The 70,037-nt window shown below is 47.6% G+C and overlaps 6 long non-coding RNA genes and 6 gene segments (V, D, J or C); 4 read left to right on the plus strand and 8 right to left on the minus strand.

Annotated features, from left to right (window-relative positions):
* LOC141997031 (T cell receptor alpha variable 9-1-like) overlaps window positions 1–1,357 on the minus strand; it is a 7,185-nt gene extending 5,828 nt beyond the window's left edge. The window contains 2 exon segments of the V gene segment in view: window positions 187–529; window positions 893–1,357. Of these exon segments, the coding sequence occupies window positions 187–529; window positions 893–938 (389 nt within the window).
* Window positions 1,358–10,103: 8,746 nt separating this feature from the next.
* LOC141997033 (uncharacterized) lies at window positions 10,104–13,598 on the plus strand. The gene is made up of 2 exons (XR_012641669.1): window positions 10,104–12,309; window positions 12,912–13,598. It is a non-coding gene; the product is annotated as an uncharacterized LOC141997033 (long non-coding RNA).
* On the minus strand, window positions 12,978–20,922 carry LOC141997034 (uncharacterized). The gene is made up of 3 exons (XR_012641670.1): window positions 20,740–20,922; window positions 18,875–18,998; window positions 12,978–13,567 (listed from the first exon to the last, which is right to left on the minus strand). It is a non-coding gene; the product is annotated as an uncharacterized LOC141997034 (long non-coding RNA).
* A 10-nt stretch (window positions 20,923–20,932) lies between these two features.
* Window positions 20,933–21,753, minus strand: LOC141997196 (T cell receptor alpha variable 41-like). The segment is given in 2 exon segments: window positions 20,933–21,225; window positions 21,639–21,753. Coding segments are annotated over 2 exon segments (408 nt in total).
* Window positions 21,754–25,246: 3,493 nt separating this feature from the next.
* LOC141997038 (uncharacterized) lies at window positions 25,247–28,750 on the plus strand. The gene is made up of 2 exons (XR_012641673.1): window positions 25,247–27,452; window positions 28,055–28,750. It is a non-coding gene; the product is annotated as an uncharacterized LOC141997038 (long non-coding RNA).
* On the minus strand, window positions 27,522–36,073 carry LOC141997039 (uncharacterized). Its single transcript, XR_012641674.1, has 3 exons — window positions 35,891–36,073; window positions 34,013–34,136; window positions 27,522–28,710 (listed from the first exon to the last, which is right to left on the minus strand). It is a non-coding gene; the product is annotated as an uncharacterized LOC141997039 (long non-coding RNA).
* A 10-nt stretch (window positions 36,074–36,083) lies between these two features.
* On the minus strand, window positions 36,084–36,904 carry LOC141997197 (T cell receptor alpha variable 41-like). The segment is given in 2 exon segments: window positions 36,084–36,376; window positions 36,790–36,904. Coding segments are annotated over 2 exon segments (408 nt in total).
* Window positions 36,905–37,682: 778 nt separating this feature from the next.
* LOC141997035 (T cell receptor alpha variable 26-1-like) lies at window positions 37,683–42,249 on the minus strand. The segment is given in 2 exon segments: window positions 37,683–41,098; window positions 41,274–42,249. Coding segments are annotated over 2 exon segments (438 nt in total).
* On the plus strand, window positions 40,378–43,875 carry LOC141997037 (uncharacterized). Its single transcript, XR_012641672.1, has 2 exons — window positions 40,378–42,583; window positions 43,186–43,875. It is a non-coding gene; the product is annotated as an uncharacterized LOC141997037 (long non-coding RNA).
* Window positions 43,876–51,217: 7,342 nt separating this feature from the next.
* On the minus strand, window positions 51,218–52,038 carry LOC141997198 (T cell receptor alpha variable 41-like). The segment is given in 2 exon segments: window positions 51,218–51,510; window positions 51,924–52,038. Coding segments are annotated over 2 exon segments (408 nt in total).
* A 5,700-nt stretch (window positions 52,039–57,738) lies between these two features.
* LOC141997036 (uncharacterized) lies at window positions 57,739–61,445 on the plus strand. Its single transcript, XR_012641671.1, has 2 exons — window positions 57,739–58,818; window positions 60,959–61,445. It is a non-coding gene; the product is annotated as an uncharacterized LOC141997036 (long non-coding RNA).
* A 4,914-nt stretch (window positions 61,446–66,359) lies between these two features.
* Window positions 66,360–67,180, minus strand: LOC141997200 (T cell receptor alpha variable 41-like). The segment is given in 2 exon segments: window positions 66,360–66,652; window positions 67,066–67,180. Coding segments are annotated over 2 exon segments (408 nt in total).
* Window positions 67,181–70,037: the final 2,857 nt, after the last annotated feature.

Raw genomic sequence — 70,037 nt, forward strand, 5'->3', positions numbered from 1 at the left:
ATGGTAATTTTGTTTCATGCTATTCCGTATAATGTCTAAAAAAGGTGAAGCCCTCGATTGGATCAAGCCGGTGAAGCCCAGAGCTAGCCGGTGACCAGAGAGATCTGATCCAAGTTCTGTGGTTGCGCCATTCCTCCCTTTCCCTCCCAGACCCCGGTGCCCGCCTTCCCGCTGCTCCGCACAGACCCTGCCTGGTTTTTGCTCAGCTCCCTGCCGGTCCGTGTCACTGTGTCGCTCGCGGCGCAGTAATAGGTCCCGGAATCGCTCACTTCGCTGGCCGGTTTCCACAGGTGGAAGGATTTATGCTTTTTCTCGTGGGTGGCATCGAACCCTTTTCTGATCCCTTCATCCGAGTCCTCCCTTCCCAGGTCCCTCAGGAAGAGCCGGGGGGGCTGGCTGGGGAACTGCACGTACCAGAAGACGGCATACACTGCGGCATCATCATAGCTACAATTGAGCCTCAAACCTTCTCCCTCGGACACGGTCATGGGGCCTTGCGTCTGCATCACCGACACTCCAGTGGCCCCTTCTGGAGGGGAAAAAATAAATCCTCGTTGGCGTGAAGGATGTGACAGCTGAGATTTTTTCAAAACCACCCAAGGGATTCTGGCGCATCGTGCGTAGATTCAAGTCAGGCGAATTTTAAAAATTTCAGACGCTCACTGAATGTAGGGGATTTAGGGCCGTAAAAGGAGAGAGAGAGGGAAGGAGAGATTGAGCGAGAGAGATGCTGCCATGGGAAGGAAGCCTGGATGGATGGATGGATAGTGGAAATAGAGAGGTGTGGATAGACAGAGAAAAAAGAGTGAGATTATTTTAACTGGCAATTTTGTATATTTAGAGGACAAGAGATCAGGGGGAGAAACATTCAGAAATAGGAAATCCGACTCACTGAATACTAAAGTCATCGCAACCAGCGAGAACTGGATTGTTAACATCCTCTCGGGGTCTCTGCTCCTCCTCTGCCGGGAGCTTCCTCGCTCCTCTCTGACCAGCCCCACGAGTTGTCCGCTTTCTCCTTTTCTTGCAGCTGCAAACCAACGCTGGCTCTCCTGAGGGCCGGAGATTTAAAAGCAGGGAAGCCGTGCTTCCGCGGGAGCTGGGGTGGTGAGCGCCTCCCTCTGCCAATTTACCCCCTCCCCCCTTTCTGTTTGATCGTAGCTGCCTTCAGGATTTCCTCGCCGCCTCTGCGAGGAGGCAGGTGGCCTCACGAATGAAGAGCCAGCGGGGTGAAATAGCTCCGTGTGTCATCATGTCTATACAGGGGACATTCCTGCTGGTTCCGCAGTGCCCTCTGCCGGGCAACTCGGTGAACTGCTGAGAGGGATACAGGGGAGCTGAAAAATTGCATTCCTGTAATTACAAGTTTCAGAGGAGTGGCCGTGTTAGTCTGTATCCGCAAAAAGAACAGGAGGACTTGTGGCACCTTAGAGACTAACCAATTTATTTGAGCATAAGCTTTCGTGAGCTACAGCTCACTTCATCGGATGCATGTAGCTCACGAAAGCTTATGCTTAAATAAATCTGTTAGTCTCTAAGGTGCCACAAGTCCTCCTTTTCTTATTACTGTAATTATTTCAGAAGATCTTTTCCAAGAGTTTCTTTGTGGTTGCTATAAAATGGGCTAATATAATTCATTGGGAATTATGTTTTTTTTTAATTTAATTTCTTAAGCAATAGGCATTTATCCTCCTATAACATGTCTTTTAAAAAGAATTCTATCTCTGTATTTTAGGGGTTTATCTTGTTTCTGCTCACCAGCGTAGTATGGGAATGTCTTCCACACGTTATTGATAGCAGCAGCAAAGTCCTTAGCGGGCTTCAGGGAGTCTCTGGCTTTTGCCATGTTAAGTGTGAACGTTCTGCTTGGAGGGTTAGAGTTTTTGAATGTATTAATTTACTTTCTGTTTGTTTCGTATTCATTTGTTGTAGGGAAGTTGATAATGATTAATAATAATATAATAGCAGAAGAATAATTTTGGTTGGGTGGGTGGTGGGGCTGGATAGAAGAGGGTCACTCTTGTGTTATTCTTAAAGGCCCTTTTTGAGAGCCATAAACAGAATAAAGGGGTGAAACTGGTCCCTCACTCACATCAGTGTACTAGCTCCAGAGTCACTCATGCAGTACCGGAGCTACTCTGGAATTACATCACTGAAGGTGGAACTACACTCTTGGAGATTTGGGGTTCAAGTTGCAAAAGTGCCTTCATGACTTAAAGGATTAAAGTACCATTTTCCAAAGAGACTTTGGACCAAATTTTTAAAGATGTCATTGTTAACTGTGTGAAACCTTGTTAGGCCCTGAGTAAAAACCTTGCTCAAATTGATGTGTGAAACTGTCCTTCACTTAAGGTAGTTGTAAGAAATGTTTACAGGGGATCACACCTAAAACAAAGTCTAATAGAATCTGCCCAAGTTGGGAGTGGGGTTCCAATGAGTATTGGACTTTTCAGCTTGGAAAAGAGATGACTAAGGGGGATATGATAGAGGTCTATAAAATCATGACTGGTGTAGAGAAAGTAGATGAGGAAGTGCTATTTACTCCTTCTCATAACACAAGAACTGAAATTAATAGGCAGTAGGTTTAAAACAAACAAAAGGAAGTCTTTCTTCACACAATGCACAGCCAACCCATGGAACTCTTTGCCAGAGGATGTTGTGAAGGCCAAGACTATAACAGGGTTCAAAAAAGAAATAGATAAATTCATGGAGGATAGGTCCATCAATGGCTATTAGCCAGGATGGGCAGGGATGGTGTCCCTAGCCTCTGTTTGCCAGAAGCTGGGAATGGGCGACAGGGAATCGATCACTTGATGATCACCTGTTCTGTTCATTCCCTCTGGGGCACCTGGCATTGGCCACTGTCAGAAGACAGGATACTGAGCTAGATGGACCTTTGGTCTGACCTAGTCTGGCCATTCTTATGTTCTTGCCAAGCCTGCAAATCCTGCACCTTGGCGGGGGGTTAGACTAGAAGGCCCCTGCTAACCCTGTGAGACTAATTTCTCCTCCCAACAGATACATCCACAGGGCCCCAGACTTTGACCAGATGCTCCGGTCAAAACAGTATTTGGGAACCTCAAGACTCAGACGTGGATGCCTCATGGGATTTCCAAATGCAGCTAGCCCCTAACTTCCAGGGAAGCCAATGGGAGCTGGGGGCTTTTGAAAATCCTTCTAGGCACCTGTTCGTTCTCTGGGCACCTAAGTACCTCCGCAAATCTAGCTCCAGGTGCCTCTCTGTATCTTTAGGTCCCTAAATACCTTTGCAAATCTGACCCTTCATAGAATCATAACATTGTGGGACTGGAAGGGACCTCAAGAGGTCATCTAGTCCAGTGCCCTCCACTCATGGCAAGACTAAGCATTATCTAGACCATCCCTGACAGGTGTTTGTCTAACCTGCTCTGAAAAATCTCCAATGATGCAGATTCCACAACCTCCCTGGGAAATTTATTCCAGTGCTTAACCACCCTGACAGTTAGGAAGTTTTTCCTAATGTCCAACCTAAACCTCCCTTGCTGCAATTTAAGCCCATTGCTCCTTGTCCTAGCCTCAGAGGTTAAGGAGAACAATTTTTCTCCCTTCTCCTTGTAACAACCTTTTAGGTACTTGAAAACCATTATCATGTCCCCTCTCAGCCTTCTCTTTTTCAAACTAAACAGCACCCCCCCCCCCTTTTTTTTTTCAATCTTCTCTCATAGGTCATATTTTCTAGACCTTTAATCACTTTTTGTTGCTCTTCTCTAGACATTTCATTGGAAGACAATAGCAATTAGGGTTCTAAGTGTCTGAGACTTTGGATACAATCATGAACTTCTCCATGGTGTTTTTAAAAGCTGAGAATTTCAAAAGAGCCTAAGGGAGTTGGGCACTTATTTCTCCCTGGGGTTCCCTGGGTCAATTCTCCAGCCCCTTTGAGGATCCCAGGTTGTAAATGGATTCTCTGTGTGAGCTCCCTGCCCAGGACTCCCAGGGATTCTCTACACTACCAAGTTTTGTCGATGTCATCATGAAAAAATCGACAAAAGCAAAGGCACCAAAGCGTGTCTAGATTTCCTCCGTCTGTCGACAGATCATGTCCACATTCGGGGCACCATTGTCAACAGCATGAGCAACGCACTGTGCGTATGAATCCCACAGCGCCTGGTGACACCATCTGCCCATAGGTGTTGTGGGAAGGCAGAAATGGAGAACGGCACATCCTGGGACGTGCAAAATGTCCCATCATGCTCTGCTTTGTGTCCCAGCCCTCCAAGGGTTTCCGGCTTCCTTTCACACCATTTTTCCAACAGTCACAAGTCTTTCTAGTGCGCGCCAGCATCTGCAGTGAGAGAGGATGGATCCCGCGCTTCTCTCCTATGCACTGTCAGCTGCCATAAGGACACTGCGCATGGCAGCACAGTTACTCGTTAAGTTAATGACAGAGGACAGCTCGCAGGCACCCGAGTGTGATATGGATGGCAGCAACTTATCAGTGCTTTTGGCATTCACAGAGCAGCTGCATACGGTAGACCGTCGCTTTTGGGCTAGGGAAACAAGCACTGATGGGTGGGATCGCATTGTCATGCAGGTGTGGGATGAAGACCAGTGGGTACAGAACTTTAGGATGCATAAAGCACCTTCCTGGAGCTCTGTGCTGAGCTGTCCCCCGACCTGCGGCGCAAGGACACCAGGCTGAGAGCTGCCCTTTCCGTAGAGAAGCGTGTTGCAATAGCTGTGTGGAAGCTGGCGAATTCAAACTGCTACCGGTCAGTTGCAAAAGAATTTGGAGTAGGAAAGTCCACTGTTGGGGCTGTGTTACTTCAAGTCTACAGGGCAATAAATCATATCCTGCTATGGAGGACCGTGACTCTGGGAAATGTGCATGAAATAGTGGATGGCTTTCCAGAGATGGGTTTCCCTAACTGTGACGGGCCGATTGATGGCACATACATTCCAATTTTAGCCACAGACCATCTTGCCTCAGAGTACATCAATAGGAAGGGATACTTCTCCATGGTGTTGCAGGTGCTTGTGGATCACCTTGGGCGTTTCACGGACATCAGTGAAGGCTGGTCTGGAAAGGTGCCTGACGCACGCACCTTCAGGAACAGTAGTCTGTACAGAAAGCTGCAGGCGGGGACTTTCTTTCCAGACCACAAGATCACAGTGGGGGATGTGGAAATGCCCATCGTAATCCTGGGAGTCCAACCTTACCCCTTACAGCCCTGGCTCATGAAACCTTACACCGGGCACCTGTCCAGCAGCAAGGAGCATTTTAACAACAGGCTGAGCAGGTGCTGCATGGCAGTCGAATGTGCCTTTGGCTGTTGGAAAGCTCGCTCGAGGTGTCTCAATGGCAGGCTAGACCTTACCGAGGATATTCCCATGGTCATAGCTGCAGGCTGCACTTTGCATACTCTGTGTGAATCTAAGGGTGAAAGGTTTGCTCGGGTGTGGAGCACTGAGGCAGAGCGCTTGGCTGCACTGTTTGAGCAGCCAGCTGCTAGGGCTGTCAGAGGAGCCCAGAGGGCTGCTATCAGCATCAGAGAGGCTTTGAGGAACCACTTTGACAGTGAGGGGCACTAACACATGTCTGCTTTGGAGTTGCTTCCCTGGTGAATCCATGTACAGTTTTGGGGCCCAAGATGCATTCAACAAAATGCTTTAGAAGCCTGCTCCCGAGAGTGAATTGATTGCTATACGTTTTTGTAGAACACAGAATAAAAACGCTTTAAATATCTTAGCCTTTATTTATTGTTAAAAAGGGTAAAACCTCACAACTGTGTGTAGCTCCAGCGATCATTGTCCAAGCTGTGAGAGGGGGTGGAGCGATGGGGAACCCAGGAGGGCTGTGGAGTGAAGAGGAAGGTGTGGGCACGGGGTGGGGGGGGTTGGCAAAGACTTGTCCATGTGCACATGCTGCAGTGGAGGTCGACCAGGGATCTGCTCAGTCTGCAGCTGGATCAAAGACTTGAGCATCCCGGCCTGACCCTCCATCACTTGTATCATTCGCTGAGTTGCTTCCCTAGCAAACGCTCCATTCTCTTTTCTGTCCTCACTGTTGGCTTCCCAGCACTCTTTGCGTTCCCTAGTCTGTCTCTCATCATGCTGCAGCACCTCTATGAACTTGTCTTCTTTGCTGCATCTCAAATTCTTCTTGATCTTCCGAAGCCGGTCGGCAGGAGTGCGTGGTGTGTTCCTCAAGGACTCAGCTGCTGTGGACAATGCACAGATGAGGGACTGTTACATTCCAGCGAACGACTGAAACAATCCATTGCAACTGACATACTACACTGATTATGGTGAGAGATTGTGTCACACACTCTCAAAGAAACTGAGGAACCACCTGATCAACATCCTCTACAGCAAACAGGAGAAGATCAAGAATGAGCTCTCAAAACTGGAGACTCTCATACAAAACCAGCCTTCCACACAAACTTCCACGTGGCTGGACTTTACAAAATCTAGACAAACCATTTACAATGCAAATGTTACTTCTCTACACAGGAAAAAGGGCAGTAAACTATCTAAACTCCTACATGCCACAAGGGGCTACAACAGTGGTACCTTTAATTCACCCAACAATATTGGTAATCTATCCAACCACACACTTAGCCCAACAGAAGAGTCTGTCCTATCTCGGGGACTCCCTTTTTGCCCTACCACCCCCATGCACATGATACGGTTCTGATGTGATCTGAAAGCCTACTTTCTCCAACTCCAACTCAAGGAATATTTTCAACACACCACTGAACAGCGCACTGGCCCACAGGAACCCTCCTACCAACACTACAAGAAGAAAAATTCTGTGTGGATTCCTCCTGATGGTTGAAATGACAGACTGGACTTCTACAGAGGTTTTTAAGGTCAGGCTTGACAAAGCCCTGGCTGCGATGATTTAGTTGGGGATTAATCCTGCTTTGAGCAGGCGGTTGGACTAGATGACCTCCTGAGGTCCCTTCCAACCCTGATATTCTATGATTCTATGATACATAGAGTGGTTCTGCAGATGTGCACAGGCTGAAATTGTGAACAAACAGCATCACTTGTCCCATAACCTCAGCCGTAAAGAACGCAATGCTATCCACAGCCTCAGAAACAACTCTGACATTAAAATCAAAGGGACTGACAAAGGAGGTGCTGTAGTGATCATGAACAGGTCGGATTATGAACAAGAGGCTGCCAGGCAACTCTCCAACACCACATTCTACAGGCCACTATCCTCCGATCCTACTGAAGTGGGGTCTTTGGGAAAGGGGTGGAGTGGGGGCAGGGCTGGGGTGGAGCGGAGCAGGGGCTGAAGCAGCACGCAGCTGCATAGGGCACCAGGAAATTTCGTCCCCCAAATTTCCTGGTGCCCTACACAGCTGCGTACTTTGCATATGGGTAGGGACGGCGCAGCAAAGAAGACATGTTCAGAGAGGTGCAGCAGCATGATGAGAGACAGACCAGGGAATACAAAGAGTGCTGGGAAGCCAAAAGTCAGGTGTCAGGGTTCCCTCCCCACTCTGAACTCTGGGGTACAGATGTGGGGACCCGCATGAAGGACACCCTAAATTTATATTCCACCAGCTTAGGTTAAAAACTTCCCCAAGGCACAAATTCCTTTCCTTGGATGGTTTTGCTGCCACCACCAAGTGATTTAAACAAACATTCAGGGAGGGGCCACTTGGAGCCCTATCCCCCCCCAAAAAAAATATCCCCCAAACCGCTTCACCCGCTTTCCTGGGGAGACTTGAGAATAATATACCAACTGATAGGTTAACAAAGTGAGCACAGACCAAATTCCTGGGTTTTAGGACACTAAAAATCAATCAGGTTCTTAAAAGAAGAACTGTATTATAAAGAAAAAAGTAAAAGAATCACATCTGCAAAATCAGGATGGAAGGTAAGTTTACAGGGTAATAAAAGATTTAAAACACAGAGGACTCCCCTCTGGACTTAACTTTACAGTTACAAAAAACAGGAATAAAACTCCCTCTTAGCATAGGGAAAATTCACAAGCTAAAACAAAAGTCAATCTAATGCATTTCCTTGCTATTACTTACAATTTCTGTAACTTTATATGTATCATCTCAGTAGGAGCTGGACTACTTGCTTGGTCTCTCTCTTTGTCTCAAGGGGGAACACACAGAGAGCACAAACAAAAACCTTCCATGCCCCCCTCCCCCAGAATAGAAAGTATCTTCTTTTCTCATTGGTCCTTCTGGTCAGGTGCCAACTAGGTTATTTGAGCTTCTTAACCACTTACAGGTAAAGGAGGGATTTTATGCTACCCTTAGCTGTATGTTTATGACATCAGGACAGAAAAGAGAACGCAGCATTTGCTAGGGAAGTGACTCAGCGAATGATACAAGTGATGGAGGGTCAGGCCGGGATGCTCAAGTCTTTGATCCAGCTGCAGACTGAGCAGGTCCGGGGTCGACCTCCACTGCAGCACGTGCACGTGCACTAGTCTTTGCCAACCCCCCCTCATGTCCACATGTTCCTTTTCCCTCTACAGCCCTCCTGGGTTTCCCCATCGCCCCACCCCCTCTCACAGCTTGGACAATGATCGCTGGAGCGACACACACTTGGGAGGTTTTACCCTTTTTAACAATAAATAAAGGCTAAGATATATAATGGCACAGCGTTTTTATTCTGTGTTCTACAAAAGCTGACAGCAATCCATCCACTCCCGGGAACAGGCTTCTAAAGCATTTTGTTGCATGGATCTTGGGCCCCAAAACTGTACATGGATTCACCAGGGAAGCAACTCCAAAGCAGACATGTGATAGTGCCCCTCATTGTCAAAGTGGTTCCTCAAAGCCTCTCTGATGTTCATAGCAGCCCTCTGGGCTCCTCTGACAGCCCTAGCAGCTGGCTGCTCAAACAGTGCAGCCAAGCACTCTGCCTCAGTGCTCCACACCCGAGCAAACCTTTCACCCTTAGATTCACACAGATTATGCAAAGTGCAGCCTGCGGCTATGACCACTGGAATATTATCCTCGGTAAGGTCTAGCCTGCCATTGAGACACCTCGAGTGAGCTTTCCAACAGCCAAAGGCACATTCGACTGCCATGCAGCACCTGCTCAGCCTGTTGTTAAAATGCTCCTCGCTGTTGGCCAGATGCCTGGTGTAAGGTTTCATGAGCCAGGGCTGTAAGGGGTAAGGTGGGACTCCCAGGATTATGATGGGCATTTCCACATCCCCCACTGTGATCTTGTGGTCTGGAAAGAAAGTCCCCGCCTGCAGCTTTCTGTACAGACTACTGTTCCTGAAGGTGCGTGCGTCAGGCACCTTTCCAGACCAGCCTTCACTGATGTCCGTGAAACGCCCAAGGTGATCCACAAGCACCTGCAACACCATGGAGAAGTATCCCTTCCTATTGATGTACTCTGAGGCAAGGTGGTCTGTGGCTAAAATTGGAATGTATGTGCCATCAATCGGCCCGCCACAGTTAGGGAAACCCATCTCTGCAAAGTCATCCACTATTTCATGCACATTTCCCAGAGTCACGGTCCTCCATAGCAGGATATGATTTATTGCCCTGTAGACTTGAAGTAATACAGCCCCAACAGTGGACTTTCCCACTCCAAATTGATTTGCAACTGACCGGTAGCAGTTTGAATTCGCCAGCTTCCACACAGCAATTGCAACACGCTTCTCTACGGACAGGGCAGCTCTCAGCCTGGTGGCCTTGCGCCGCAGGTCGGGGGACAGCTCAGCACAGAGCTCCAGGAAGGTGCATCCTAAGGTTCTGTACCCGCTGGTCTTCATCCCACACCTGCATGACAATGCGATCCCACCCATCAGTGCTTGTTTCCCTAGCCCAAAAAGCAACGGTCTACCGTATGCAGCTGCTCTGTGAATGCCAAAAGCACTGATAAGTTGCTGCCGTCCATATCACACTCGGGTGCCTGCGGGTTGTCCTCTGTCATTAACTTAACGAGTAACTGTGCTGCCATGCGCAGTGTCCTTATGGCAGCTGACAGTGCATAGGAGAGAAGCGCGGGATCCATCCTCTCTCACTGCAGATGCTGGCGCGCACTAGAAAGACGGACCGCTGGAAAAATGGTGCGAAAGGAAGCCGGAAACCCTTGGAGGGCTGGGACAGAAAGCAGTGCATGATGGGACATTTTGCACGTCCCAGGATGTGCCGTTCTCCATTTCTGCCTTCCCACAACACCTATGGGCAGATGGTGTCACCAGGCGCTGTGGGATTCATACGCACAGTGCGTTGCTCAGACTGCTGACAATGGTGCCCCGAATGTGGACATGATCTGTCGACAGAGGGAGAAAATCTAGACACGCTTTGGTGCCTTTGCTTTTGTCGATTTTTTCATGATGACATCGACAAAACTTGGTAGTGTAGAGAAGCCCTCGCAGGGGTGGAAGTTTATTGTCTCCAAAATTGAGTGTTTTTTTCCGACAAAGTCCCGTTGCAGGGCAGTGTGTACGCTCTCGCTATTTTGCTGCCAAAAGGCAGTTTTGTTGACAAAACTTGGCAGTGTAGACAAGCCCGCAGACTCGGGGAGGTTTTTGTTCAGCTCGCCCTGCATTTCCTCTCGCTGTGCCTCTCACGGCGCAGTAATACACCCCCGAGTCCTCCACCGCCACCTTGGTGATGCGCAGCGCGGCGGACCGGCCGGAGGGGTCAATGGACAGTTCAAACCGCTCCGACGTCTCCGCGGAGTTGTAGCCAGAGATCACAGCTCGAGGGGTAGCTCCGGGGCGCTGATAGTACCAAAAAATTCTCTCGTAGCCAGCGACACTGTGGTTACAGGGGAGGTCAGCCCTGCCCCCCGCCAGGAAAAGCAGCGCAGCAGGCTGAGAAACCTTCCCGTCCACCGCTCCGCCTGGGAATAAAAGAAAACCACAGCATGAAAAATCCCCCAGACACAGACAGGGAAACTGGCAGCAGCAGAAGCAGCAGCGTGAAGTGTCGCCGAGAAGGACACCTGGACACAGGTGAAAATTGATAAATTAAGGGGGGAATAATGCCCAGAAATGCCACGTGGGAATCTGACTCACTGGAAACAAGGAGCAGCGCAGTCATGGAGACCAGGGTTTTAAGCATCCTCTCAATGAAGATTCGGTGTCTCTGCGCTTCTGCAAGAGGAGCAGCTCCGTTTTCTCTCCACTCAGGCACCCCCAGCCCCCAGCAATGTTAAAAGAAATTAATTAAGCTCTTCTCGCAGAGGGAAGCCGGCCTCTGTCTTCTGAGGGCTGAAGGAATCCGGGAACGCTGCTTCCGCTCCGAATTAAATTGTGACTTTTTGTGTCAAGCACCAAACCTCTCTGTGCTTGGTTGGTAGCTGCCTTTGCGCTGAGCTGCTAAAAAGTCTCGCAGGGTCCGGGACTGGAGGGGTTGGGGTGAGGCTTAACGGAGGAAGTGGAGAGAAAAAAACTGGATTTATAGACCAACCAGAAAGTGGTCTCAGTTCTGGAGAGCCCCCTCCCGGGTTCTTGTCTGAACGGCACAGGGATACGGGGGAGCAGAAAACTTTGTTCTGGCTTTCATGGGCGCGGGGGGGGAGGGGGGGTTAGTTTTGTTTGTTTCTTGTTGCTAATGAAACGTGGATGACCTTATAGCTTTGAAGCCAGAGATATTTTGCATTCGGCTCCCTTAAGGGAAGGTGGTTTCCCTCTGATTATGTTTAGAAATGAACTTTCCTTGAGAAAGTATCCCGTGGGAAAAAAAGAAAAGAAAATGAATTCGTGTCTCGGATTTCTTGTAATCTAGTCACCACAATGAACACATGTGGAGTGACTCCGGATTTACGCTGATCTTCACACAGCTGTCCCAGGATCTGAAGGCCTGGGTTCCAGTCCCCTGGTCCTCACGATATGGCCCCGTTGATTTCACTAGAGCTGTTTTCATTTATAACAGGTCAGGATCTGTCCCTATGGCTGCCATGGAATTACGCTGCTTTAAACCACCTGGGGAACTGCCCCTGCATTTCCTCCCCTAAGCTGCCTGTCAGAGACTGAGGGTTTTTGCCCTGAGCCCAGCTCTGCCTGTGTCACTGTGCATCCACCGCGCAGAGGTAGCTGCCTGAGTCCCCCAGCTGGGAGTCGGTGATGTGCAGAGAGCTGCGTTTCCCACTTTCCAGGCGCTCGCCTATGAACCGCCCCACAGTGACATTGTTATTAGAGCTTGTGGTCAACAGGTGAGTCGGCCCTTGCCCAGGCAACTGCTGGTACCAGTAGAAGATTTGGTAAGCGCTGGTGAAAGAGCAGGACAGTGTGGAGACCTCCCCTTCCCCTGCAATCAGCCACTCGGGGCTCTGAACCACTTGGGCTTCGCAGAGGGAGACTGCAGGGAAACAAAATAATAGCAGGTAAAAAAAAGAATATGAGAGTGTTACATTGTCTGTTTATCTATGGATCTAACTATCTAGCCTTCCCTCTGCAGCCTCCATCCATCATTCTATTGTTCCATGCCCAATATCTATTTCTACATGTCTATATATCAATACAGATAGATATAGATCTTTCCATCTACATCTCTATATTTCTCTCTGTTCTCGTCCCGAATCTTAAAAAGCAGGACAAGAAATGCTAACAAATAACTCCAACGCAATATTACTATTCAAATAGATCAGATGCTGAATTATGGCCCATTGGCAGACCCCTCTCTCCTGACTTGTGCAGTAGCTCTTTAGATAGATCGATAGATAGATGGATAGATAGATAGATAGAGGCGGTATATGGGGATGGATGGATAGATAGATCGATAGATAGATCCCTACTGACAGAGCCATGAAGAAAGGCTAACAGATCTTGTCCCTCACTGACTTCCAAGATTCTGCATCTTTGTGCCCTTTAGAACGAGAAAATATTTGTTTCACTCACACAGAAAAACAAAGGTGAGGAGAAGGCTCCACAGAGCAGCTCCACTCTCTGAGGCCATGGTGAACTCCGTTTCTTCTCTCCCTTGCAGATGCAGATACCGAAGCAGAATCAATCCAAGGAGGGTCTGAAGGAGACCAGTGGAAACGAGAATTTTCTGTCCTTTCAGGTTTCAGTCTTCTCAGGGGGAAGGATTCTCCGCCTATAGAGGCTGCTGTTTCATTGTGTGCCCCGGGGAGGAACAGCAGCTCTGTGAACTGGGCTGGGCTGGGTACATTGAGGACAGCCCGGACCTCAGGCTGTGGGAATTAACCAGGGTCTGCAGGGGAGGAGGGTGAGCCCTCTAGCGCCATCTGCTGTCCGGTTAGAGAAAAGCGGGGGAGAAATTCTTTGATACAGGGGAATTCCAGCTTTTATCATGGGAATGATACGGAACCAGGCACAGCTGCACCATCCATTTTCTCCTGTGGATCTTGGCCGATTTACATCAGCTGGGGGCATGGCTCCATTGACGCCAATAGACCACTGCCAAGTTAGGAAAGCTGAGATCTAACCCCTTGAAAACACAGACAATTGGTAAGTAAGAGCCCCTGGGAAGCAGGTCTATGGGGAGAAACAGAGCAGGAGAGTTTGCAGTTTTTTAGAGAGATATTAATAGGGGTACAAAAGCAAACTATCCCAACCAATAGGAAAGTTAGGAATTGTGGTAAGAGGCCACCTTGGCTTAATCAGGAGGTCTTCAATGACCTGAAAGTAAAAAAAAAAAAAAAAAAAAAAAGTCAGGCAAAAAGCAGAAACTAGATTAAATTACAAAGGACAAATACTTTTAAAAACGCACAAGCATGTAGGGACTAAATTAGAAAGGCCAAGGCACAAAATGAGATTAAACTAGTTAGGATCATAAAGGATATCAAGGCAGTATTTGACAAATAAATAAGAACAGAGAGGAAGACCAAGGACAGGATAGACTCATTACTCACTAAGGATGGAAAGAGTATAACAGAAAATGCTGCAATGGCTGAATTGTTCAATGCCCTTTTTGTTTCAGTTTCCACCCCCCTCCCCCCCCCAAAAAAAAGTTAAGTAATCAGGCAGCTAACATAGTGAACATCAGTGTAAATGGGGCAGGATCTGAGCTAAAACAGGAAAAGAACAAATTAAGAATTACTTAGACAAGTTAAGTGTCTTCAAGATAGCAGGGCCTAATGAAATACAGCCTAGAATACTTAAGGAACTGGCTGAATCCATTAGCAATTTATCTTTGATAACTTAGGGAGGACAGGACAGATACCAGAGAACTGGAGAAGGGCAAATATAGTACCTAGTTATAAAAAGGGCAATATGGAAAACGAGGGGAATTATAAACCAGTAGGCTTAATTTCAGTATCTGGAAAGATAATGGAGCAAATAATCAGTCAATCTATTTGTAACCTCTGAGATGAAAATAAGGTAATAAATAACAGTCAACATGGATTTTCCAAGAAAAAAATCATGTCAAACCAAGGTAGTAACCTTCTTTGACAGAATAACAAGTTTTGTGGGTGGGGGGAAGCTGTAGATGGGATATTTCTCAACATTAGTAAGACTTTTGATACAATCTCACATAACTTTGTCATAAACAAACTAAAGAAATATCACCTAGACCAGGGCTTCTCAAACTCGGTCCATGGCTTGTTCAGGGTAAGCCCCTGGCACGCTGCAAGATGCTTTGTTTACCTGAGCATCTGCAGGTACGGCAGCTCGCAGCTCCCAGTGGCTGCGGTGCAGCGTTCCTGGCCAATGGGAGCTGCGGGAAGCGGCGCGGTCCAGGCCACCACTTCCTGCACCTCCCATTGGCTGGAAACAGTGAACCGTGGTCACTGGGAGCTGCAAGCTGCCGTACCTGCAGATGCTCAGGTAAACAAAGCATCTTGCAGCGTGTCAGGGGCTTACCCTTAACAAGCCATGGACCAGGTTTGAGAAGCCCTGGTCTCGATAATTCTTACTCCTTCTTCAGTGCATGGGATTGGACTCTACGACTGATCAGTGTCCCTTCCAGTTCTACATTTCTATGATTCTGTGATCGACTTCCATGGACTACTGTTGCTTTGCAACATCTGGGAATATGTCCCTGCATCTCCTCCCCTAAGCTGTCTCTCAAATACTGAGGGTTTTTGCCCTGAGCCCAGCTCTGCCTGTGTCACTGTGCATCCACCGCGCAGAGGTAGCTGCTTGAGTCCCCCAGCTGGGAGTGGGTGATGTGCAGAGAGCTGCGTTTCCCATTTTCCAGGCGCTCGCCTATGAACCGCCCCACAGTGACATTGTCATTAGAGCTCGCAGTCAACAGGTGTCGGCCCTTGCCCAGGCAGCTGCTGGTACCAGTAGAAGCTTCGGTAAGTGCTGGTGAAAGAGCAGGACATGGTGGAAACCTCCCCTTCCCCAGTAACCAGCCACTCGGGGCTCTGAACCACTTGGGCTTCACAGCAGGAGACTGGAGGGAAACAAATGGGTGCAGTAGCTCTGAGAGAGAGAGAGAGAGAGAGAGAGAGAGAGAGAGATCTTCATTTCTCTATCTATCTAAGAGATTTTAACTCTCACTGACATCTAAGAATCTGCATCCTTTTGCCCTCTAGAACAAGGAAATATTTGTTTCACTCGCAGAGAAAAACAAAGGTGAGGAGAAGGCCCCACAGAGTAGCTCCACTCTCTGAGGCCATGGTGAGCTCTGTTCTTCTCTCCCTTGCAGATGCAGATACTGAAGCAGAGTCAATCCGAGAAAGGTCTGCAGGAGACCAGTGGAAATGAGAATTTTCTGTCCCTTCAGGTTACAGCCTCTCAAGGGGAAGGATGGCAATGATACAGAGCCATACACCTCTTCAACATGCATTTACTCCAATGGACCTACCCCGATTTAAAGCAGCTGGGGATATGGCTACATTGACTCCAATGGACCACTGCCAATTCAAAAGAGCTGAGGATCTGTCCCCTTGAAAGCTCAGAGAATTGGTAGGTAAGATCCCCTGGGAAGCAAATCTATGGGGGGGAAAGAGTTCAGGAGAGTTGGCGGTTTTTAGAGAGATATTATGAAGGGCACAAGAGCAAACTATCCCAAGGTATGGGAAGGTTAGGAAGTATGGTATGAGGCCACCTTGGCTCAACCAGGAGGTTTTCAATGACCTGAAGCTCAAAAAAACAAAAAGAAAAAAAAAAGAAAGAAAGAAACAGGCAAACAGTAGAAACGAGAGCAAATATTAAAAAACAGCAGCACAAGCATCTCGGGAACAAATTAGAAAAGCCAAGGCACAAAATGACATTAAACTAGCTAGGGTCATAAAGGATAACAAAGTATTTTACAAATATACAAGAAGAATGAGGAAGACCAAGAACAGGGTTGGCCCACTACTCAATAAGGATGGAAAGACAATAACAGAAAATGCAGCAATGGCTGAATTGTTAAATGCCTATTTTGTTTCCGTTTTCACCAAAAAAAGTTAAGTGATTGGGCAGCTAACATAGTGGACGTCAGTGTAAATGGGGGTAGGAACTGAGGCTAAAACAGGAAAAGAAAAAATTAAGAATTACTTAGACAAGTTAGATGTCTTCAAGTCGGCAGGACCTGATGAAATACATCCTAGTAACTGGATGAAGAGTTCTCTGAGCATCAGTGATTATCTTTGAGAACTTATGGAGGACGGGAGAGACAACAGAGGACTGGAGAAGGACAAATGTAGTGCCTGTCTTTAAAAAGGGAATATGGACAACCCTGGGAATTATAAACCAGTCAGCTTAATTTCAGGGTCTGCAAAGATAATGTAGCAAAACATGATCAAACAATCTATTTGTAATCTCCTAGAAGAAAATAAGATAATAAATAACAGCCAGCATGGATTTGTCAAGAACAAATCATGTCAAACCAAGGTAGTTCCCTCTTTAACAAGTCTCATGGATAGGGGAGAAGTGGTAGATGGGATATGTCTCAACTTTAGTAAGACTTTTGCTACTATCTCACCTGACTTTCTCAAAAACAAATTAGAGAAATATCACCCAGACAAATCTTATATAAGATGGGTGCACAACTGCCTGGAAAAGTGTACACAGAGAATAGTTATCAATGGTTCACAGTTGAGTTACAAGGGCATATCGAATGGGGTCCCATGGGGAATCTGTCCCAGGTCTTGTTCTATGAAATATCTTCATGAATGGTTTATGGACAATGGCACAGAGAGTACACTTGTAAAGTTTGCAAAGGATACTAAGCTGGGAGGGGTTGCAAGTACTTTGGAGGACAGAATTAGAATTCAGAATTATCTTGACAAACTGGAGAAGTGGTCTGAGTTAAATAGGATGAAATTCAATAAGGACAAATACAAAGTACTCCACTTAGGAATCAATTGCACAAACAGAAAATGTGAGATGAGTGCCTAGCAAGGAGTATTGCAGAATAGGACCTGGGAGTTACAGTGGATCACAAACTAAATATTAGTCAGCTACATAATATGGTTGCCAAAAAAATGAACATAATTCTGGAATGTGTTAGCTGGAGCGCTTTAAGCAAGAGAATGCATCCGACGAAGTGGGCATTCACCCATGAAAGTTTATACTCCAATAAGTCTGTTAGTCTATAAGGTGCCAGAGGACTCTTTTCCGCTTAAGCAAGAGAAGTAATTCTTCCACTCCACTCAGCACTGATAAGGCCTCCAATGGAGTATTGTGACCAGTTCTGAGCACCACACTTCAGGAAAAGTGTGGACAAAGCCTAGGGGGCAGCCACAAAAATTATGAAAGGTCTAGAAAACATGATCTGTGAGGGAAAAGAGAAAAAACTGTGTATGTTTCATCTGGAGAAGAGAAGGAGGGGAGACATGATAACAGTCTTCAAATAGGTAAAAGGTTATTTTAAAGAACAAGATGATAAATTGTTCTTCTTAACCACTGAGGACAGGACAAGAAGTAATGAGCTTAAATTGCAGCAAGGAAGATTTAGGTTAGACGTTAGGAAAAGCTTCCTGTCAGGGTGGATAAGCACTGGAACAAATTGCCTAGGGAGGTTGTGGGATCTCCATCATTGGAGGTTTTTAAGACAAACACCTGTCAGGGGTGGTCTAAATAATATTCACTCCTGCTTCACTGCAGGGGACTGGACTCTACGACTGATCAGTGTCCCTTCCAGTTCTACATTTCTATGATTCTGTGATCGACTTCCATGGACTACTGTTGCTTTGCAACATCTGGGAATATGTCCCTGCATCTCCTCCCCTAAGCTGTCTCTCAAAGACTGAGGGTTTTTGCCCTGAGCCCAGCTCTGCCTGTGTCACTGTGCATCCACCGTGCAGAGGTGGCTGCTTGAGTCCCCCAGCTGGGAGTGGGTGATGTGCAGAGAGCTGCGTTTCCCACTTTCCAGGCGCTCGCCTATGAACCGCCCCACAGTGACATTGTCATTAGAGCTCGCAGTCAACAGGTGGGTCGGCCCTTGCCCAGGCAGCTGCTGGTACCAGTAGAAGCTTCGGTAAGTGCTGGTGAAAGAGCAGGACATGGTGGAAACCTCCCCTTCCCCAGTAACCAGCCACTCGGGGCTCTGAACCACTTGGGCTTCACAGCAGGAGACTGGAGGGAAAAGAAATAATAGCAGGTAAAGTAAAGAATCTGAGAGTGTTACATTGACTCTTTATCTATGGATCTATCTATCCAGCCTTCCCTCTGCAGACTCCATCCATCACTCTATTGTTCTATCCCCAGTATCTATATCTACTTGTCTATACAGTTAGGTATAGATCTTGCCATCAGCATCTATTTATTCTTCTCTGTACACTCCCTGAATCTTAAAAAAGCAGGACAAGGAATGATAACAAAGAACTCCAAAGCAATATTACTGTTCAAATAGATCAGAGGCTGCGATATGTCCCATTGGCAGGCCCCTCTCCCCTGATGGGTGCAGTAGCTCATAGTTAGATAGTGTAATGGAGAGCTATCTATCTAACTATTTACCTATCCATCTATAAGATCTTGCCCCTCACTGACTTTTAAGAGTTTGCATCTTTTTACCCTTTAGAACGAGAAGATATTTGTTTCACTCACAGAGAAAAGCAAAGGTGGGGAGAAGGCTCCACAGAGCAGTTCCACTCCCTGAGGCCATGGTGAGCTCCGTTTCTTCTCTCCCTTGCAGAGGAATATACCGAGGCAGAGTCAATCCGTGGAAGGTCTGCAGGAGACCAGTGGAAATGAGAATTCTCCCTCCCCTCAGGTTTCAGCCTTCTCAGGGGGAAGGATTCTCCGCCTACAGAGGCTGCTGTTTCATTGTGTGCCCCGGGGGGGAACAGCAGCTCTGTGAACTGGGCTGGGCTGGGTACATTGAGGACAGCCCGGACCTCAGGCTGTGGGAATTAACCAGGGTCTGCAGGGGAGGAGGGTGAGCCCTCTAGCGCCATCTGCTGCCCTGGGACAGAGAGGGGATGGGAAGAAGTTCTTTGCTTCAGAGGAATCCCAGCTGAAGGATCACGAGAATGATACAGAAGCAAACACAGTTTCATTCCCCATTTTCTACACTGATTTACACCTGCTGGGGGTATGGCTACATTGGCTGCCAATTTACAAGAGCTGAGGATCTGTCCCTTAAAAACTCAGAGAATTGGTAAGTAAGATCCCCTGATAAGCAAGTCTATAGGGAAAAAGAGAGCAGGAGAGTTGGCAGTTTTTCTAGAGGGATATTATTATGGCCACAAGAGCAAACCATCCCAATGTATAGGAAAGTTAGGAAGTATGGCCAGGAATCATGGCCAATGGGAGCTGCGGGGGTGGAGGCTGCATGCCAGGGCAGCAGCATGGGCCACGCAGAGCCACTTGTTCCCCTCCACACACACAACAAAGGGGAGCTGCCCCAGGTAAGTGACCCTCAACCCAACCCCCTAACCCAACCCTGAGCCCTCTCCCACACCCTAATTCCCTCTCAGACCCCACACCCCAACCCTGAGCCCCTACCCTGAGCCCAAGCCCTGAGCCTGCTCCAGCACCCTAAATCCCTTCTAGATGGTAGACCCCCACAGCAAAACCCCGAGCCCCCTCCCAAACCCTAACTTTTGCCTAGGACCCAGACCCCAACCCTGAGCCCCCTCTCGCACCCTAACTCCCTCCCAGACCCCGCACTCCCACCCCATCCTCCTACCCTGAGCCCCCTCCCACACTCCAAACCCCTTGGTCCCAGCCTGGAGCCACCTCCTGCACCCCTAAGGCCTCATCCCCAGCCCCACCGTAGAGCCTGCACCCCCAGTTGGATCCCTCACCCCTCCCACACCCACCCTCCTGTCTCAGTCTTCTCCCACATACTGAACCCCGCATTTTTGGCCCTACCCTGGAGCCGAGGGGCCCCACAAAATCTAAGAGCCCCAGGACCCCAGAAGAGTTAATCCAGCCCTCGAAGGAGTACTGCAGAAAAGGATCTAGGGGTTGTAGTGGATCGCAAACTAAATATTAGTCAGCATTGTAATATTGTTGCAAAAAAAGTGAACATCATTCTGTGACTCAAGTATTGCGACCAGTTTAGGGCACCAGACTTCAGGAAAAATGTGAATAAAGCCCAGGGGGCAGAAACAAAAATTATTAAAGGTCTAGAACACATGATCTATGAGGGAAAAGAGGAAAAAACTACATGTTTCATCTGGAGAAGAGAAGGAAGGGAGACATGATAACAGCCTTCAAGTAGGTAAAAGGTTGTTTTAAAGAAGAAGGTGATAAATTGTTCTCCTTAACCGCTGAGGACAGGACAAGAAGTAATGAGCTTAAATTGCAGAAAGGGAGATTTAGTTTAGACGTTAGGAAAAGCCCCCTGTCAGGGTGGTTAAGCACTGGAATAAATTGCCTATGCAAGTTGTGGAATCTCCATCACTGGGGATTTTTAAGACCAGGTTAGACAAACACCTGTCAGGGACGGTCTAGATAATACTTACTCCTGCTTCAGTGCAGAAGCCTGACCTATATAACCTATCAGTGTCCCTTCCAGTTCTAATTTCTATGATTCTGTGATTGGCTTCCATGGAGTAATGTTGCTTTACACCGTCTGAGGATCTGTCCCTGCATTTCCTGCCCTAAGCTGTCTCTCAGAAGATGAGAGTTTTTGCCATGAGCCCAGCTCCGCCTGTGTCACTGTGCTCTCACTGCACAGAGGTAGCTGCCTGAGTCCCCCAGCTGGGAGTCGGTGATGTGTAGAGAGCTGCGTTTCCCATCTTCCAGGGGCTGCCCCACGAACCGCTGCTCGGTAGCGTTCCCCTGAGGGCTCACGGCCAGCAGGTAGGTCAGGCCTCGCCCAGGGAGCTGCTGGTACCAGTGGAAGGTTTGGTACTTGGTGGTGAACGCGCAGGACAGGGTGACAACCTCCCCTTCCCAAGTAACCAGCGACTGGGGGCTCTGATCCACTTGGGCTTCACAGCAGGAGACTGAAGGGAAACAAAATACCAGTTAAAATATAGGTGAGAGTGTTTTACTTTGTCTGTCTACCTATCTGACCATTCTTCCCTATGTGCTATCTCCCTATCCTTCCCTCTGAAGCACCTTTCCGTCCATCCATTGACCCATGCACCCTATCTCTCTCCACCTAGAATCTTCCCCAGTCTGAAAAGAGGCAAGAAATGCTAACAAAGAACCCCGGGACAAGATGACTCTGTAAATAGATCAGACACGGAGTGTGTCCCATTGGCAGCCCCCTCTTTCCCATATATAGGTGGTGTAACTCTGAATCAAACAGAGCAGGGAACTGAATCAAATACGTCTCCAGTCATTTCTGCCTCAATGTCCGACAAGCGAAGCAGCTGGCTTGGAGGAGCCCAGAGTGTTCTGAGCAGAAACTTACAGTGCAAAGGAAGAAAGACCCAGAGGATTTGCAGCCTCATGATTCCCAGAGGGGTGAGGTGAATTTCTGGCACCGGTAGCAGCCGGGCACTGAGGTGCAATGGTGCCTGGCTCATCTCGGCCTGATGTTTTGTTAGGCTCAGACACATCATGTGACACCCCCAGCCTAGGATCCTATAACTGCCGCCGCTTGCTCCTGCACAAGCTCAGCTGCCCTCTCACGGCTGTACACCCCCAGCGTAGACAAAGGCACCCAGCAAGAGGGGCTTCCTTGGGAATATCTCAACAGCACCCGCTGCGATGAGGCAGGAGGGTCCAGTGGCTAGAACGTTAGCCAAGGCCTGGGTTCGAGTCCTTCCTCCACCACAGACATTCTGGGTGGCTTTCAGCAAATCACTCAGGGCCACGTTTTTAAAGGGTGGCCCAGTGGGGTTTTCAAACACACCCAGGACCCCTAACACCCATTGATTTCAAAGGGTGTTTGGCACCGAGGCACTTGTGAAAAATCCCACCAGGTACTTAAAGCCCTTTAAAAATCTGCCCTTTTGTTCCTCAGATCCTCAGCCATAAAATGGGTGTAACTTTCCCACCTCACACGGGTATTGTGTGGGCCAATAAAGTGATGATTGTGAGGTGGGTAGACACTGTGATAATATGGCCAGAGAAATACCCAATGCAGGCAGTTTTAGGCTGGAATGGTCAAAGATTTCTGAGGGAGTTTGTAGCCCAATTTCCCTTGAATTCCACAGGGAGCTGAGCGCCTAATTCCCTTGGGCTCCTTTGAAAATATTTTAAAAGCGTTTTTGTCCCATCCCACCCCCCGACCCAACCCCTGCAGTATCTCAGCAGCAGACAGACATGACTGGATTTAGCCTGGGATTTTCAAAGGAACCAAAGGGATTTAGGAACCCATGTCCTGTTGAATTTCAGTGACATTTGGCCACCTAGCCTCACAATGGCACATTTCTTGAGTTTTTATGAAGTTAAGGAGTCTAGCAATAGTTATTCTCAGTCAGAGGAAATAAGGGGACAGATTTTCAAATATTTCTGATATCAAGAAGGCCAGAAATGACCAGGTTGCAGCAGATAAACGAATGTGTGTGTGTGTGTGTGTGTGTGTGTGTGTGTGTGTGTGTGTGTGTGTGAGAGAGAGAGAGAGAGAGAGAGAGAGAGAGAGAGTTGTGTGCAAGACTTTGAGAGAGTACATTTATGTTTGATCTGCATGCATGAGTGAGTTTGGGATGTGTGTGAGTGTGTGTGTCACTTTATGAATTTGAAGGTTGTGTATGAGTGATTGTGTGGCTGTTTGTTGTATGTAAGAGCAAATTTGGTATATGTGTTATTCTGGGAGTGCGTGACTTGTTTGTGCGTGTGAATTGTGAGTTCACTTATGTAGAAATTGTGTGTGTGTGTATGAGAGACAGAGAAGAAAGAGAGTAACTTTGTGAGTGTGTGTGACAGAGATTTTGTGTTTGTGTCTGTGACCGTGAAACACATAAGTAGTTATGTGTCTAAATGACATTTCAATGTCCAGGCTGAAATAAGGATGTGCCTTTATATTTGGTAGTAAAACAGTGGGGAAAACTCCTGCACAAATTTTCATTAATTCCTGCAGCTGTCAAAGTGCAACGCAATGGCCTCCAGATGGCAGCACGTGACCACAAGCCTGTTTGTTTGCTTTCAGAACAGGGTTTGCCACATTTTTATTACATTTTCTTTTCAGATCAACCCAGCAGGGCCTGAGGGATTTCTGTTACTTCGCTCTCGGTTTTAGGTGATGGGGAACCGTCCACTTTCAATGCAGTTTGTAGTTCCTGTGATTTGAACATGCAGGCTGAGAGTTTGAAACTAGCCTAAGAGAAAAAGATGCCCGATTCCCATTAAAATTCATGCAGCTTGAGTACCCACATTTCCAAAGCAGCCTAAGGGAACTAGATGCCCAAATACTTTTGAATTTCAATGGAAGTTGATCCTCTAAATCCCCTAGGCCTTTTTGAGAATGCCAGCCTCAGTATAAATCTGGGAGTTCTCTTTCCAGGAATAACTGAGCTCCTCTGAGCATACCATGATGTTTGCCCCTGTGCAGAGCCCTAAGTGCCAGTTAAGTCCAGAAGTGAGGGTTAAGTGTCCCTTGGGTTAAATGTCAACCCAGGATGGAATTTCAACTAGGCTTTTCAAAGGAGCCTAGGGGAATTAAATGCCCAGCAACCATTAGTTCTGAATAGATCCACAAGGAACCCAGCCCATACTTCCCCAGCCCACAGTGAGATATTAATAGATTGACTGATGGATAGATCCTAAAGTGAGAAGAGACCTTTGTGATCATCTAGTCTGACCTCCTGCTTTAACACAAGCCAGAGAAGGATACTCAGGGATACCCGCACCCAGCCCATATCTTGTGGCTGACCTAGAGGAAAGACACCCAGTCTTGATTTAAAGACTTCAAATGATGGAGAATCCACTGTGTCCCTGGGTCAGTTGTTTCAGTGTTTAATTACCCTCACTGTTAAAAATGTGCACTTTCTTTCTAGTCTTAATTTGTCTCACTCCAGCTTCCAGCCATGGGATCTTATTCTGCTTTTGTCTTGTTCCATCTCCTCTTTGCCCCGAATTTCTGAGTGCCATTCTGGTGCCGCCTTTTCCCAGAAATCAGGAAGAGGTTTTCTTCTCCAGAAACCCAACTGTGGCAGGTCTCACCCCACTTCATAGCCCTTCCCCCACCCCCAAACCCCTTTCCTGCCAGTGCTCGCCTCCTAACTTCACCTGCAGGAGTCAGTTTCTTACAGTAGAGAGAGGTGTCAGGTTTTTGTTCAGGGCTCCACAAGCACCTGCAACACTATGGAGAAGTATCCCTTCCTATTGATGTACTCTGAGGCAAGGTGGTCTGTGGCTAAAATTGGAATGTATGTGCCATCAATCGGCCCGCCACAGTTAGGGAAACCCATCTCTGCAAAGTCATCCACTATTTCATGCACATTTCCCAGAGTCACGGTCCTCCATAGCAGGATATGATTTATTGCCCTGTAGACTTGAAGTAATACAGCCCCAACAGTGGACTTTCCCACTCCAAATTGATTTGCAACTGACCGGTAGCAGTTTGAATTCGCCAGCTTCCACACAGCAATTGCAACACGCTTCTCTACGGACAGGGCAGCTCTCAGCCTGGTGGCCTTGCGCCGCAGGTCGGGGGACAGCTCAGCACAGAGCTCCAGGAAGGTGCATCCTAAGGTTCTGTACCCGCTGGTCTTCATCCCACACCTGCATGACAATGCGATCCCACCCATCAGTGCTTGTTTCCCTAGCCCAAAAAGCAACGGTCTACCGTATGCAGCTGCTCTGTGAATGCCAAAAGCACTGATAAGTTGCTGCCGTCCATATCACACTCGGGTGCCTGCGGGTTGTCCTCTGTCATTAACTTAACGAGTAACTGTGCTGCCATGCGCAGTGTCCTTATGGCAGCTGACAGTGCATAGGAGAGAAGCGCGGGATCCATCCTCTCTCACTGCAGATGCTGGCGCGCACTAGAAAGACGGACCGCTGGAAAAATGGTGCGAAAGGAAGCCGGAAACCCTTGGAGGGCTGGGACAGAAAGCAGTGCATGATGGGACATTTTGCACGTCCCAGGATGTGCCGTTCTCCATTTCTGCCTTCCCACAACACCTATGGGCAGATGGTGTCACCAGGCGCTGTGGGATTCATACGCACAGTGCGTTGCTCAGACTGCTGACAATGGTGCCCCGAATGTGGACATGATCTGTCGACAGAGGGAGAAAATCTAGACACGCTTTGGTGCCTTTGCTTTTGTCGATTTTTTCATGATGACATCGACAAAACTTGGTAGTGTAGAGAAGCCCTCGCAGGGGTGGAAGTTTATTGTCTCCAAAATTGAGTGTTTTTTTCCGACAAAGTCCCGTTGCAGGGCAGTGTGTACGCTCTCGCTATTTTGCTGCCAAAAGGCAGTTTTGTTGACAAAACTTGGCAGTGTAGACAAGCCCGCAGACTCGGGGAGGTTTTTGTTCAGCTCGCCCTGCATTTCCTCTCGCTGTGCCTCTCACGGCGCAGTAATACACCCCCGAGTCCTCCACCGCCACCTTGGTGATGCGCAGCGCGGCGGACCGGCCGGAGGGGTCAATGGACAGTTCAAACCGCTCCGACGTCTCCGCGGAGTTGTAGCCAGAGATCACAGCTCGAGGGGTAGCTCCGGGGCGCTGATAGTACCAAAAAATTCTCTCGTAGCCAGCGACACTGTGGTTACAGGGGAGGTCAGCCCTGCCCCCCGCCAGGAAAAGCAGCGCAGCAGGCTGAGAAACCTTCCCGTCCACCGCTCCGCCTGGGAATAAAAGAAAACCACAGCATGAAAAATCCCCCAGACACAGACAGGGAAACTGGCAGCAGCAGAAGCAGCAGCGTGAAGTGTCGCCGAGAAGGACACCTGGACACAGGTGAAAATTGATAAATTAAGGGGGGAATAATGCCCAGAAATGCCACGTGGGAATCTGACTCACTGGAAACAAGGAGCAGCGCAGTCATGGAGACCAGGGTTTTAAGCATCCTCTCAATGAAGATTCGGTGTCTCTGCGCTTCTGCAAGAGGAGCAGCTCCGTTTTCTCTCCACTCAGGCACCCCCAGCCCCCAGCAATGTTAAAAGAAATTAATTAAGCTCTTCTCGCAGAGGGAAGCCGGCCTCTGTCTTCTGAGGGCTGAAGGAATCCGGGAACGCTGCTTCCGCTCCGAATTAAATTGTGACTTTTTGTGTCAAGCACCAAACCTCTCTGTGCTTGGTTGGTAGCTGCCTTTGCGCTGAGCTGCTAAAAAGTCTCGCAGGGTCCGGGACTGGAGGGGTTGGGGTGAGGCTTAACGGAGGAAGTGGAGAGAAAAAAACTGGATTTATAGACCAACCAGAAAGTGGTCTCAGTTCTGGAGAGCCCCCTCCCGGGTTCTTGTCTGAACGGCACAGGGATACGGGGGAGCAGAAAACTTTGTTCTGGCTTTCATGGGCGCGGGGGGGGAGGGGGGGTTAGTTTTGTTTGTTTCTTGTTGCTAATGAAACGTGGATGACCTTATAGCTTTGAAGCCAGAGATATTTTGCATTCGGCTCCCTTAAGGGAAGGTGGTTTCCCTCTGATTATGTTTAGAAATGAACTTTCCTTGAGAAAGTATCCCGTGGGAAAAAAAGAAAAGAAAATGAATTCGTGTCTCGGATTTCTTGTAATCTAGTCACCACAATGAACACATGTGGAGTGACTCCGGATTTACGCTGATCTTCACACAGCTGTCCCAGGATCTGAAGGCCTGGGTTCCAGTCCCCTGGTCCTCACGATATGGCCCCGTTGATTTCACTAGAGCTGTTTTCATTTATAACAGGTCAGGATCTGTCCCTATGGCTGCCATGGAATTACGCTGCTTTAAACCACCTGGGGAACTGCCCCTGCATTTCCTCCCCTAAGCTGCCTGTCAGAGACTGAGGGTTTTTGCCCTGAGCCCAGCTCTGCCTGTGTCACTGTGCATCCACCGCGCAGAGGTAGCTGCCTGAGTCCCCCAGCTGGGAGTCGGTGATGTGCAGAGAGCTGCGTTTCCCACTTTCCAGGCGCTCGCCTATGAACCGCCCCACAGTGACATTGTTATTAGAGCTTGTGGTCAACAGGTGAGTCGGCCCTTGCCCAGGCAACTGCTGGTACCAGTAGAAGATTTGGTAAGCGCTGGTGAAAGAGCAGGACAGTGTGGAGACCTCCCCTTCCCCTGCAATCAGCCACTCGGGGCTCTGAACCACTTGGGCTTCGCAGAGGGAGACTGCAGGGAAACAAAATAATAGCAGGTAAAATAAAGAATATGAGAGTGTTACATTGTCTGTTTATCTATGGATCTAACTATCTAGCCTTCCCTCTGCAGCCTCCATCCATCATTCTATTGTTCCATGCCCAATATCTATTTCTACATGTCTATATATCAATACAGATAGATATAGATCTTTCCATCTACATCTCTATATTTCTCTCTGTTCTCGTCCCGAATCTTAAAAAGCAGGACAAGAAATGCTAACAAATAACTCCAACGCAATATTACTATTCAAATAGATCAGATGCTGAATTATGGCCCATTGGCAGACCCCTCTCTCCTGACTTGTGCAGTAGCTCTTTAGATAGATCGATAGATAGATGGATAGATAGATAGATAGAGGCGGTATATGGGGATGGATGGATAGATAGATCGATAGATAGATCCCTACTGACAGAGCCATGAAGAAAGGCTAACAGATCTTGTCCCTCACTGACTTCCAAGATTCTGCATCTTTGTGCCCTTTAGAACGAGAAAATATTTGTTTCACTCACACAGAAAAACAAAGGTGAGGAGAAGGCTCCACAGAGCAGCTCCACTCTCTGAGGCCATGGTGAGCTCCGTTTCTTCTCTCCCTTGCAGATGCAGATACCGAAGCAGAATCAATCCAAGGAGGGTCTGAAGGAGACCAGTGGAAACGAGAATTTTCTGTCCTTTCAGGTTTCAGTCTTCTCAGGGGGAAGGATTCTCCGCCTATAGAGGCTGCTGTTTCATTGTGTGCCCCGGGGAGGAACAGCAGCTCTGTGAACTGGGCTGGGCTGGGTACATTGAGGACAGCCCGGACCTCAGGCTGTGGGAATTAACCAGGGTCTGCAGGGGAGGAGGGTGAGCCCTCTAGCGCCATCTGCTGTCCGGTTAGAGAAAAGCGGGGGAGAAATTCTTTGATACAGGGGAATTCCAGCTTTTATCATGGGAATGATACGGAACCAGGCACAGCTGCACCATCCATTTTCTCCTGTGGATCTTGGCCGATTTACATCAGCTGGGGGCATGGCTCCATTGACGCCAATAGACCACTGCCAAGTTAGGAAAGCTGAGATCTAACCCCTTGAAAACACAGACAATTGGTAAGTAAGAGCCCCTGGGAAGCAGGTCTATGGGGAGAAACAGAGCAGGAGAGTTTGCAGTTTTTTAGAGAGATATTAATAGGGGTACAAAAGCAAACTATCCCAACCAATAGGAAAGTTAGGAATTGTGGTAAGAGGCCACCTTGGCTTAATCAGGAGGTCTTCAATGACCTGAAAGTCAAAAAAAAAAAAAAAAAAAAGTCAGGCAAAAAGCAGAAACTAGATTAAATTACAAAGGACAAATACTTTTAAAAACGCACAAGCATGTAGGGACTAAATTAGAAAGGCCAAGGCACAAAATGAGATTAAACTAGTTAGGATCATAAAGGATATCAAGGCAGTATTTGACAAATAAATAAGAACAGAGAGGAAGACCAAGGACAGGATAGACTCATTACTCACTAAGGATGGAAAGAGTATAACAGAAAATGCTGCAATGGCTGAATTGTTCAATGCCCTTTTTGTTTCAGTTTCCACCCCCCTCCCCCCCCCCCCAAAAAAAAGTTAAGTAATCAGGCAGCTAACATAGTGAACATCAGTGTAAATGGGGCAGGATCTGAGCTAAAACAGGAAAAGAACAAATTAAGAATTACTTAGACAAGTTAAGTGTCTTCAAGATAGCAGGGCCTAATGAAATACAGCCTAGAATACTTAAGGAACTGGCTGAATCCATTAGCAATTTATCTTTGATAACTTAGGGAGGACAGGACAGATACCAGAGAACTGGAGAAGGGCAAATATAGTACCTAGTTATAAAAAGGGCAATATGGAAAACGAGGGGAATTATAAACCAGTAGGCTTAATTTCAGTATCTGGAAAGATAATGGAGCAAATAATCAGTCAATCTATTTGTAACCTCTGAGATGAAAATAAGGTAATAAATAACAGTCAACATGGATTTTCCAAGAAAAAAATCATGTCAAACCAAGGTAGTAACCTTCTTTGACAGAATAACAAGTTTTGTGGGTGGGGGGAAGCTGTAGATGGGATATTTCTCAACATTAGTAAGACTTTTGATACAATCTCACATAACTTTGTCATAAACAAACTAAAGAAATATCACCTAGACCAGGGCTTCTCAAACTCGGTCCATGGCTTGTTCAGGGTAAGCCCCTGGCACGCTGCAAGATGCTTTGTTTACCTGAGCATCTGCAGGTACGGCAGCTCGCAGCTCCCAGTGGCTGCGGTGCAGCGTTCCTGGCCAATGGGAGCTGCGGGAAGCGGCGCGGTCCAGGCCACCACTTCCTGCACCTCCCATTGGCTGGAAACAGTGAACCGTGGTCACTGGGAGTTGCAAGCTGCCGTACCTGCAGATGCTCAGGTAAACAAAGCATCTTGCAGCGTGTCAGGGGCTTACCCTTAACAAGCCATGGACCAGGTTTGAGAAGCCCTGGTCTCGATAATTCTTACTCCTTCTTCAGTGCATGGGATTGGACTCTACGACTGATCAGTGTCCCTTCCAGTTCTACATTTCTATGATTCTGTGATCGACTTCCATGGACTACTGTTGCTTTGCAACATCTGGGAATATGTCCCTGCATCTCCTCCCCTAAGCTGTCTCTCAAATACTGAGGGTTTTTGCCCTGAGCCCAGCTCTGCCTGTGTCACTGTGCATCCACCGCGCAGAGGTAGCTGCTTGAGTCCCCCAGCTGGGAGTGGGTGATGTGCAGAGAGCTGCGTTTCCCATTTTCCAGGCGCTCGCCTACGAACCGCCCCACAGTGACATTGTCATTAGAGCTCGCAGTCAACAGGTGTCGGCCCTTGCCCAGGCAGCTGCTGGTACCAGTAGAAGCTTCGGTAAGTGCTGGTGAAAGAGCAGGACATGGTGGAAACCTCCCCTTCCCCAGTAACCAGCCACTCGGGGCTCTGAACCACTTGGGCTTCACAGCAGGAGACTGGAGGGAAACAAATGGGTGCAGTAGCTCTGAGAGAGAGAGAGAGAGAGAGAGAGAGAGATCTTCATTTCTCTATCTATCTAAGAGATTTTAACTCTCACTGACATCTAAGAATCTGCATCCTTTTGCCCTCTAGAACAAGGAAATATTTGTTTCACTCGCAGAGAAAAACAAAGGTGAGGAGAAGGCCCCACAGAGTAGCTCCACTCTCTGAGGCCATGGTGAGCTCTGTTCTTCTCTCCCTTGCAGATGCAGATACTGAAGCAGAGTCAATCCGAGAAAGGTCTGCAGGAGACCAGTGGAAATGAGAATTTTCTGTCCCTTCAGGTTACAGCCTCTCAAGGGGAAGGATGGCAATGATACAGAGCCATACACCTCTTCAACATGCATTTACTCCAATGGACCTACCCCGATTTAAAGCAGCTGGGGATATGGCTACATTGACTCCAATGGACCACTGCCAATTCAAAAGAGCTGAGGATCTGTCCCCTTGAAAGCTCAGAGAATTGGTAGGTAAGATCCCCTGGGAAGCAAATCTATGGGGGGGAAAGAGTTCAGGAGAGTTGGCGGTTTTTAGAGAGATATTATGAAGGGCACAAGAGCAAACTATCCCAAGGTATGGGAAGGTTAGGAAGTATGGTATGAGGCCACCTTGGCTCAACCAGGAGGTTTTCAATGACCTGAAGCTCAAAAAAACAAAAAGAAAAAAAAAAGAAAGAAAGAAACAGGCAAACAGTAGAAACGAGAGCAAATATTAAAAAACAGCAGCACAAGCATCTCGGGAACAAATTAGAAAAGCCAAGGCACAAAATGACATTAAACTAGCTAGGGTCATAAAGGATAACAAAGTATTTTACAAATATACAAGAAGAATGAGGAAGACCAAGAACAGGGTTGGCCCACTACTCAATAAGGATGGAAAGACAATAACAGAAAATGCAGCAATGGCTGAATTGTTAAATGCCTATTTTGTTTCCGTTTTCACCAAAAAAAGTTAAGTGATTGGGCAGCTAACATAGTGGACGTCAGTGTAAATGGGGGTAGGAACTGAGGCTAAAACAGGAAAAGAAAAAATTAAGAATTACTTAGACAAGTTAGATGTCTTCAAGTCGGCAGGACCTGATGAAATACATCCTAGTAACTGGATGAAGAGTTCTCTGAGCATCAGTGATTATCTTTGAGAACTTATGGAGGACGGGAGAGACAACAGAGGACTGGAGAAGGACAAATGTAGTGCCTGTCTTTAAAAAGGGAATATGGACAACCCTGGGAATTATAAACCAGTCAGCTTAATTTCAGGGTCTGCAAAGATAATGTAGCAAAACATGATCAAACAATCTATTTGTAATCTCCTAGAAGAAAATAAGATAATAAATAACAGCCAGCATGGATTTGTCAAGAACAAATCATGTCAAACCAAGGTAGTTCCCTCTTTAACAAGTCTCATGGATAGGGGAGAAGTGGTAGATGGGATATGTCTCAACTTTAGTAAGACTTTTGCTACTATCTCACCTGACTTTCTCAAAAACAAATTAGAGAAATATCACCCAGACAAATCTTATATAAGATGGGTGCACAACTGCCTGGAAAAGTGTACACAGAGAATAGTTATCAATGGTTCACAGTTGAGTTACAAGGGCATATCGAATGGGGTCCCATGGGGAATCTGTCCCAGGTCTTGTTCTATGAAATATCTTCATGAATGGTTTATGGACAATGGCACAGAGAGTACACTTGTAAAGTTTGCAAAGGATACTAAGCTGGGAGGGGTTGCAAGTACTTTGGAGGACAGAATTAGAATTCAGAATTATCTTGACAAACTGGAGAAGTGGTCTGAGTTAAATAGGATGAAATTCAATAAGGACAAATACAAAGTACTCCACTTAGGAATCAATTGCACAAACAGAAAATGTGAGATGAGTGCCTAGCAAGGAGTATTGCAGAATAGGACCTGGGAGTTACAGTGGATCACAAACTAAATATTAGTCAGCTACATAATATGGTTGCCAAAAAAATGAACATAATTCTGGAATGTGTTAGCTGGAGCGCTTTAAGCAAGAGAATGCATCCGACGAAGTGGGCATTCACCCATGAAAGTTTATACTCCAATAAGTCTGTTAGTCTATAAGGTGCCAGAGGACTCTTTTCCGCTTAAGCAAGAGAAGTAATTCTTCCACTCCACTCAGCACTGATAAGGCCTCCAATGGAGTATTGTGACCAGTTCTGAGCACCACACTTCAGGAAAAGTGTGGACAAAGCCTAGGGGGCAGCCACAAAAATTATGAAAGGTCTAGAAAACATGATCTGTGAGGGAAAAGAGAAAAAACTGTGTATGTTTCATCTGGAGAAGAGAAGGAGGGGAGACATGATAACAGTCTTCAAATAGGTAAAAGGTTATTTTAAAGAACAAGATGATAAATTGTTCTTCTTAACCACTGAGGACAGGACAAGAAGTAATGAGCTTAAATTGCAGCAAGGAAGATTTAGGTTAGACGTTAGGAAAAGCTTCCTGTCAGGGTGGATAAGCACTGGAACAAATTGCCTAGGGAGGTTGTGGGATCTCCATCATTGGAGGTTTTTAAGACAAACACCTGTCAGGGGTGGTCTAAATAATATTCACTCCTGCTTCACTGCAGGGGACTGGACTCTACGACTGATCAGTGTCCCTTCCAGTTCTACATTTCTATGATTCTGTGATCGACTTCCATGGACTACTGTTGCTTTGCAACATCTGGGAATATGTCCCTGCATCTCCTCCCCTAAGCTGTCTCTCAAAGACTGAGGGTTTTTGCCCTGAGCCCAGCTCTGCCTGTGTCACTGTGCATCCACCGTGCAGAGGTGGCTGCTTGAGTCCCCCAGCTGGGAGTGGGTGATGTGCAGAGAGCTGCGTTTCCCACTTTCCAGGCGCTCGCCTATGAACCGCCCCACAGTGACATTGTCATTAGAGCTCGCAGTCAACAGGTGGGTCGGCCCTTGCCCAGGCAGCTGCTGGTACCAGTAGAAGCTTCGGTAAGTGCTGGTGAAAGAGCAGGACATGGTGGAAACCTCCCCTTCCCCAGTAACCAGCCACTCGGGGCTCTGAACCACTTGGGCTTCACAGCAGGAGACTGGAGGGAAAAGAAATAATAGCAGGTAAAGTAAAGAATCTGAGAGTGTTACATTGACTCTTTATCTATGGATCTATCTATCCAGCCTTCCCTCTGCAGACTCCATCCATCACTCTATTGTTCTATCCCCAGTATCTATATCTACTTGTCTATACAGTTAGGTATAGATCTTGCCATCAGCATCTATTTATTCTTCTCTGTACACTCCCTGAATCTTAAAAAAGCAGGACAAGGAATGATAACAAAGAACTCCAAAGCAATATTACTGTTCAAATAGATCAGAGGCTGCGATATGTCCCATTGGCAGGCCCCTCTCCCCTGATGGGTGCAGTAGCTCATAGTTAGATAGTGTAATGGAGAGCTATCTATCTAACTATTTACCTATCCATCTATAAGATCTTGCCCCTCACTGACTTTTAAGAGTTTGCATCTTTTTACCCTTTAGAACGAGAAGATATTTGTTTCACTCACAGAGAAAAGCAAAGGTGGGGAGAAGGCTCCACAGAGCAGTTCCACTCCCTGAGGCCATGGTGAGCTCCGTTTCTTCTCTCCCTTGCAGAGGAATATACCGAGGCAGAGTCAATCCGTGGAAGGTCTGCAGGAGACCAGTGGAAATGAGAATTCTCCCTCCCCTCAGGTTTCAGCCTTCTCAGGGGGAAGGATTCTCCGCCTACAGAGGCTGCTGTTTCATTGTGTGCCCCGGGGGGGAACAGCAGCTCTGTGAACTGGGCTGGGCTGGGTACATTGAGGACAGCCCGGACCTCAGGCTGTGGGAATTAACCAGGGTCTGCAGGGGAGGAGGGTGAGCCCTCTAGCGCCATCTGCTGCCCTGGGACAGAGAGGGGATGGGAAGAAGTTCTTTGCTTCAGAGGAATCCCAGCTGAAGGATCACGAGAATGATACAGAAGCAAACACAGTTTCATTCCCCATTTTCTACACTGATTTACACCTGCTGGGGGTATGGCTACATTGGCTCCAATGGACCACTGCCAATTTACAAGAGCTGAGGATCTGTCCCTTAAAAACTCAGAGAATTGGTAAGTAAGATCCCCTGATAAGCAAGTCTATAGGGAAAAAGAGAGCAGGAGAGTTGGCAGTTTTTCTAGAGGGATATTATTATGGCCACAAGAGCAAACCATCCCAATGTATAGGAAAGTTAGGAAGTATGGCCAGGAATCATGGCCAATGGGAGCTGCGGGGGTGGAGGCTGCATGCCAGGGCAGCAGCATGGGCCACGCAGAGCCACTTGTTCCCCTCCACACACACAACAAAGGGGAGCTGCCCCAGGTAAGTGACCCTCAACCCAACCCCCTAACCCAACCCTGAGCCCTCTCCCACACCCTAATTCCCTCTCAGACCCCACACCCCAACCCTGAGCCCCTACCCTGAGCCCAAGCCCTGAGCCTGCTCCAGCACCCTAAATCCCTTCTAGATGGTAGACCCCCACAGCAAAACCCCGAGCCCCCTCCCAAACCCTAACTTTTGCCTAGGACCCAGACCCCAACCCTGAGCCCCCTCTCGCACCCTAACTCCCTCCCAGACCCCGCACTCCCACCCCATCCTCCTACCCTGAGCCCCCTCCCACACTCCAAACCCCTTGGTCCCAGCCTGGAGCCACCTCCTGCACCCCTAAGGCCTCATCCCCAGCCCCACCGTAGAGCCTGCACCCCCAGTTGGATCCCTCACCCCTCCCACACCCACCCTCCTGTCTCAGTCTTCTCCCACATACTGAACCCCGCATTTTTGGCCCTACCCTGGAGCCGAGGGGCCCCACAAAATCTAAGAGCCCCAGGACCCCAGAAGAGTTAATCCAGCCCTCGAAGGAGTACTGCAGAAAAGGATCTAGGGGTTGTAGTGGATCGCAAACTAAATATTAGTCAGCATTGTAATATTGTTGCAAAAAAAGTGAACATCATTCTGTGACTCAAGTATTGCGACCAGTTTAGGGCACCAGACTTCAGGAAAAATGTGAATAAAGCCCAGGGGGCAGAAACAAAAATTATTAAAGGTCTAGAACACATGATCTATGAGGGAAAAGAGGAAAAAACTACATGTTTCATCTGGAGAAGAGAAGGAAGGGAGACATGATAACAGCCTTCAAGTAGGTAAAAGGTTGTTTTAAAGAAGAAGGTGATAAATTGTTCTCCTTAACCGCTGAGGACAGGACAAGAAGTAATGAGCTTAAATTGCAGAAAGGGAGATTTAGTTTAGACGTTAGGAAAAGCCCCCTGTCAGGGTGGTTAAGCACTGGAATAAATTGCCTATGCAAGTTGTGGAATCTCCATCACTGGGGATTTTTAAGACCAGGTTAGACAAACACCTGTCAGGGACGGTCTAGATAATACTTACTCCTGCTTCAGTGCAGAAGCCTGACCTATATAACCTATCAGTGTCCCTTCCAGTTCTAATTTCTATGATTCTGTGATTGGCTTCCATGGAGTAATGTTGCTTTACACCGTCTGAGGATCTGTCCCTGCATTTCCTGCCCTAAGCTGTCTCTCAGAAGATGAGAGTTTTTGCCATGAGCCCAGCTCCGCCTGTGTCACTGTGCTCTCACTGCACAGAGGTAGCTGCCTGAGTCCCCCAGCTGGGAGTCGGTGATGTGTAGAGAGCTGCGTTTCCCATCTTCCAGGGGCTGCCCCACGAACCGCTGCTCGGTAGCGTTCCCCTGAGGGCTCACGGCCAGCAGGTAGGTCAGGCCTCGCCCAGGGAGCTGCTGGTACCAGTGGAAGGTTTGGTACTTGGTGGTGAACGCGCAGGACAGGGTGACAACCTCCCCTTCCCAAGTAACCAGCGACTGGGGGCTCTGATCCACTTGGGCTTCACAGCAGGAGACTGAAGGGAAACAAAATACCAGTTAAAATATAGGTGAGAGTGTTTTACTTTGTCTGTCTACCTATCTGACCATTCTTCCCTATGTGCTATCTCCCTATCCTTCCCTCTGAAGCACCTTTCCGTCCATCCATTGACCCATGCACCCTATCTCTCTCCACCTAGAATCTTCCCCAGTCTGAAAAGAGGCAAGAAATGCTAACAAAGAACCCCGGGACAAGATGACTCTGTAAATAGATCAGACACGGAGTGTGTCCCATTGGCAGCCCCCTCTTTCCCATATATAGGTGGTGTAACTCTGAATCAAACAGAGCAGGGAACTGAATCAAATACGTCTCCAGTCATTTCTGCCTCAATGTCCGACAAGCGAAGCAGCTGGCTTGGAGGAGCCCAGAGTGTTCTGAGCAGAAACTTACAGTGCAAAGGAAGAAAGACCCAGAGGATTTGCAGCCTCATGATTCCCAGAGGGGTGAGGTGAATTTCTGGCACCGGTAGCAGCCGGGCACTGAGGTGCAATGGTGCCTGGCTCATCTCGGCCTGATGTTTTGTTAGGCTCAGACACATCATGTGACACCCCCAGCCTAGGATCCTATAACTGCCGCCGCTTGCTCCTGCACAAGCTCAGCTGCCCTCTCACGGCTGTACACCCCCAGCGTAGACAAAGGCACCCAGCAAGAGGGGCTTCCTTGGGAATATCTCAACAGCACCCGCTGCGATGAGGCAGGAGGGTCCAGTGGCTAGAACGTTAGCCAAGGCCTGGGTTCGAGTCCTTCCTCCACCACAGACATTCTGGGTGGCTTTCAGCAAATCACTCAGGGCCACGTTTTTAAAGGGTGGCCCAGTGGGGTTTTCAAACACACCCAGGACCCCTAACACCCATTGATTTCAAAGGGTGTTTGGCACCGAGGCACTTGTGAAAAATCCCACCAGGTACTTAAAGCCCTTTAAAAATCTGCCCTTTTGTTCCTCAGATCCTCAGCCATAAAATGGGTGTAACTTTCCCACCTCACACGGGTATTGTGTGGGCCAATAAAGTGATGATTGTGAGGTGGGTAGACACTGTGATAATATGGCCAGAGAAATACCCAATGCAGGCAGTTTTAGGCTGGAATGGTCAAAGATTTCTGAGGGAGTTTGTAGCCCAATTTCCCTTGAATTCCACAGGGAGCTGAGCGCCTAATTCCCTTGGGCTCCTTTGAAAATATTTTAAAAGCGTTTTTGTCCCATCCCACCCCCCGACCCAACCCCTGCAGTATCTCAGCAGCAGACAGACATGACTGGATTTAGCCTGGGATTTTCAAAGGAACCAAAGGGATTTAGGAACCCATGTCCTGTTGAATTTCAGTGACATTTGGCCACCTAGCCTCACAATGGCACATTTCTTGAGTTTTTATGAAGTTAAGGAGTCTAGCAATAGTTATTCTCAGTCAGAGGAAATAAGGGGACAGATTTTCAAATATTTCTGATATCAAGAAGGCCAGAAATGACCAGGTTGCAGCAGATAAACGAATGTGTGTGTGTGTGTGTGTGTGTGTGTGTGTGTGTGAGAGAGAGAGAGAGAGAGAGAGAGAGAGTTGTGTGCAAGACTTTGAGAGAGTACATTTATGTTTGATCTGCATGCATGAGTGAGTTTGGGATGTGTGTGAGTGTGTGTGTCACTTTATGAATTTGAAGGTTGTGTATGAGTGATTGTGTGGCTGTTTGTTGTATGTAAGAGCAAATTTGGTATATGTGTTATTCTGGGAGTGCGTGACTTGTTTGTGCGTGTGAATTGTGAGTTCACTTATGTAGAAATTGTGTGTGTGTGTATGAGAGACAGAGAAGAAAGAGAGTAACTTTGTGAGTGTGTGTGACAGAGATTTTGTGTTTGTGTCTGTGACCGTGAAACACATAAGTAGTTATGTGTCTAAATGACATTTCAATGTCCAGGCTGAAATAAGGATGTGCCTTTATATTTGGTAGTAAAACAGTGGGGAAAACTCCTGCACAAATTTTCATTAATTCCTGCAGCTGTCAAAGTGCAACGCAATGGCCTCCAGATGGCAGCACGTGACCACAAGCCTGTTTGTTTGCTTTCAGAACAGGGTTTGCCACATTTTTATTACATTTTCTTTTCAGATCAACCCAGCAGGGCCTGAGGGATTTCTGTTACTTCGCTCTCGGTTTTAGGTGATGGGGAACCGTCCACTTTCAATGCAGTTTGTAGTTCCTGTGATTTGAACATGCAGGCTGAGAGTTTGAAACTAGCCTAAGAGAAAAAGATGCCCGATTCCCATTAAAATTCATGCAGCTTGAGTACCCACATTTCCAAAGCAGCCTAAGGGAACTAGATGCCCAAATACTTTTGAATTTCAATGGAAGTTGATCCTCTAAATCCCCTAGGCCTTTTTGAGAATGCCAGCCTCAGTATAAATCTGGGAGTTCTCTTTCCAGGAATAACTGAGCTCCTCTGAGCATACCATGATGTTTGCCCCTGTGCAGAGCCCTAAGTGCCAGTTAAGTCCAGAAGTGAGGGTTAAGTGTCCCTTGGGTTAAATGTCAACCCAGGATGGAATTTCAACTAGGCTTTTCAAAGGAGCCTAGGGGAATTAAATGCCCAGCAACCATTAGTTCTGAATAGATCCACAAGGAACCCAGCCCATACTTCCCCAGCCCACAGTGAGATATTAATAGATTGACTGATGGATAGATCCTAAAGTGAGAAGAGACCTTTGTGATCATCTAGTCTGACCTCCTGCTTTAACACAAGCCAGAGAAGGATACTCAGGGATACCCGCACCCAGCCCATATCTTGTGGCTGACCTAGAGGAAAGACACCCAGTCTTGATTTAAAGACTTCAAATGATGGAGAATCCACTGTGTCCCTGGGTCAGTTGTTTCAGTGTTTAATTACCCTCACTGTTAAAAATGTGCACTTTCTTTCTAGTCTTAATTTGTCTCACTCCAGCTTCCAGCCATGGGATCTTATTCTGCTTTTGTCTTGTTCCATCTCCTCTTTGCCCCGAATTTCTGAGTGCCATTCTGGTGCCGCCTTTTCCCAGAAATCAGGAAGAGGTTTTCTTCTCCAGAAACCCAACTGTGGCAGGTCTCACCCCACTTCATAGCCCTTCCCCCACCCCCACACCCCTTTCCTGCCAGTGCTCGCCTCCTAACTTCACCTGCAGGAGTCAGTTTCTTACAGTAGAGAGAGGTGTCAGGTTTTTGTTCAGGGCTCCACAAGCACCTGCAACACCATGGAGAAGTATCCCTTCCTATTGATGTACTCTGAGGCAAGGTGGTCTGTGGCTAAAATTGGAATGTATGTGCCATCAATCGGCCCGCCACAGTTAGGGAAACCCATCTCTGCAAAGTCATCCACTATTTCATGCACATTTCCCAGAGTCACGGTCCTCCATAGCAGGATATGATTTATTGCCCTGTAGACTTGAAGTAATACAGCCCCAACAGTGGACTTTCCCACTCCAAATTGATTTGCAACTGACCGGTAGCAGTTTGAATTCGCCAGCTTCCACACAGCAATTGCAACACGCTTCTCTACGGACAGGGCAGCTCTCAGCCTGGTGGCCTTGCGCCGCAGGTCGGGGGACAGCTCAGCACAGAGCTCCAGGAAGGTGCATCCTAAGGTTCTGTACCCGCTGGTCTTCATCCCACACCTGCATGACAATGCGATCCCACCCATCAGTGCTTGTTTCCCTAGCCCAAAAAGCAACGGTCTACCGTATGCAGCTGCTCTGTGAATGCCAAAAGCACTGATAAGTTGCTGCCGTCCATATCACACTCGGGTGCCTGCGGGTTGTCCTCTGTCATTAACTTAACGAGTAACTGTGCTGCCATGCGCAGTGTCCTTATGGCAGCTGACAGTGCATAGGAGAGAAGCGCGGGATCCATCCTCTCTCACTGCAGATGCTGGCGCGCACTAGAAAGACGGACCGCTGGAAAAATGGTGCGAAAGGAAGCCGGAAACCCTTGGAGGGCTGGGACAGAAAGCAGTGCATGATGGGACATTTTGCACGTCCCAGGATGTGCCGTTCTCCATTTCTGCCTTCCCACAACACCTATGGGCAGATGGTGTCACCAGGCGCTGTGGGATTCATACGCACAGTGCGTTGCTCAGACTGCTGACAATGGTGCCCCGAATGTGGACATGATCTGTCGACAGAGGGAGAAAATCTAGACACGCTTTGGTGCCTTTGCTTTTGTCGATTTTTTCATGATGACATCGACAAAACTTGGTAGTGTAGAGAAGCCCTCGCAGGGGTGGAAGTTTATTGTCTCCAAAATTGAGTGTTTTTTTCCGACAAAGTCCCGTTGCAGGGCAGTGTGTACGCTCTCGCTATTTTGCTGCCAAAAGGCAGTTTTGTTGACAAAACTTGGCAGTGTAGACAAGCCCGCAGACTCGGGGAGGTTTTTGTTCAGCTCGCCCTGCATTTCCTCTCGCTGTGCCTCTCACGGCGCAGTAATACACCCCCGAGTCCTCCACCGCCACCTTGGTGATGCGCAGCGCGGCGGACCGGCCGGAGGGGTCAATGGACAGTTCAAACCGCTCCGACGTCTCCGCGGCGTTGTAGCCAGAGATCACAGCTCGAGGGGTAGCTCCGGGGCGCTGATAGTACCAAAAAATTCTCTCGTAGCCAGCGACACTGTGGTTACAGGGGAGGTCAGCCCTGCCCCCCGCCAGGAAAAGCAGCGCAGCAGGCTGAGAAACCTTCCCGTCCACCGCTCCGCCTGGGAATAAAAGAAAACCACAGCATGAAAAATCCCCCAGACACAGACAGGGAAACTGGCAGCAGCAGAAGCAGCAGCGTGAAGTGTCGCCGAGAAGGACACCTGGACACAGGTGAAAATTGATAAATTAAGGGGGGAATAATGCCCAGAAATGCCACGTGGGAATCTGACTCACTGGAAACAAGGAGCAGCGCAGTCATGGAGACCAGGGTTTTAAGCATCCTCTCAATGAAGATTCGGTGTCTCTGCGCTTCTGCAAGAGGAGCAGCTCCGTTTTCTCTCCACTCAGGCACCCCCAGCCCCCAGCAATGTTAAAAGAAATTAATTAAGCTCTTCTCGCAGAGGGAAGCCGGCCTCTGTCTTCTGAGGGCTGAAGGAATCCGGGAACGCTGCTTCCGCTCCGAATTAAATTGTGACTTTTTGTGTCAAGCACCAAACCTCTCTGTGCTTGGTTGGTAGCTGCCTTTGCGCTGAGCTGCTAAAAAGTCTCGCAGGGTCCGGGACTGGAGGGGTTGGGGTGAGGCTTAACGGAGGAAGTGGAGAGAAAAAAACTGGATTTATAGACCAACCAGAAAGTGGTCTCAGTTCTGGAGAGCCCCCTCCCGGGTTCTTGTCTGAACGGCACAGGGATACGGGGGAGCAGAAAACTTTGTTCTGGCTTTCATGGGCGCGGGGGGGGAGGGGGGGTTAGTTTTGTTTGTTTCTTGTTGCTAATGAAACGTGGATGACCTTATAGCTTTGAAGCCAGAGATATTTTGCATTCGGCTCCCTTAAGGGAAGGTGGTTTCCCTCTGATTATGTTTAGAAATGAACTTTCCTTGAGAAAGTATCCCGTGGGAAAAAAAGAAAAGAAAATGAATTCGTGTCTCGGATTTCTTGTAATCTAGTCACCACAATGAACACATGTGGAGTGACTCCGGATTTACGCTGATCTTCACACAGCTGTCCCAGGATCTGAAGGCCTGGGTTCCAGTCCCCTGGTCCTCACGATATGGCCCCGTTGATTTCACTAGAGCTGTTTTCATTTATAACAGGTCAGGATCTGTCCCTATGGCTGCCATGGAATTACGCTGCTTTAAACCACCTGGGGAACTGCCCCTGCATTTCCTCCCCTAAGCTGCCTGTCAGAGACTGAGGGTTTTTGCCCTGAGCCCAGCTCTGCCTGTGTCACTGTGCATCCACCGCGCAGAGGTAGCTGCCTGAGTCCCCCAGCTGGGAGTCGGTGATGTGCAGAGAGCTGCGTTTCCCACTTTCCAGGCGCTCGCCTATGAACCGCCCCACAGTGACATTGTTATTAGAGCTTGTGGTCAACAGGTGAGTCGGCCCTTGCCCAGGCAACTGCTGGTACCAGTAGAAGATTTGGTAAGCGCTGGTGAAAGAGCAGGACAGTGTGGAGACCTCCCCTTCCCCTGCAATCAGCCACTCGGGGCTCTGAACCACTTGGGCTTCGCAGAGGGAGACTGCAGGGAAACAAAATAATAGCAGGTAAAATAAAGAATATGAGAGTGTTACATTGTCTGTTTATCTATGGATCTAACTATCTAGCCTTCCCTCTGCAGCCTCCATCCATCATTCTATTGTTCCATGCCCAATATCTATTTCTACATGTCTATATATCAATACAGATAGATATAGATCTTTCCATCTACATCTCTATATTTCTCTCTGTTCTCGTCCCGAATCTTAAAAAGCAGGACAAGAAATGCTAACAAATAACTCCAACGCAATATTACTATTCAAATAGATCAGATGCTGAATTATGGCCCATTGGCAGACCCCTCTCTCCTGACTTGTGCAGTAGCTCTTTAGATAGATCGATAGATAGATGGATAGATAGATAGATAGAGGCGGTATATGGGGATGGATGGATAGATAGATCGATAGATAGATCCCTACTGACAGAGCCATGAAGAAAGGCTAACAGATCTTGTCCCTCACTGACTTCCAAGATTCTGCATCTTTGTGCCCTTTAGAACGAGAAAATATTTGTTTCACTCACACAGAAAAACAAAGGTGAGGAGAAGGCTCCACAGAGCAGCTCCACTCTCTGAGGCCATGGTGAGCTCCGTTTCTTCTCTCCCTTGCAGATGCAGATACCGAAGCAGAATCAATCCAAGGAGGGTCTGAAGGAGACCAGTGGAAACGAGAATTTTCTGTCCTTTCAGGTTTCAGTCTTCTCAGGGGGAAGGATTCTCCGCCTATAGAGGCTGCTGTTTCATTGTGTGCCCCGGGGAGGAACAGCAGCTCTGTGAACTGGGCTGGGCTGGGTACATTGAGGACAGCCCGGACCTCAGGCTGTGGGAATTAACCAGGGTCTGCAGGGGAGGAGGGTGAGCCCTCTAGCGCCATCTGCTGTCCGGTTAGAGAAAAGCGGGGGAGAAATTCTTTGATACAGGGGAATTCCAGCTTTTATCATGGGAATGATACGGAACCAGGCACAGCTGCACCATCCATTTTCTCCTGTGGATCTTGGCCGATTTACATCAGCTGGGGGCATGGCTCCATTGACGCCAATAGACCACTGCCAAGTTAGGAAAGCTGAGATCTAACCCCTTGAAAACACAGACAATTGGTAAGTAAGAGCCCCTGGGAAGCAGGTCTATGGGGAGAAACAGAGCAGGAGAGTTTGCAGTTTTTTAGAGAGATATTAATAGGGGTACAAAAGCAAACTATCCCAACCAATAGGAAAGTTAGGAATTGTGGTAAGAGGCCACCTTGGCTTAATCAGGAGGTCTTCAATGACCTGAAAGTCAAAAAAAAAAAAAAAAAAAAAGTCAGGCAAAAAGCAGAAACTAGATTAAATTACAAAGGACAAATACTTTTAAAAACGCACAAGCATGTAGGGACTAAATTAGAAAGGCCAAGGCACAAAATGAGATTAAACTAGTTAGGATCATAAAGGATATCAAGGCAGTATTTGACAAATAAATAAGAACAGAGAGGAAGACCAAGGACAGGATAGACTCATTACTCACTAAGGATGGAAAGAGTATAACAGAAAATGCTGCAATGGCTGAATTGTTCAATGCCCTTTTTGTTTCAGTTTCCACCCCCCTCCCCCCCCCAAAAAAAAGTTAAGTAATCAGGCAGCTAACATAGTGAACATCAGTGTAAATGGGGCAGGATCTGAGCTAAAACAGGAAAAGAACAAATTAAGAATTACTTAGACAAGTTAAGTGTCTTCAAGATAGCAGGGCCTAATGAAATACAGCCTAGAATACTTAAGGAACTGGCTGAATCCATTAGCAATTTATCTTTGATAACTTAGGGAGGACAGGACAGATACCAGAGAACTGGAGAAGGGCAAATATAGTACCTAGTTATAAAAAGGGCAATATGGAAAACGAGGGGAATTATAAACCAGTAGGCTTAATTTCAGTATCTGGAAAGATAATGGAGCAAATAATCAGTCAATCTATTTGTAACCTCTGAGATGAAAATAAGGTAATAAATAACAGTCAACATGGATTTTCCAAGAAAAAAATCATGTCAAACCAAGGTAGTAACCTTCTTTGACAGAATAACAAGTTTTGTGGGTGGGGGGAAGCTGTAGATGGGATATTTCTCAACATTAGTAAGACTTTTGATACAATCTCACATAACTTTGTCATAAACAAACTAAAGAAATATCACCTAGACCAGGGCTTCTCAAACTCGGTCCATGGCTTGTTCAGGGTAAGCCCCTGGCACGCTGCAAGATGCTTTGTTTACCTGAGCATCTGCAGGTACGGCAGCTCGCAGCTCCCAGTGGCTGCGGTGCAGCGTTCCTGGCCAATGGGAGCTGCGGGAAGCGGCGCGGTCCAGGCCACCACTTCCTGCACCTCCCATTGGCTGGAAACAGTGAACCGTGGTCACTGGGAGCTGCAAGCTGCCGTACCTGCAGATGCTCAGGTAAACAAAGCATCTTGCAGCGTGTCAGGGGCTTACCCTTAACAAGCCATGGACCAGGTTTGAGAAGCCCTGGTCTCGATAATTCTTACTCCTTCTTCAGTGCATGGGATTGGACTCTACGACTGATCAGTGTCCCTTCCAGTTCTACATTTCTATGATTCTGTGATCGACTTCCATGGACTACTGTTGCTTTGCAACATCTGGGAATATGTCCCTGCATCTCCTCCCCTAAGCTGTCTCTCAAATACTGAGGGTTTTTGCCCTGAGCCCAGCTCTGCCTGTGTCACTGTGCATCCACCGCGCAGAGGTAGCTGCTTGAGTCCCCCAGCTGGGAGTGGGTGATGTGCAGAGAGCTGCGTTTCCCATTTTCCAGGCGCTCGCCTATGAACCGCCCCACAGTGACATTGTCATTAGAGCTCGCAGTCAACAGGTGTCGGCCCTTGCCCAGGCAGCTGCTGGTACCAGTAGAAGCTTCGGTAAGTGCTGGTGAAAGAGCAGGACATGGTGGAAACCTCCCCTTCCCCAGTAACCAGCCACTCGGGGCTCTGAACCACTTGGGCTTCACAGCAGGAGACTGGAGGGAAACAAATGGGTGCAGTAGCTCTGAGAGAGAGAGAGAGAGAGAGAGAGAGAGAGAGATCTTCATTTCTCTATCTATCTAAGAGATTTTAACTCTCACTGACATCTAAGAATCTGCATCCTTTTGCCCTCTAGAACAAGGAAATATTTGTTTCACTCGCAGAGAAAAACAAAGGTGAGGAGAAGGCCCCACAGAGTAGCTCCACTCTCTGAGGCCATGGTGAGCTCTGTTCTTCTCTCCCTTGCAGATGCAGATACTGAAGCAGAGTCAATCCGAGAAAGGTCTGCAGGAGACCAGTGGAAATGAGAATTTTCTGTCCCTTCAGGTTACAGCCTCTCAAGGGGAAGGATGGCAATGATACAGAGCCATACACCTCTTCAACATGCATTTACTCCAATGGACCTACCCCGATTTAAAGCAGCTGGGGATATGGCTACATTGACTCCAATGGACCACTGCCAATTCAAAAGAGCTGAGGATCTGTCCCCTTGAAAGCTCAGAGAATTGGTAGGTAAGATCCCCTGGGAAGCAAATCTATGGGGGGGAAAGAGTTCAGGAGAGTTGGCGGTTTTTAGAGAGATATTATGAAGGGCACAAGAGCAAACTATCCCAAGGTATGGGAAGGTTAGGAAGTATGGTATGAGGCCACCTTGGCTCAACCAGGAGGTTTTCAATGACCTGAAGCTCAAAAAAACAAAAAGAAAAAAAAAAGAAAGAAAGAAACAGGCAAACAGTAGAAACGAGAGCAAATATTAAAAAACAGCAGCACAAGCATCTCGGGAACAAATTAGAAAAGCCAAGGCACAAAATGACATTAAACTAGCTAGGGTCATAAAGGATAACAAAGTATTTTACAAATATACAAGAAGAATGAGGAAGACCAAGAACAGGGTTGGCCCACTACTCAATAAGGATGGAAAGACAATAACAGAAAATGCAGCAATGGCTGAATTGTTAAATGCCTATTTTGTTTCCGTTTTCACCAAAAAAGTTAAGTGATTGGGCAGCTAACATAGTGGACGTCAGAGTGTAAATGGGGGTAGGAACTGAGGCTAAAACAGGAAAAGAAAAAATTAAGAATTACTTAGACAAGTTAGATGTCTTCAAGTCGGCAGGACCTGATGAAATACATCCTAGTAACTGGATGAAGAGTTCTCTGAGCATCAGTGATTATCTTTGAGAACTTATGGAGGACGGGAGAGACAACAGAGGACTGGAGAAGGACAAATGTAGTGCCTGTCTTTAAAAAGGGAATATGGACAACCCTGGGAATTATAAACCAGTCAGCTTAATTTCAGGGTCTGCAAAGATAATGTAGCAAAACATGATCAAACAATCTATTTGTAATCTCCTAGAAGAAAATAAGATAATAAATAACAGCCAGCATGGATTTGTCAAGAACAAATCATGTCAAACCAAGGTAGTTCCCTCTTTAACAAGTCTCATGGATAGGGGAGAAGTGGTAGATGGGATATGTCTCAACTTTAGTAAGACTTTTGCTACTATCTCACCTGACTTTCTCAAAAACAAATTAGAGAAATATCACCCAGACAAATCTTATATAAGATGGGTGCACAACTGCCTGGAAAAGTGTACACAGAGAATAGTTATCAATGGTTCACAGTTGAGTTACAAGGGCATATCGAATGGGGTCCCATGGGGAATCTGTCCCAGGTCTTGTTCTATGAAATATCTTCATGAATGGTTTATGGACAATGGCACAGAGAGTACACTTGTAAAGTTTGCAAAGGATACTAAGCTGGGAGGGGTTGCAAGTACTTTGGAGGACAGAATTAGAATTCAGAATTATCTTGACAAACTGGAGAAGTGGTCTGAGTTAAATAGGATGAAATTCAATAAGGACAAATACAAAGTACTCCACTTAGGAATCAATTGCACAAACAGAAAATGTGAGATGAGTGCCTAGCAAGGAGTATTGCAGAATAGGACCTGGGAGTTACAGTGGATCACAAACTAAATATTAGTCAGCTACATAATATGGTTGCCAAAAAAATGAACATAATTCTGGAATGTGTTAGCTGGAGCGCTTTAAGCAAGAGAATGCATCCGACGAAGTGGGCATTCACCCATGAAAGTTTATACTCCAATAAGTCTGTTAGTCTATAAGGTGCCAGAGGACTCTTTTCCGCTTAAGCAAGAGAAGTAATTCTTCCACTCCACTCAGCACTGATAAGGCCTCCAATGGAGTATTGTGACCAGTTCTGAGCACCACACTTCAGGAAAAGTGTGGACAAAGCCTAGGGGGCAGCCACAAAAATTATGAAAGGTCTAGAAAACATGATCTGTGAGGGAAAAGAGAAAAAACTGTGTATGTTTCATCTGGAGAAGAGAAGGAGGGGAGACATGATAACAGTCTTCAAATAGGTAAAAGGTTATTTTAAAGAACAAGATGATAAATTGTTCTTCTTAACCACTGAGGACAGGACAAGAAGTAATGAGCTTAAATTGCAGCAAGGAAGATTTAGGTTAGACGTTAGGAAAAGCTTCCTGTCAGGGTGGATAAGCACTGGAACAAATTGCCTAGGGAGGTTGTGGGATCTCCATCATTGGAGGTTTTTAAGACAAACACCTGTCAGGGGTGGTCTAAATAATATTCACTCCTGCTTCACTGCAGGGGACTGGACTCTACGACTGATCAGTGTCCCTTCCAGTTCTACATTTCTATGATTCTGTGATCGACTTCCATGGACTACTGTTGCTTTGCAACATCTGGGAATATGTCCCTGCATCTCCTCCCCTAAGCTGTCTCTCAAAGACTGAGGGTTTTTGCCCTGAGCCCAGCTCTGCCTGTGTCACTGTGCATCCACCGTGCAGAGGTGGCTGCTTGAGTCCCCCAGCTGGGAGTGGGTGATGTGCAGAGAGCTGCGTTTCCCACTTTCCAGGCGCTCGCCTATGAACCGCCCCACAGTGACATTGTCATTAGAGCTCGCAGTCAACAGGTGGGTCGGCCCTTGCCCAGGCAGCTGCTGGTACCAGTAGAAGCTTCGGTAAGTGCTGGTGAAAGAGCAGGACATGGTGGAAACCTCCCCTTCCCCAGTAACCAGCCACTCGGGGCTCTGAACCACTTGGGCTTCACAGCAGGAGACTGGAGGGAAAAGAAATAATAGCAGGTAAAGTAAAGAATCTGAGAGTGTTACATTGACTCTTTATCTATGGATCTATCTATCCAGCCTTCCCTCTGCAGACTCCATCCATCACTCTATTGTTCTATCCCCAGTATCTATATCTACTTGTCTATACAGTTAGGTATAGATCTTGCCATCAGCATCTATTTATTCTTCTCTGTACACTCCCTGAATCTTAAAAAAGCAGGACAAGGAATGATAACAAAGAACTCCAAAGCAATATTACTGTTCAAATAGATCAGAGGCTGCGATATGTCCCATTGGCAGGCCCCTCTCCCCTGATGGGTGCAGTAGCTCATAGTTAGATAGTGTAATGGAGAGCTATCTATCTAACTATTTACCTATCCATCTATAAGATCTTGCCCCTCACTGACTTTTAAGAGTTTGCATCTTTTTACCCTTTAGAACGAGAAGATATTTGTTTCACTCACAGAGAAAAGCAAAGGTGGGGAGAAGGCTCCACAGAGCAGTTCCACTCCCTGAGGCCATGGTGAGCTCCGTTTCTTCTCTCCCTTGCAGAGGAATATACCGAGGCAGAGTCAATCCGTGGAAGGTCTGCAGGAGACCAGTGGAAATGAGAATTCTCCCTCCCCTCAGGTTTCAGCCTTCTCAGGGGGAAGGATTCTCCGCCTACAGAGGCTGCTGTTTCATTGTGTGCCCCGGGGGGGAACAGCAGCTCTGTGAACTGGGCTGGGCTGGGTACATTGAGGACAGCCCGGACCTCAGGCTGTGGGAATTAACCAGGGTCTGCAGGGGAGGAGGGTGAGCCCTCTAGCGCCATCTGCTGCCCTGGGACAGAGAGGGGATGGGAAGAAGTTCTTTGCTTCAGAGGAATCCCAGCTGAAGGATCACGAGAATGATACAGAAGCAAACACAGTTTCATTCCCCATTTTCTACACTGATTTACACCTGCTGGGGGTATGGCTACATTGGCTCCAATGGACCACTGCCAATTTACAAGAGCTGAGGATCTGTCCCTTAAAAACTCAGAGAATTGGTAAGTAAGATCCCCTGATAAGCAAGTCTATAGGGAAAAAGAGAGCAGGAGAGTTGGCAGTTTTTCTAGAGGGATATTATTATGGCCACAAGAGCAAACCATCCCAATGTATAGGAAAGTTAGGAAGTATGGCCAGGAATCATGGCCAATGGGAGCTGCGGGGGTGGAGGCTGCATGCCAGGGCAGCAGCATGGGCCACGCAGAGCCACTTGTTCCCCTCCACACACACAACAAAGGGGAGCTGCCCCAGGTAAGTGACCCTCAACCCAACCCCCTAACCCAACCCTGAGCCCTCTCCCACACCCTAATTCCCTCTCAGACCCCACACCCCAACCCTGAGCCCCTACCCTGAGCCCAAGCCCTGAGCCTGCTCCAGCACCCTAAATCCCTTCTAGATGGTAGACCCCCACAGCAAAACCCCGAGCCCCCTCCCAAACCCTAACTTTTGCCTAGGACCCAGACCCCAACCCTGAGCCCCCTCTCGCACCCTAACTCCCTCCCAGACCCCGCACTCCCACCCCATCCTCCTACCCTGAGCCCCCTCCCACACTCCAAACCCCTTGGTCCCAGCCTGGAGCCACCTCCTGCACCCCTAAGGCCTCATCCCCAGCCCCACCGTAGAGCCTGCACCCCCAGTTGGATCCCTCACCCCTCCCACACCCACCCTCCTGTCTCAGTCTTCTCCCACATACTGAACCCCGCATTTTTGGCCCTACCCTGGAGCCGAGGGGCCCCACAAAATCTAAGAGCCCCAGGACCCCAGAAGAGTTAATCCAGCCCTCGAAGGAGTACTGCAGAAAAGGATCTAGGGGTTGTAGTGGATCGCAAACTAAATATTAGTCAGCATTGTAATATTGTTGCAAAAAAAGTGAACATCATTCTGTGACTCAAGTATTGCGACCAGTTTAGGGCACCAGACTTCAGGAAAAATGTGAATAAAGCCCAGGGGGCAGAAACAAAAATTATTAAAGGTCTAGAACACATGATCTATGAGGGAAAAGAGGAAAAAACTACATGTTTCATCTGGAGAAGAGAAGGAAGGGAGACATGATAACAGCCTTCAAGTAGGTAAAAGGTTGTTTTAAAGAAGAAGGTGATAAATTGTTCTCCTTAACCGCTGAGGACAGGACAAGAAGTAATGAGCTTAAATTGCAGAAAGGGAGATTTAGTTTAGACGTTAGGAAAAGCCCCCTGTCAGGGTGGTTAAGCACTGGAATAAATTGCCTATGCAAGTTGTGGAATCTCCATCACTGGGGATTTTTAAGACCAGGTTAGACAAACACCTGTCAGGGACGGTCTAGATAATACTTACTCCTGCTTCAGTGCAGAAGCCTGACCTATATAACCTATCAGTGTCCCTTCCAGTTCTAATTTCTATGATTCTGTGATTGGCTTCCATGGAGTAATGTTGCTTTACACCGTCTGAGGATCTGTCCCTGCATTTCCTGCCCTAAGCTGTCTCTCAGAAGATGAGAGTTTTTGCCATGAGCCCAGCTCCGCCTGTGTCACTGTGCTCTCACTGCACAGAGGTAGCTGCCTGAGTCCCCCAGCTGGGAGTCGGTGATGTGTAGAGAGCTGCGTTTCCCATCTTCCAGGGGCTGCCCCACGAACCGCTGCTCGGTAGCGTTCCCCTGAGGGCTCACGGCCAGCAGGTAGGTCAGGCCTCGCCCAGGGAGCTGCTGGTACCAGTGGAAGGTTTGGTACTTGGTGGTGAACGCGCAGGACAGGGTGACAACCTCCCCTTCCCAAGTAACCAGCGACTGGGGGCTCTGATCCACTTGGGCTTCACAGCAGGAGACTGAAGGGAAACAAAATACCAGTTAAAATATAGGTGAGAGTGTTTTACTTTGTCTGTCTACCTATCTGACCATTCTTCCCTATGTGCTATCTCCCTATCCTTCCCTCTGAAGCACCTTTCCGTCCATCCATTGACCCATGCACCCTATCTCTCTCCACCTAGAATCTTCCCCAGTCTGAAAAGAGGCAAGAAATGCTAACAAAGAACCCCGGGACAAGATGACTCTGTAAATAGATCAGACACGGAGTGTGTCCCATTGGCAGCCCCCTCTTTCCCATATATAGGTGGTGTAACTCTGAATCAAACAGAGCAGGGAACTGAATCAAATACGTCTCCAGTCATTTCTGCCTCAATGTCCGACAAGCGAAGCAGCTGGCTTGGAGGAGCCCAGAGTGTTCTGAGCAGAAACTTACAGTGCAAAGGAAGAAAGACCCAGAGGATTTGCAGCCTCATGATTCCCAGAGGGGTGAGGTGAATTTCTGGCACCGGTAGCAGCCGGGCACTGAGGTGCAATGGTGCCTGGCTCATCTCGGCCTGATGTTTTGTTAGGCTCAGACACATCATGTGACACCCCCAGCCTAGGATCCTATAACTGCCGCCGCTTGCTCCTGCACAAGCTCAGCTGCCCTCTCACGGCTGTACACCCCCAGCGTAGACAAAGGCACCCAGCAAGAGGGGCTTCCTTGGGAATATCTCAACAGCACCCGCTGCGATGAGGCAGGAGGGTCCAGTGGCTAGAACGTTAGCCAAGGCCTGGGTTCGAGTCCTTCCTCCACCACAGACATTCTGGGTGGCTTTCAGCAAATCACTCAGGGCCACGTTTTTAAAGGGTGGCCCAGTGGGGTTTTCAAACACACCCAGGACCCCTAACACCCATTGATTTCAAAGGGTGTTTGGCACCGAGGCACTTGTGAAAAATCCCACCAGGTACTTAAAGCCCTTTAAAAATCTGCCATTTTGTTCCTCAGATCCTCAGCCATAAAATGGGTGTAACTTTCCCACCTCACACGGGTATTGTGTGGGCCAATAAAGTGATGATTGTGAGGTGGGTAGACACTGTGATAATATGGCCAGAGAAATACCCAATGCAGGCAGTTTTAGGCTGGAATGGTCAAAGATTTCTGAGGGAGTTTGTAGCCCAATTTCCCTTGAATTCCACAGGGAGCTGAGCGCCTAATTCCCTTGGGCTCCTTTGAAAATATTTTAAACGCGTTTTTGTCCCATCCCACCCCCCGACCCAACCCCTGCAGTATCTCAGCAGCAGACAGACATGACTGGATTTAGCCTGGGATTTTCAAAGGAACCGAAGGGATTTAGGAACCCATGTCCTGTTGAATTTCAGTGACATTTGGCCACCTAGCCTCACAATGGCACATTTCTTGAGTTTTTATGAAGTTAAGGAGTCTAGCAATAGTTATTCTCAGTCAGAGGAAATAAGGGGACAGATTTTCAAATATTTCTGATATCAAGAAGGCCAGAAATGACCAGGTTGCAGCAGATAAACGAATGTGTGTGTGTGTGTGTGTGTGTGTGTGTGTGTGTGTGTGTGTGTGTGAGAGAGAGAGAGAGAGAGAGAGAGAGAGAGTTGTGTGCAAGACTTTGAGAGAGTACATTTATGTTTGATCTGCATGCATGAGTGAGTTTGGGATGTGTGTGAGTGTGTGTGTCACTTTATGAATTTGAAGGTTGTGTATGAGTGATTGTGTGGCTGTTTGTTGTATGTAAGAGCAAATTTGGTATATGTGTTATTCTGGGAGTGCGTGACTTGTTTGTGCGTGTGAATTGTGAGTTCACTTATGTAGAAATTGTGTGTGTGTGTATGAGAGACAGAGAAGAAAGAGAGTAACTTTGTGAGTGTGTGTGACAGAGATTTTGTGTTTGTGTCTGTGACCGTGAAACACATAAGTAGTTATGTGTCTAAATGACATTTCAATGTCCAGGCTGAAATAAGGATGTGCCTTTATATTTGGTAGTAAAACAGTGGGGAAAACTCCTGCACAAATTTTCATTAATTCCTGCAGCTGTCAAAGTGCAACGCAATGGCCTCCAGATGGCAGCACGTGACCACAAGCCTGTTTGTTTGCTTTCAGAACAGGGTTTGCCACATTTTTATTACATTTTCTTTTCAGATCAACCCAGCAGGGCCTGAGGGATTTCTGTTACTTCGCTCTCGGTTTTAGGTGATGGGGAACCGTCCACTTTCAATGCAGTTTGTAGTTCCTGTGATTTGAACATGCAGGCTGAGAGTTTGAAACTAGCCTAAGAGAAAAAGATGCCCGATTCCCATTAAAATTCATGCAGCTTGAGTACCCACATTTCCAAAGCAGCCTAAGGGAACTAGATGCCCAAATACTTTTGAATTTCAATGGAAGTTGATCCTCTAAATCCCCTAGGCCTTTTTGAGAATGCCAGCCTCAGTATAAATCTGGGAGTTCTCTTTCCAGGAATAACTGAGCTCCTCTGAGCATACCATGATGTTTGCCCCTGTGCAGAGCCCTAAGTGCCAGTTAAGTCCAGAAGTGAGGGTTAAGTGTCCCTTGGGTTAAATGTCAACCCAGGATGGAATTTCAACTAGGCTTTTCAAAGGAGCCTAGGGGAATTAAATGCCCAGCAACCATTAGTTCTGAATAGATCCACAAGGAACCCAGCCCATACTTCCCCAGCCCACAGTGAGATATTAATAGATTGACTGATGGATAGATCCTAAAGTGAGAAGAGACCTTTGTGATCATCTAGTCTGACCTCCTGCTTTAACACAAGCCAGAGAAGGATACTCAGGGATACCCGCACCCAGCCCATATCTTGTGGCTGACCTAGAGGAAAGACACCCAGTCTTGATTTAAAGACTTCAAATGATGGAGAATCCACTGTGTCCCTGGGTCAGTTGTTTCAGTGTTTAATTACCCTCACTGTTAAAAATGTGCACTTTCTTTCTAGTCTTAATTTGTCTCACTCCAGCTTCCAGCCATGGGATCTTATTCTGCTTTTGTCTTGTTCCATCTCCTCTTTGCCCCGAATTTCTGAGTGCCATTCTGGTGCCGCCTTTTCCCAGAAATCAGGAAGAGGTTTTCTTCTCCAGAAACCCAACTGTGGCAGGTCTCACCCCACTTCATAGCCCTTCCCCCACCCCCACACCCCTTTCCTGCCAGTGCTCGCCTCCTAACTTCACCTGCAGGAGTCAGTTTCTTACAGTAGAGAGAGGTGTCAGGTTTTTGTTCAGGGCTCCACAAGCACCTGCAACACCATGGAGAAGTATCCCTTCCTATTGATGTACTCTGAGGCAAGGTGGTCTGTGGCTAAAATTGGAATGTATGTGCCATCAATCGGCCCGCCACAGTTAGGGAAACCCATCTCTGCAAAGTCATCCACTATTTCATGCACATTTCCCAGAGTCACGGTCCTCCATAGCAGGATATGATTTATTGCCCTGTAGACTTGAAGTAATACAGCCCCAACAGTGGACTTTCCCACTCCAAATTGATTTGCAACTGACCGGTAGCAGTTTGAATTCGCCAGCTTCCACACAGCAATTGCAACACGCTTCTCTACGGACAGGGCAGCTCTCAGCCTGGTGGCCTTGCGCCGCAGGTCGGGGGACAGCTCAGCACAGAGCTCCAGGAAGGTGCATCCTAAGGTTCTGTACCCGCTGGTCTTCATCCCACACCTGCATGACAATGCGATCCCACCCATCAGTGCTTGTTTCCCTAGCCCAAAAAGCAACGGTCTACCGTATGCAGCTGCTCTGTGAATGCCAAAAGCACTGATAAGTTGCTGCCGTCCATATCACACTCGGGTGCCTGCGGGTTGTCCTCTGTCATTAACTTAACGAGTAACTGTGCTGCCATGCGCAGTGTCCTTATGGCAGCTGACAGTGCATAGGAGAGAAGCGCGGGATCCATCCTCTCTCACTGCAGATGCTGGCGCGCACTAGAAAGACGGACCGCTGGAAAAATGGTGCGAAAGGAAGCCGGAAACCCTTGGAGGGCTGGGACAGAAAGCAGTGCATGATGGGACATTTTGCACGTCCCAGGATGTGCCGTTCTCCATTTCTGCCTTCCCACAACACCTATGGGCAGATGGTGTCACCAGGCGCTGTGGGATTCATACGCACAGTGCGTTGCTCAGACTGCTGACAATGGTGCCCCGAATGTGGACATGATCTGTCGACAGAGGGAGAAAATCTAGACACGCTTTGGTGCCTTTGCTTTTGTCGATTTTTTCATGATGACATCGACAAAACTTGGTAGTGTAGAGAAGCCCTCGCAGGGGTGGAAGTTTATTGTCTCCAAAATTGAGTGTTTTTTTCCGACAAAGTCCCGTTGCAGGGCAGTGTGTACGCTCTCGCTATTTTGCTGCCAAAAGGCAGTTTTGTTGACAAAACTTGGCAGTGTAGACAAGCCCGCAGACTCGGGGAGGTTTTTGTTCAGCTCGCCCTGCATTTCCTCTCGCTGTGCCTCTCACGGCGCAGTAATACACCCCCGAGTCCTCCACCGCCACCTTGGTGATGCGCAGCGCGGCGGACCGGCCGGAGGGGTCAATGGACAGTTCAAACCGCTCCGACGTCTCCGCGGAGTTGTAGCCAGAGATCACAGCTCGAGGGGTAGCTCCGGGGCGCTGATAGTACCAAAAAATTCTCTCGTAGCCAGCGACACTGTGGTTACAGGGGAGGTCAGCCCTGCCCCCCGCCAGGAAAAGCAGCGCAGCAGGCTGAGAAACCTTCCCGTCCACCGCTCCGCCTGGGAATAAAAGAAAACCACAGCATGAAAAATCCCCCAGACACAGACAGGGAAACTGGCAGCAGCAGAAGCAGCAGCGTGAAGTGTCGCCGAGAAGGACACCTGGACACAGGTGAAAATTGATAAATTAAGGGGGGAATAATGCCCAGAAATGCCACGTGGGAATCTGACTCACTGGAAACAAGGAGCAGCGCAGTCATGGAGACCAGGGTTTTAAGCATCCTCTCAATGAAGATTCGGTGTCTCTGCGCTTCTGCAAGAGGAGCAGCTCCGTTTTCTCTCCACTCAGGCACCCCCAGCCCCCAGCAATGTTAAAAGAAATTAATTAAGCTCTTCTCGCAGAGGGAAGCCGGCCTCTGTCTTCTGAGGGCTGAAGGAATCCGGGAACGCTGCTTCCGCTCCGAATTAAATTGTGACTTTTTGTGTCAAGCACCAAACCTCTCTGTGCTTGGTTGGTAGCTGCCTTTGCGCTGAGCTGCTAAAAAGTCTCGCAGGGTCCGGGACTGGAGGGGTTGGGGTGAGGCTTAACGGAGGAAGTGGAGAGAAAAAAACTGGATTTATAGACCAACCAGAAAGTGGTCTCAGTTCTGGAGAGCCCCCTCCCGGGTTCTTGTCTGAACGGCACAGGGATACGGGGGAGCAGAAAACTTTGTTCTGGCTTTCATGGGCGCGGGGGGGGAGGGGGGGTTAGTTTTGTTTGTTTCTTGTTGCTAATGAAACGTGGATGACCTTATAGCTTTGAAGCCAGAGATATTTTGCATTCGGCTCCCTTAAGGGAAGGTGGTTTCCCTCTGATTATGTTTAGAAATGAACTTTCCTTGAGAAAGTATCCCGTGGGAAAAAAAGAAAAGAAAATGAATTCGTGTCTCGGATTTCTTGTAATCTAGTCACCACAATGAACACATGTGGAGTGACTCCGGATTTACGCTGATCTTCACACAGCTGTCCCAGGATCTGAAGGCCTGGGTTCCAGTCCCCTGGTCCTCACGATATGGCCCCGTTGATTTCACTAGAGCTGTTTTCATTTATAACAGGTCAGGATCTGTCCCTATGGCTGCCATGGAATTACGCTGCTTTAAACCACCTGGGGAACTGCCCCTGCATTTCCTCCCCTAAGCTGCCTGTCAGAGACTGAGGGTTTTTGCCCTGAGCCCAGCTCTGCCTGTGTCACTGTGCATCCACCGCGCAGAGGTAGCTGCCTGAGTCCCCCAGCTGGGAGTCGGTGATGTGCAGAGAGCTGCGTTTCCCACTTTCCAGGCGCTCGCCTATGAACCGCCCCACAGTGACATTGTTATTAGAGCTTGTGGTCAACAGGTGAGTCGGCCCTTGCCCAGGCAACTGCTGGTACCAGTAGAAGATTTGGTAAGCGCTGGTGAAAGAGCAGGACAGTGTGGAGACCTCCCCTTCCCCTGCAATCAGCCACTCGGGGCTCTGAACCACTTGGGCTTCGCAGAGGGAGACTGCAGGGAAACAAAATAATAGCAGGTAAAATAAAGAATATGAGAGTGTTACATTGTCTGTTTATCTATGGATCTAACTATCTAGCCTTCCCTCTGCAGCCTCCATCCATCATTCTATTGTTCCATGCCCAATATCTATTTCTACATGTCTATATATCAATACAGATAGATATAGATCTTTCCATCTACATCTCTATATTTCTCTCTGTTCTCGTCCCGAATCTTAAAAAGCAGGACAAGAAATGCTAACAAATAACTCCAACGCAATATTACTATTCAAATAGATCAGATGCTGAATTATGGCCCATTGGCAGACCCCTCTCTCCTGACTTGTGCAGTAGCTCTTTAGATAGATCGATAGATAGATGGATAGATAGATAGATAGAGGCGGTATATGGGGATGGATGGATAGATAGATCGATAGATAGATCCCTACTGACAGAGCCATGAAGAAAGGCTAACAGATCTTGTCCCTCACTGACTTCCAAGATTCTGCATCTTTGTGCCCTTTAGAACGAGAAAATATTTGTTTCACTCACACAGAAAAACAAAGGTGAGGAGAAGGCTCCACAGAGCAGCTCCACTCTCTGAGGCCATGGTGAGCTCCGTTTCTTCTCTCCCTTGCAGATGCAGATACCGAAGCAGAATCAATCCAAGGAGGGTCTGAAGGAGACCAGTGGAAACGAGAATTTTCTGTCCTTTCAGGTTTCAGTCTTCTCAGGGGGAAGGATTCTCCGCCTATAGAGGCTGCTGTTTCATTGTGTGCCCCGGGGAGGAACAGCAGCTCTGTGAACTGGGCTGGGCTGGGTACATTGAGGACAGCCCGGACCTCAGGCTGTGGGAATTAACCAGGGTCTGCAGGGGAGGAGGGTGAGCCCTCTAGCGCCATCTGCTGTCCGGTTAGAGAAAAGCGGGGGAGAAATTCTTTGATACAGGGGAATTCCAGCTTTTATCATGGGAATGATACGGAACCAGGCACAGCTGCACCATCCATTTTCTCCTGTGGATCTTGGCCGATTTACATCAGCTGGGGGCATGGCTCCATTGACGCCAATAGACCACTGCCAAGTTAGGAAAGCTGAGATCTAACCCCTTGAAAACACAGACAATTGGTAAGTAAGAGCCCCGGGAAGCAGGTCTATGGGGAGAAACAGAGCAGGAGAGTTTGCAGTTTTTTAGAGAGATATTAATAGGGGTACAAAAGCAAACTATCCCAACCAATAGGAAAGTTAGGAATTGTGGTAAGAGGCCACCTTGGCTTAATCAGGAGGTCTTCAATGACCTGAAAGTCAAAAAAAAAAAAAAAAAAGTCAGGCAAAAAGCAGAAACTAGATTAAATTACAAAGGACAAATACTTTTAAAAACGCACAAGCATGTAGGGACTAAATTAGAAAGGCCAAGGCACAAAATGAGATTAAACTAGTTAGGATCATAAAGGATATCAAGGCAGTATTTGACAAATAAATAAGAACAGAGAGGAAGACCAAGGACAGGATAGACTCATTACTCACTAAGGATGGAAAGAGTATAACAGAAAATGCTGCAATGGCTGAATTGTTCAATGCCCTTTTTGTTTCAGTTTCCACCCCCCTCCCCCCCCCAAAAAAAAGTTAAGTAATCAGGCAGCTAACATAGTGAACATCAGTGTAAATGGGGCAGGATCTGAGCTAAAACAGGAAAAGAACAAATTAAGAATTACTTAGACAAGTTAAGTGTCTTCAAGATAGCAGGGCCTAATGAAATACAGCCTAGAATACTTAAGGAACTGGCTGAATCCATTAGCAATTTATCTTTGATAACTTAGGGAGGACAGGACAGATACCAGAGAACTGGAGAAGGGCAAATATAGTACCTAGTTATAAAAAGGGCAATATGGAAAACGAGGGGAATTATAAACCAGTAGGCTTAATTTCAGTATCTGGAAAGATAATGGAGCAAATAATCAGTCAATCTATTTGTAACCTCTGAGATGAAAATAAGGTAATAAATAACAGTCAACATGGATTTTCCAAGAAAAAAATCATGTCAAACCAAGGTAGTAACCTTCTTTGACAGAATAACAAGTTTTGTGGGTGGGGGGAAGCTGTAGATGGGATATTTCTCAACATTAGTAAGACTTTTGATACAATCTCACATAACTTTGTCATAAACAAACTAAAGAAATATCACCTAGACCAGGGCTTCTCAAACTCGGTCCATGGCTTGTTCAGGGTAAGCCCCTGGCACGCTGCAAGATGCTTTGTTTACCTGAGCATCTGCAGGTACGGCAGCTCGCAGCTCCCAGTGGCTGCGGTGCAGCGTTCCTGGCCAATGGGAGCTGCGGGAAGCGGCGCGGTCCAGGCCACCACTTCCTGCACCTCCCATTGGCTGGAAACAGTGAACCGTGGTCACTGGGAGCTGCAAGCTGCCGTACCTGCAGATGCTCAGGTAAACAAAGCATCTTGCAGCGTGTCAGGGGCTTACCCTTAACAAGCCATGGACCAGGTTTGAGAAGCCCTGGTCTCGATAATTCTTACTCCTTCTTCAGTGCATGGGATTGGACTCTACGACTGATCAGTGTCCCTTCCAGTTCTACATTTCTATGATTCTGTGATCGACTTCCATGGACTACTGTTGCTTTGCAACATCTGGGAATATGTCCCTGCATCTCCTCCCCTAAGCTGTCTCTCAAATACTGAGGGTTTTTGCCCTGAGCCCAGCTCTGCCTGTGTCACTGTGCATCCACCGCGCAGAGGTAGCTGCTTGAGTCCCCCAGCTGGGAGTGGGTGATGTGCAGAGAGCTGCGTTTCCCATTTTCCAGGCGCTCGCCTATGAACCGCCCCACAGTGACATTGTCATTAGAGCTCGCAGTCAACAGGTGTCGGCCCTTGCCCAGGCAGCTGCTGGTACCAGTAGAAGCTTCGGTAAGTGCTGGTGAAAGAGCAGGACATGGTGGAAACCTCCCCTTCCCCAGTAACCAGCCACTCGGGGCTCTGAACCACTTGGGCTTCACAGCAGGAGACTGGAGGGAAACAAATGGGTGCAGTAGCTCTGAGAGAGAGAGAGAGAGAGAGAGAGAGAGAGATCTTCATTTCTCTATCTATCTAAGAGATTTTAACTCTCACTGACATCTAAGAATCTGCATCCTTTTGCCCTCTAGAACAAGGAAATATTTGTTTCACTCGCAGAGAAAAACAAAGGTGAGGAGAAGGCCCCACAGAGTAGCTCCACTCTCTGAGGCCATGGTGAGCTCTGTTCTTCTCTCCCTTGCAGATGCAGATACTGAAGCAGAGTCAATCCGAGAAAGGTCTGCAGGAGACCAGTGGAAATGAGAATTTTCTGTCCCTTCAGGTTACAGCCTCTCAAGGGGAAGGATGGCAATGATACAGAGCCATACACCTCTTCAACATGCATTTACTCCAATGGACCTACCCCGATTTAAAGCAGCTGGGGATATGGCTACATTGACTCCAATGGACCACTGCCAATTCAAAAGAGCTGAGGATCTGTCCCCTTGAAAGCTCAGAGAATTGGTAGGTAAGATCCCCTGGGAAGCAAATCTATGGGGGGGAAAGAGTTCAGGAGAGTTGGCGGTTTTTAGAGAGATATTATGAAGGGCACAAGAGCAAACTATCCCAAGGTATGGGAAGGTTAGGAAGTATGGTATGAGGCCACCTTGGCTCAACCAGGAGGTTTTCAATGACCTGAAGCTCAAAAAAACAAAAAGAAAAAAAAAAGAAAGAAAGAAACAGGCAAACAGTAGAAACGAGAGCAAATATTAAAAAACAGCAGCACAAGCATCTCGGGAACAAATTAGAAAAGCCAAGGCACAAAATGACATTAAACTAGCTAGGGTCATAAAGGATAACAAAGTATTTTACAAATATACAAGAAGAATGAGGAAGACCAAGAACAGGGTTGGCCCACTACTCAATAAGGATGGAAAGACAATAACAGAAAATGCAGCAATGGCTGAATTGTTAAATGCCTATTTTGTTTCCGTTTTCACCAAAAAAGTTAAGTGATTGGGCAGCTAACATAGTGGACGTCAGAGTGTAAATGGGGGTAGGAACTGAGGCTAAAACAGGAAAAGAAAAAATTAAGAATTACTTAGACAAGTTAGATGTCTTCAAGTCGGCAGGACCTGATGAAATACATCCTAGTAACTGGATGAAGAGTTCTCTGAGCATCAGTGATTATCTTTGAGAACTTATGGAGGACGGGAGAGACAACAGAGGACTGGAGAAGGACAAATGTAGTGCCTGTCTTTAAAAAGGGAATATGGACAACCCTGGGAATTATAAACCAGTCAGCTTAATTTCAGGGTCTGCAAAGATAATGTAGCAAAACATGATCAAACAATCTATTTGTAATCTCCTAGAAGAAAATAAGATAATAAATAACAGCCAGCATGGATTTGTCAAGAACAAATCATGTCAAACCAAGGTAGTTCCCTCTTTAACAAGTCTCATGGATAGGGGAGAAGTGGTAGATGGGATATGTCTCAACTTTAGTAAGACTTTTGCTACTATCTCACCTGACTTTCTCAAAAACAAATTAGAGAAATATCACCCAGACAAATCTTATATAAGATGGGTGCACAACTGCCTGGAAAAGTGTACACAGAGAATAGTTATCAATGGTTCACAGTTGAGTTACAAGGGCATATCGAATGGGGTCCCATGGGGAATCTGTCCCAGGTCTTGTTCTATGAAATATCTTCATGAATGGTTTATGGACAATGGCACAGAGAGTACACTTGTAAAGTTTGCAAAGGATACTAAGCTGGGAGGGGTTGCAAGTACTTTGGAGGACAGAATTAGAATTCAGAATTATCTTGACAAACTGGAGAAGTGGTCTGAGTTAAATAGGATGAAATTCAATAAGGACAAATACAAAGTACTCCACTTAGGAATCAATTGCACAAACAGAAAATGTGAGATGAGTGCCTAGCAAGGAGTATTGCAGAATAGGACCTGGGAGTTACAGTGGATCACAAACTAAATATTAGTCAGCTACATAATATGGTTGCCAAAAAAATGAACATAATTCTGGAATGTGTTAGCTGGAGCGCTTTAAGCAAGAGAATGCATCCGACGAAGTGGGCATTCACCCATGAAAGTTTATACTCCAATAAGTCTGTTAGTCTATAAGGTGCCAGAGGACTCTTTTCCGCTTAAGCAAGAGAAGTAATTCTTCCACTCCACTCAGCACTGATAAGGCCTCCAATGGAGTATTGTGACCAGTTCTGAGCACCACACTTCAGGAAAAGTGTGGACAAAGCCTAGGGGGCAGCCACAAAAATTATGAAAGGTCTAGAAAACATGATCTGTGAGGGAAAAGAGAAAAAACTGTGTATGTTTCATCTGGAGAAGAGAAGGAGGGGAGACATGATAACAGTCTTCAAATAGGTAAAAGGTTATTTTAAAGAACAAGATGATAAATTGTTCTTCTTAACCACTGAGGACAGGACAAGAAGTAATGAGCTTAAATTGCAGCAAGGAAGATTTAGGTTAGACGTTAGGAAAAGCTTCCTGTCAGGGTGGATAAGCACTGGAACAAATTGCCTAGGGAGGTTGTGGGATCTCCATCATTGGAGGTTTTTAAGACAAACACCTGTCAGGGGTGGTCTAAATAATATTCACTCCTGCTTCACTGCAGGGGACTGGACTCTACGACTGATCAGTGTCCCTTCCAGTTCTACATTTCTATGATTCTGTGATCGACTTCCATGGACTACTGTTGCTTTGCAACATCTGGGAATATGTCCCTGCATCTCCTCCCCTAAGCTGTCTCTCAAAGACTGAGGGTTTTTGCCCTGAGCCCAGCTCTGCCTGTGTCACTGTGCATCCACCGTGCAGAGGTGGCTGCTTGAGTCCCCCAGCTGGGAGTGGGTGATGTGCAGAGAGCTGCGTTTCCCACTTTCCAGGCGCTCGCCTATGAACCGCCCCACAGTGACATTGTCATTAGAGCTCGCAGTCAACAGGTGGGTCGGCCCTTGCCCAGGCAGCTGCTGGTACCAGTAGAAGCTTCGGTAAGTGCTGGTGAAAGAGCAGGACATGGTGGAAACCTCCCCTTCCCCAGTAACCAGCCACTCGGGGCTCTGAACCACTTGGGCTTCACAGCAGGAGACTGGAGGGAAAAGAAATAATAGCAGGTAAAGTAAAGAATCTGAGAGTGTTACATTGACTCTTTATCTATGGATCTATCTATCCAGCCTTCCCTCTGCAGACTCCATCCATCACTCTATTGTTCTATCCCCAGTATCTATATCTACTTGTCTATACAGTTAGGTATAGATCTTGCCATCAGCATCTATTTATTCTTCTCTGTACACTCCCTGAATCTTAAAAAAGCAGGACAAGGAATGATAACAAAGAACTCCAAAGCAATATTACTGTTCAAATAGATCAGAGGCTGCGATATGTCCCATTGGCAGGCCCCTCTTCCCTGATGGGTGCAGTAGCTCATAGTTAGATAGTGTAATGGAGAGCTATCTATCTAACTATTTACCTATCCATCTATAAGATCTTGCCCCTCACTGACTTTTAAGAGTTTGCATCTTTTTACCCTTTAGAACGAGAAGATATTTGTTTCACTCACAGAGAAAAGCAAAGGTGGGGAGAAGGCTCCACAGAGCAGTTCCACTCCCTGAGGCCATGGTGAGCTCCGTTTCTTCTCTCCCTTGCAGAGGAATATACCGAGGCAGAGTCAATCCGTGGAAGGTCTGCAGGAGACCAGTGGAAATGAGAATTCTCCCTCCCCTCAGGTTTCAGCCTTCTCAGGGGGAAGGATTCTCCGCCTACAGAGGCTGCTGTTTCATTGTGTGCCCCGGGGGGGAACAGCAGCTCTGTGAACTGGGCTGGGCTGGGTACATTGAGGACAGCCCGGACCTCAGGCTGTGGGAATTAACCAGGGTCTGCAGGGGAGGAGGGTGAGCCCTCTAGCGCCATCTGCTGCCCTGGGACAGAGAGGGGATGGGAAGAAGTTCTTTGCTTCAGAGGAATCCCAGCTGAAGGATCACGAGAATGATACAGAAGCAAACACAGTTTCATTCCCCATTTTCTACACTGATTTACACCTGCTGGGGGTATGGCTACATTGGCTCCAATGGACCACTGCCAATTTACAAGAGCTGAGGATCTGTCCCTTAAAAACTCAGAGAATTGGTAAGTAAGATCCCCTGATAAGCAAGTCTATAGGGAAAAAGAGAGCAGGAGAGTTGGCAGTTTTTCTAGAGGGATATTATTATGGCCACAAGAGCAAACCATCCCAATGTATAGGAAAGTTAGGAAGTATGGCCAGGAATCATGGCCAATGGGAGCTGCGGGGGTGGAGGCTGCATGCCAGGGCAGCAGCATGGGCCACGCAGAGCCACTTGTTCCCCTCCACACACACAACAAAGGGGAGCTGCCCCAGGTAAGTGACCCTCAACCCAACCCCCTAACCCAACCCTGAGCCCTCTCCCACACCCTAATTCCCTCTCAGACCCCACACCCCAACCCTGAGCCCCTACCCTGAGCCCAAGCCCTGAGCCTGCTCCAGCACCCTAAATCCCTTCTAGATGGTAGACCCCCACAGCAAAACCCCGAGCCCCCTCCCAAACCCTAACTTTTGCCTAGGACCCAGACCCCAACCCTGAGCCCCCTCTCGCACCCTAACTCCCTCCCAGACCCCGCACTCCCACCCCATCCTCCTACCCTGAGCCCCCTCCCACACTCCAAACCCCTTGGTCCCAGCCTGGAGCCACCTCCTGCACCCCTAAGGCCTCATCCCCAGCCCCACCGTAGAGCCTGCACCCCCAGTTGGATCCCTCACCCCTCCCACACCCACCCTCCTGTCTCAGTCTTCTCCCACATACTGAACCCCGCATTTTTGGCCCTACCCTGGAGCCGAGGGGCCCCACAAAATCTAAGAGCCCCAGGACCCCAGAAGAGTTAATCCAGCCCTCGAAGGAGTACTGCAGAAAAGGATCTAGGGGTTGTAGTGGATCGCAAACTAAATATTAGTCAGCATTGTAATATTGTTGCAAAAAAAGTGAACATCATTCTGTGACTCAAGTATTGCGACCAGTTTAGGGCACCAGACTTCAGGAAAAATGTGAATAAAGCCCAGGGGGCAGAAACAAAAATTATTAAAGGTCTAGAACACATGATCTATGAGGGAAAAGAGGAAAAAACTACATGTTTCATCTGGAGAAGAGAAGGAAGGGAGACATGATAACAGCCTTCAAGTAGGTAAAAGGTTGTTTTAAAGAAGAAGGTGATAAATTGTTCTCCTTAACCGCTGAGGACAGGACAAGAAGTAATGAGCTTAAATTGCAGAAAGGGAGATTTAGTTTAGACGTTAGGAAAAGCCCCCTGTCAGGGTGGTTAAGCACTGGAATAAATTGCCTATGCAAGTTGTGGAATCTCCATCACTGGGGATTTTTAAGACCAGGTTAGACAAACACCTGTCAGGGACGGTCTAGATAATACTTACTCCTGCTTCAGTGCAGAAGCCTGACCTATATAACCTATCAGTGTCCCTTCCAGTTCTAATTTCTATGATTCTGTGATTGGCTTCCATGGAGTAATGTTGCTTTACACCGTCTGAGGATCTGTCCCTGCATTTCCTGCCCTAAGCTGTCTCTCAGAAGATGAGAGTTTTTGCCATGAGCCCAGCTCCGCCTGTGTCACTGTGCTCTCACTGCACAGAGGTAGCTGCCTGAGTCCCCCAGCTGGGAGTCGGTGATGTGTAGAGAGCTGCGTTTCCCATCTTCCAGGGGCTGCCCCACGAACCGCTGCTCGGTAGCGTTCCCCTGAGGGCTCACGGCCAGCAGGTAGGTCAGGCCTCGCCCAGGGAGCTGCTGGTACCAGTGGAAGGTTTGGTACTTGGTGGTGAACGCGCAGGACAGGGTGACAACCTCCCCTTCCCAAGTAACCAGCGACTGGGGGCTCTGATCCACTTGGGCTTCACAGCAGGAGACTGAAGGGAAACAAAATACCAGTTAAAATATAGGTGAGAGTGTTTTACTTTGTCTGTCTACCTATCTGACCATTCTTCCCTATGTGCTATCTCCCTATCCTTCCCTCTGAAGCACCTTTCCGTCCATCCATTGACCCATGCACCCTATCTCTCTCCACCTAGAATCTTCCCCAGTCTGAAAAGAGGCAAGAAATGCTAACAAAGAACCCCGGGACAAGATGACTCTGTAAATAGATCAGACACGGAGTGTGTCCCATTGGCAGCCCCCTCTTTCCCATATATAGGTGGTGTAACTCTGAATCAAACAGAGCAGGGAACTGAATCAAATACGTCTCCAGTCATTTCTGCCTCAATGTCCGACAAGCGAAGCAGCTGGCTTGGAGGAGCCCAGAGTGTTCTGAGCAGAAACTTACAGTGCAAAGGAAGAAAGACCCAGAGGATTTGCAGCCTCATGATTCCCAGAGGGGTGAGGTGAATTTCTGGCACCGGTAGCAGCCGGGCACTGAGGTGCAATGGTGCCTGGCTCATCTCGGCCTGATGTTTTGTTAGGCTCAGACACATCATGTGACACCCCCAGCCTAGGATCCTATAACTGCCGCCGCTTGCTCCTGCACAAGCTCAGCTGCCCTCTCACGGCTGTACACCCCCAGCGTAGACAAAGGCACCCAGCAAGAGGGGCTTCCTTGGGAATATCTCAACAGCACCCGCTGCGATGAGGCAGGAGGGTCCAGTGGCTAGAACGTTAGCCAAGGCCTGGGTTCGAGTCCTTCCTCCACCACAGACATTCTGGGTGGCTTTCAGCAAATCACTCAGGGCCACGTTTTTAAAGGGTGGCCCAGTGGGGTTTTCAAACACACCCAGGACCCCTAACACCCATTGATTTCAAAGGGTGTTTGGCACCGAGGCACTTGTGAAAAATCCCACCAGGTACTTAAAGCCCTTTAAAAATCTGCCCTTTTGTTCCTCAGATCCTCAGCCATAAAATGGGTGTAACTTTCCCACCTCACACGGGTATTGTGTGGGCCAATAAAGTGATGATTGTGAGGTGGGTAGACACTGTGATAATATGGCCAGAGAAATACCCAATGCAGGCAGTTTTAGGCTGGAATGGTCAAAGATTTCTGAGGGAGTTTGTAGCCCAATTTCCCTTGAATTCCACAGGGAGCTGAGCGCCTAATTCCCTTGGGCTCCTTTGAAAATATTTTAAAAGCGTTTTTGTCCCATCCCACCCCCCGACCCAACCCCTGCAGTATCTCAGCAGCAGACAGACATGACTGGATTTAGCCTGGGATTTTCAAAGGAACCAAAGGGATTTAGGAACCCATGTCCTGTTGAATTTCAGTGACATTTGGCCACCTAGCCTCACAATGGCACATTTCTTGAGTTTTTATGAAGTTAAGGAGTCTAGCAATAGTTATTCTCAGTCAGAGGAAATAAGGGGACAGATTTTCAAATATTTCTGATATCAAGAAGGCCAGAAATGACCAGGTTGCAGCAGATAAACGAATGTGTGTGTGTGTGTGTGTGTGTGTGTGTGTGTGTGTGTGTGTGTGAGAGAGAGAGAGAGAGAGAGAGAGAGAGTTGTGTGCAAGACTTTGAGAGAGTACATTTATGTTTGATCTGCATGCATGAGTGAGTTTGGGATGTGTGTGAGTGTGTGTGTCACTTTATGAATTTGAAGGTTGTGTATGAGTGATTGTGTGGCTGTTTGTTGTATGTAAGAGCAAATTTGGTATATGTGTTATTCTGGGAGTGCGTGACTTGTTTGTGCGTGTGAATTGTGAGTTCACTTATGTAGAAATTGTGTGTGTGTGTATGAGAGACAGAGAAGAAAGAGAGTAACTTTGTGAGTGTGTGTGACAGAGATTTTGTGTTTGTGTCTGTGACCGTGAAACACATAAGTAGTTATGTGTCTAAATGACATTTCAATGTCCAGGCTGAAATAAGGATGTGCCTTTATATTTGGTAGTAAAACAGTGGGGAAAACTCCTGCACAAATTTTCATTAATTCCTGCAGCTGTCAAAGTGCAACGCAATGGCCTCCAGATGGCAGCACGTGACCACAAGCCTGTTTGTTTGCTTTCAGAACAGGGTTTGCCACATTTTTATTACATTTTCTTTTCAGATCAACCCAGCAGGGCCTGAGGGATTTCTGTTACTTCGCTCTCGGTTTTAGGTGATGGGGAACCGTCCACTTTCAATGCAGTTTGTAGTTCCTGTGATTTGAACATGCAGGCTGAGAGTTTGAAACTAGCCTAAGAGAAAAAGATGCCCGATTCCCATTAAAATTCATGCAGCTTGAGTACCCACATTTCCAAAGCAGCCTAAGGGAACTAGATGCCCAAATACTTTTGAATTTCAATGGAAGTTGATCCTCTAAATCCCCTAGGCCTTTTTGAGAATGCCAGCCTCAGTATAAATCTGGGAGTTCTCTTTCCAGGAATAACTGAGCTCCTCTGAGCATACCATGATGTTTGCCCCTGTGCAGAGCCCTAAGTGCCAGTTAAGTCCAGAAGTGAGGGTTAAGTGTCCCTTGGGTTAAATGTCAACCCAGGATGGAATTTCAACTAGGCTTTTCAAAGGAGCCTAGGGGAATTAAATGCCCAGCAACCATTAGTTCTGAATAGATCCACAAGGAACCCAGCCCATACTTCCCCAGCCCACAGTGAGATATTAATAGATTGACTGATGGATAGATCCTAAAGTGAGAAGAGACCTTTGTGATCATCTAGTCTGACCTCCTGCTTTAACACAAGCCAGAGAAGGATACTCAGGGATACCCGCACCCAGCCCATATCTTGTGGCTGACCTAGAGGAAAGACACCCAGTCTTGATTTAAAGACTTCAAATGATGGAGAATCCACTGTGTCCCTGGGTCAGTTGTTTCAGTGTTTAATTACCCTCACTGTTAAAAATGTGCACTTTCTTTCTAGTCTTAATTTGTCTCACTCCAGCTTCCAGCCATGGGATCTTATTCTGCTTTTGTCTTGTTCCATCTCCTCTTTGCCCCGAATTTCTGAGTGCCATTCTGGTGCCGCCTTTTCCCAGAAATCAGGAAGAGGTTTTCTTCTCCAGAAACCCAACTGTGGCAGGTCTCACCCCACTTCATAGCCCTTCCCCCACCCCCACACCCCTTTCCTGCCAGTGCTCGCCTCCTAACTTCACCTGCAGGAGTCAGTTTCTTACAGTAGAGAGAGGTGTCAGGTTTTTGTTCAGGGCTCCACAAGCACCTGCAACACCATGGAGAAGTATCCCTTCCTATTGATGTACTCTGAGGCAAGGTGGTCTGTGGCTAAAATTGGAATGTATGTGCCATCAATCGGCCCGCCACAGTTAGGGAAACCCATCTCTGCAAAGTCATCCACTATTTCATGCACATTTCCCA

The sequence above is a fragment of the Natator depressus genome, chromosome 13 (genome assembly GCF_965152275.1).
Source record: "Natator depressus isolate rNatDep1 chromosome 13, rNatDep2.hap1, whole genome shotgun sequence".
NCBI classification, from domain to species: Eukaryota; Metazoa; Chordata; order Testudines; family Cheloniidae; genus Natator; species Natator depressus.